The sequence below is a fragment of the Selaginella moellendorffii genome, unplaced genomic scaffold (assembly GCF_000143415.4).
Source record: "Selaginella moellendorffii unplaced genomic scaffold, v1.0 SELMOscaffold_1, whole genome shotgun sequence".
Lineage (NCBI taxonomy): Eukaryota > Viridiplantae > Streptophyta > Lycopodiopsida > Selaginellales > Selaginellaceae > Selaginella > Selaginella moellendorffii.
The window spans coordinates 1,708,650-1,775,203 of NW_003314262.1; the positions used below are offsets into that span (position 1 = coordinate 1,708,650).

At 45.9% G+C, this 66,554-nt stretch overlaps 10 protein-coding genes across 14 annotated transcripts; 5 read left to right on the forward strand and 5 right to left on the reverse strand.

Annotated features, from left to right (window-relative positions):
* Nucleotides 1-21,602: 21,602 nt before the first annotated feature.
* On the reverse strand, nt 21,603-23,425 carry LOC9656944 (ELMO domain-containing protein A). Of its 2 annotated transcripts, none has more exons than XM_024686010.1 (10): nt 23,056-23,425; nt 22,892-23,000; nt 22,715-22,818; nt 22,591-22,659; nt 22,414-22,529; nt 22,309-22,363; nt 22,132-22,252; nt 22,014-22,061; nt 21,854-21,948; nt 21,603-21,782 (listed from the first exon to the last, which is right to left on the reverse strand). In XM_024686010.1, the coding sequence occupies exons 1-10, from the start codon at nt 23,275-23,277 to the stop codon at nt 21,681-21,683; spliced, it is 1,041 nt and encodes a 346-aa protein (XP_024541778.1). In that variant the 5' UTR covers nt 23,278-23,425; the 3' UTR covers nt 21,603-21,680. The 2 variants fall into 2 exon arrangements, with proteins under 2 accessions (XP_024541778.1, XP_002961921.2); XM_002961875.2 differs by having other exon boundaries at nt 23,053-23,424.
* A 37-nt stretch (nt 23,426-23,462) lies between these two features.
* Nucleotides 23,463-24,800, forward strand: LOC9630070 (protein PLANT CADMIUM RESISTANCE 10). Its single transcript, XM_002961408.2, has 3 exons — nt 23,463-23,686; nt 24,090-24,316; nt 24,427-24,800. The coding sequence occupies exons 1-3, from the start codon at nt 23,545-23,547 to the stop codon at nt 24,565-24,567; spliced, it is 510 nt and encodes a 169-aa protein (XP_002961454.2). The 5' UTR covers nt 23,463-23,544; the 3' UTR covers nt 24,568-24,800.
* A 6,134-nt stretch (nt 24,801-30,934) lies between these two features.
* LOC9656945 (nucleolar protein 58) lies at nt 30,935-32,949 on the reverse strand. Its single transcript, XM_024683365.1, has 3 exons — nt 32,284-32,949; nt 32,068-32,155; nt 30,935-31,990 (listed from the first exon to the last, which is right to left on the reverse strand). The coding sequence occupies exons 1-3, from the start codon at nt 32,368-32,370 to the stop codon at nt 31,074-31,076; spliced, it is 1,092 nt and encodes a 363-aa protein (XP_024539133.1). The 5' UTR covers nt 32,371-32,949; the 3' UTR covers nt 30,935-31,073.
* Nucleotides 32,950-33,076: 127 nt separating this feature from the next.
* LOC9630071 (thymidine kinase) lies at nt 33,077-34,894 on the reverse strand. 2 transcript variants are annotated; one of them, XM_002961877.2, is made up of 4 exons: nt 34,506-34,894; nt 33,639-33,780; nt 33,460-33,581; nt 33,077-33,402 (listed from the first exon to the last, which is right to left on the reverse strand). In XM_002961877.2, exons 1-4 carry the CDS (start codon nt 34,838-34,840, stop codon nt 33,114-33,116), a joined length of 888 nt encoding a protein of 295 aa, XP_002961923.2. In that variant the 5' UTR covers nt 34,841-34,894; the 3' UTR covers nt 33,077-33,113. The 2 variants fall into 2 exon arrangements, with proteins under 2 accessions (XP_002961923.2, XP_024539141.1); XM_024683373.1 differs by having other exon boundaries at nt 33,460-33,780.
* A 42-nt stretch (nt 34,895-34,936) lies between these two features.
* Nucleotides 34,937-36,140, forward strand: LOC9630072 (14 kDa zinc-binding protein). Its single transcript, XM_002961409.2, has 7 exons — nt 34,937-35,049; nt 35,103-35,156; nt 35,219-35,302; nt 35,359-35,416; nt 35,483-35,572; nt 35,654-35,771; nt 35,821-36,140. The coding sequence occupies exons 1-7, from the start codon at nt 34,988-34,990 to the stop codon at nt 35,886-35,888; spliced, it is 534 nt and encodes a 177-aa protein (XP_002961455.2). The 5' UTR covers nt 34,937-34,987; the 3' UTR covers nt 35,889-36,140.
* Nucleotides 36,141-37,039: 899 nt separating this feature from the next.
* LOC9656946 (small heat shock protein, chloroplastic) lies at nt 37,040-37,960 on the reverse strand. The gene is made up of 2 exons (XM_002961878.2): nt 37,644-37,960; nt 37,040-37,570 (listed from the first exon to the last, which is right to left on the reverse strand). The coding sequence occupies exons 1-2, from the start codon at nt 37,933-37,935 to the stop codon at nt 37,113-37,115; spliced, it is 750 nt and encodes a 249-aa protein (XP_002961924.2). The 5' UTR covers nt 37,936-37,960; the 3' UTR covers nt 37,040-37,112.
* A 188-nt stretch (nt 37,961-38,148) lies between these two features.
* On the forward strand, nt 38,149-40,322 carry LOC9656947. Its single transcript, XM_024679951.1, has 9 exons — nt 38,149-38,912; nt 39,013-39,085; nt 39,146-39,216; nt 39,318-39,403; nt 39,456-39,539; nt 39,599-39,680; nt 39,747-39,928; nt 39,992-40,050; nt 40,105-40,322. Exons 1-9 carry the CDS (start codon nt 38,177-38,179, stop codon nt 40,199-40,201), a joined length of 1,470 nt encoding a protein of 489 aa, XP_024535719.1. The 5' UTR covers nt 38,149-38,176; the 3' UTR covers nt 40,202-40,322.
* On the reverse strand, nt 40,227-42,090 carry LOC112348034 (pentatricopeptide repeat-containing protein At4g02750-like). Its single transcript, XM_024679943.1, has one exon. The coding sequence runs from the start codon at nt 42,077-42,079 to the stop codon at nt 40,250-40,252; it is 1,830 nt and encodes a 609-aa protein (XP_024535711.1). The 5' UTR covers nt 42,080-42,090; the 3' UTR covers nt 40,227-40,249.
* LOC9630074 (rhomboid-like protein 15) lies at nt 42,041-44,465 on the forward strand. Of its 2 annotated transcripts, none has more exons than XM_002961412.2 (14): nt 42,041-42,219; nt 42,272-42,437; nt 42,499-42,802; nt 42,850-42,882; nt 42,931-43,022; nt 43,079-43,152; nt 43,200-43,279; nt 43,339-43,420; nt 43,475-43,659; nt 43,708-43,762; nt 43,833-43,892; nt 43,960-44,034; nt 44,110-44,153; nt 44,208-44,465. In XM_002961412.2, exons 1-13 carry the CDS (start codon nt 42,196-42,198, stop codon nt 44,119-44,121), a joined length of 1,242 nt encoding a protein of 413 aa, XP_002961458.1. In that variant the 5' UTR covers nt 42,041-42,195; the 3' UTR covers nt 44,122-44,153; nt 44,208-44,465. The 2 variants fall into 2 exon arrangements, with proteins under 2 accessions (XP_002961458.1, XP_024535727.1); XM_024679959.1 differs by having other exon boundaries at nt 43,342-43,420.
* Nucleotides 44,466-44,694: 229 nt separating this feature from the next.
* LOC9656949 (respiratory burst oxidase homolog protein F) lies at nt 44,695-48,948 on the forward strand. Of its 2 annotated transcripts, none has more exons than XM_024679934.1 (15): nt 44,695-45,635; nt 45,931-46,090; nt 46,184-46,232; nt 46,305-46,418; nt 46,478-46,894; nt 46,990-47,376; nt 47,444-47,539; nt 47,597-47,712; nt 47,761-47,863; nt 47,937-48,010; nt 48,063-48,222; nt 48,264-48,419; nt 48,466-48,594; nt 48,656-48,734; nt 48,795-48,948. In XM_024679934.1, the coding sequence occupies exons 1-15, from the start codon at nt 45,050-45,052 to the stop codon at nt 48,902-48,904; spliced, it is 2,736 nt and encodes a 911-aa protein (XP_024535702.1). In that variant the 5' UTR covers nt 44,695-45,049; the 3' UTR covers nt 48,905-48,948. The 2 variants fall into 2 exon arrangements, with proteins under 2 accessions (XP_024535702.1, XP_024535704.1); XM_024679936.1 differs by having other exon boundaries at nt 48,282-48,419.
* The last annotated feature ends 17,606 nt before the right edge of the window (nt 48,949-66,554 follow it).

The following is a 66,554-nucleotide window of genomic DNA, read 5'->3' on the forward strand; positions in this document are numbered from 1 at the left end:
CCCGAGATGGAGTCCGAGATGAACCCAAGATGGACTCCGAGATGGATCCAACATGGACTCCGAGATGGAGTCCGAGATGGATTTGAGATGGAGTCCGAGATGGAGTCCGAGATGGATTTGAGATGGAGTCCGAGATGGAGTCCAAGATGGACTCGAGATGGAGTCCGAGAAGGACCTGAGATGGAGTCCGAAGTTGAGACCGGGACCGACACCGGAACTGAGACCAAGACTGAGACCAAGGCCAAGGCCGAGACTAAGCCCAAGCTTGAGTCTGAGTCCGAGTCCGAGTCTGAGAGGGTGAAAGCCCAAAGCGTTCGTCTCCCAGACCCTAGGGGGTTTGGTGAGCTCCAAAAGTATAGTGAGGGGGAGGACTGTAGGACATTGAACTTCATCTATGGGTGGTGGAGTTGTGAGACACAAAATCCCTAGGCCCCAAAGTGGAGCTGGAAGGGTGCCATATGGTAGTGGTTAAAGTGAAAACCAAATGAGCATAACACGTTTGGATTAAAAGCTCCAACTTGAAAGGTCGAGAGCAGGAGTGAAACTCCCAACGAAGGGCTCAAGGAACAAGCACAGAGCAAGCAATAAGTGAGTCTCTAGAAAAGGGACACGAGATGGACCTGAGATGGAGTCCGAGATGGAGTCCGAGATGGACCTGAGATGGACCCGAGATGGAGTTCGAGATGGAGTCCGAGATGGAATCCGAGATGGACCCGAGATGGAGTCCGAGATGGACCCGAGATGGAGTTTGAGATGGACCCAAGATGGAGTTCGAAATGGAGTCCGAGAAGGACCCAAGATGGAGTCCGAAGTCAAGACCGAGACCGAGACTGGGACCAAGACCGAGATTGAGACCGGGACCTAGACCGAGACCAAGGCCAAGGCTGAGACCGAGCCCAAGGCTGAGTCCAAGTCCGAGTCCAAGTCTGAGTCCGAATTCAAGTCTGAGAGGGTGAAAGTCCAAAGCGTTCATCTCCCAGACCCTGGGGGGTTTAGTGAGCTCCAAAAGTATAATGAGGGGGAGGATTGCAATGGAGCCAGTTTGGCTAGGAAAGGCCAGTTTGGCCCAAGAAGGCTGTTCCCAAGTGTTGGGTGATGGGATAACCACTAGAAGTCCAAGGCTAAAGTGAATATAGATTGACAAGCGGGGTAGCTTGGTGAAGTGTTCAAGAGCCGGCTCTAGTTCCCTCGGAAGATCGACTGGCCAATGCTCTTAGTCCAAGTGTGGGTGGCACTACCTACTTGGATACCTAGTGTGGCTCAATGGAACCTCGCTCTAAACCCATGGCTAGAGCACCCAAAGGCAGAAGGCAGGGAAAGTACCCATGAGGCCACGGTGTTCCAAAATGTTGTTCCAAAGTCCCAGACTATGGAAAGGAAGAGGAGTAGCCCTCTGGTGTGGTGACCAAGGACATGGTCACACGGTGAGGAAGTCCTAAAGGACTGTGGGACTTAGTGGTCGGGCTTGTGGGCCTTGATCTAGTGGCAGTGTTGGTGAACACAGCCATGGATAGAAAGGGATTTAGTGAGGACCGAAAAGGAGATATTGGGGAAGGCTATTCTCCATGTCTGCGGGCATCCTAAGTATGCTAAGGAGTGGATTTGGGATGACCATTCATGGACGGATGGCCCAGTCTTGGAGAAATAGGATTGCAAAGCAGGTGGTGTTGGACCACCAATATGACCAAGGTGAATGAGCATGGCCTAATGTAATAGGCTGATATGTCGGTGGTACCTTGGGGTGCCGATCATAGGATCGGACACATGGAGCACTTGGACCAAGTGCAAAGGTTGAGTGGCATGGATGCCATTCTCAGGGATAGCAAGCCCTAAGTTTGGAATAGGACTTATGGAGGTGGTGAGTGAGACTCCTTCAAGTGGTCAAAGGTGTGGCTAAATGACTAAAGTAAAATGGAAAATTTAGTCACTTACATACTCCTCTTACTTTCTATGGTCTGGGACTTTGGGACAACATTTCGGAACACCGTGGCTCTACGCAGGCCTCGTGGGTACTCTCCACACTTTCTGCCTTTGGGTGCTCTAGCCATGGGCTTAGAGCGAGGTTCCGCTGAGCCATACCAGGTATCCAAATACGTAATGCCACCCACACTTGGACTGGGAGCATCGACCATTTGATCTCCCGGGGGAACTAAAGCCGGCTCTTGAACATTTCACCAAGATACCCCACTTGTCGGTTTGTATTCACTCTAGTCTTGGATTTCCCAGTGGTCAGCTCATCACCCAACACTTGGGTACAGCCTTCCTGGGCCAAATTGGCTTCTCCTGGCAAAACTGGCTCCACTAGGCTCCAACCCCCACACTCTCCCTATTATTTTTTGGGAACCCCGGGGAGCACCCCCCCCCCCCCCCCCCATAGGGGATGATCGCTTTGGGCTTTCACCCAACTGCCTGTATTAGTATTCGGATTAGTCTCGGACTCGGTCTCGGTCTTGGTCTTGGTCTCGATTCCATCTCAGACTCCATCTGTTCTCGGGTTCATCTTAGACTCCATCTCGGGTCCATCTCAAACTCCATTCCGGGTCCATTTTGGACTCCATCTTAGACCCCATCTTGGGTCTATCTCGGACTCCATCTTGGACTTCATCTCGGGTCCTTCTTAGACTCCATCTTAGACTCCATCTCGAACTCCATCTTAGACTCTATCTCGGGTCCATCTCGGGTCCATCTTGGACTCCATCTTGGGTCCATCTTGGGTCCATCTCGGACTCCATCTCAAGTTCATCTCGGACTCCATCTCGGACTCTATCTCGGACTCCATCTTGGGTCCATCTCATATTCATCTTGGACTTCACCACATGTCATGTGTTGGTCCTCTTGTGTCCTTTTTCTAGAGACTCACTTATTACTTGCTGCTTACTTGTTCCTTGAGCACTTCGTTAGGAGTTCCACTCTTGCTCTCGACCTTTCAAATCAGAGCTTTTAGTCCAAACGTGTTACACTCGTTTGGCTTTTCCTTTGGCCACTACCACGTGGCACCCTTCTGGCTCCACTTTGGGGCCTAGGGATGTTGTGTCTCACAGCATAGTTCTCAAATGTTGTTACAAAATAATGACAATCTAGTGATTGGAATTGAGCTTGGCCTCCTTACCACTAGTACCATGATCAATGAGCTTATAAGTTCTTCTCTTTGGCTCTTTATATTCTTGTTTATATAGTTTCATGAACTTGATAAGAAGTTAACCATAATAGCAATAGATAAGACTTTTTTCTTGGTTTATTTTGTTCGTTGCTAAGGAAACTTGGTTTAAACTTGGTTTTTTCTTTATATTTCTTACTCTTATCTTGTTGACCTATTTTTAACTCTAATGAATATGCTCTTTCCCTAAGTTAAATATGCTAGCATATCTAGGAATATCCACTATAGGTAAACTCAAAAATAATTCAATCTTGAAACTAGAGGAAAATGAAAGCAAATGATATAAATTTTTATCTCTATGCAAAAGGAAAGTGATGAAGATCTTCCAAAAGAGGATATTAATGGCTATAGAATGTATTCCCTGTTGCAAAAGATTTTCCTTTTTTCTTCTCTTTTTTTTTTTTTCCCCCTTAAGCCAATTGGAAAATGGGCAATTGCTTGATGAAAGAGCCCTTAGTGGCTATTTTATCCCTATTTATCCCCTAAGTTTCCAAGGATCCATGGTGACAATATATCCAAATGTCATCCCATGATCATATGCGCTACACTCACCCCCTTTTCAGAGATGTCAATGTCTTTATTGACTATTGACTAACAACCCCTATTGAGCCAAGTATTGTAGTCCCATAGTGGATATTTTCATCCGTGGATACTCCATATAAGAGGAAGGACAGACGCATAGATGCCCAATATGTACGATTTCAAATTTAATCACATGCGCTACACTCACCCTATTTTCAGATATGTCAATGTCCTTATTGACTATTGACTAAAGGAAAGACATATGCATGAATGTCCAATACGTACGATTTCAAATTTAATCACATGCGCCACTGACCCCCTTTTCAGAGATGTCAATGTCCTTATTAATTATTGACTAACAACCCTATTGAGCCAAGTACCGTAGTCCCATAGTGGATACTTTCGTCCGTGGATACTTCACATAATAAGAAAGACATATGCATGGATGCCCAATACGTATAACCTCTACTGAGCCAAGTACCACAATACCATAGTGGATACTTTCGTCCGTGAATACTTCATATAAAAGGAAGAACATATGTATGGATGCCCAATATGTATGATTTCAAATTTTAATCATATGCGCTACACTCACCCCCCTTTTAGAGATGTCAATGTCCTTATTGACTATTGACTAGAGGAAGGATGTATGCATGGATGTATAATACGTATGATTTCAAATTTAATCATATGTGCTACACTCACCCCCCTTTCAAAGATGTCAATGTTGTTATTGACTATTGACTAAAGGAAGGACGTATGCATGGATGTCTAACAATTTCAAATTTAATCACATGCGCTACACTCACCCCCCTTTTAGAGATGTTAATGTTCTTATTAACTATTGACTAACAACCCCTACTGAGCCAAGTACCGCAGTTCTATATAACAACCCCCCCTTTCAAAGATGTCAATGTCCTTATTGACTATTGACTAACAACCCCTACTGAACCAAGTACCACAATCCCATAGTAGATACCTTTGTCTGTGAATACTCCATATAAGAGGAAAGATATACGCATGGTGTAAGTGACTAATTTTTCCATTCTACTTTAGTCACTTAACCACACCTCCGACCACTTGGAGGAGTCTCATTCACAACCTCCATAAGCCCAACTCAGGACTTGGGGCTTGCTTGCCCCGAGAATGGCATCCATGCCACTCAACCTTAGCACTTGGTCCAAGTGCTCCACGTGTCCGATCCCATGATCGACACCCCAAGGTATCACCGACGTACCGGCCCGTTACGCTAAGGCCATGCCCATTTACCTTGGTCACACTGGTGGTCCAACACCACTTGCATCACCGTCTTGGCCCTCCAAGACTAGGCAAACCATCCGTGAGTGGTCATCTCAGATCCACTCCTTAGCATCCTTAGGATGCCCACCGACAAGGGGAATAGCCTTCCCCAATATCCCTCTGTCAGTCCCCACTAAGTCCCTTTCTGCCCCTGGCCGTGTTTGCCAACACTGCCACTGGATCGAGACCCACAGGCCCGACCACTAAGTCCCACAGTCCTCTGGGACTTCCTCACCACACGACTGTGTCCTTGGTCACTACCCCAGAGGACTGCTCCTCTTCCTTTCCACAGTCTGGGCCTTTGGGACGACATTTCGGAACACCGTGGCCTTACGCGAGCCACCTGGGTACTCTCCTCGCCTTCTGCCCTTGGGTGCTCTAGCCATGGGCTTAGAGCGGGTTCCGTTGAGCCACACCAGGTATCCAAGTAGGTAGTGCCACCCACACTTGGACTGGGAGCATCGGCCAGTCGATCTCCCGGGGGAACTAGAGCCGGCTCTTGAACACTTCACCAAGCTACCCCGCTTGTCGGTCTGTGTTCACTCTAGTCTTGGACTTCCCAGTGGGCAGCTCATCACCCAACACTGGGTCTGGCCTTCCTGGGCCAAACTGGCCTTTCCTGGCCAAACTGGCTCCACTGCAGTCCTCCCCCTACTATACTTTTGGAGCTCACCAAACCCCCCAGGGTCTGGGAGACGAACGCTTTGGGCTTTCACCCTCTCAGGCTCCGGACTCGGACTCGGACTCGGACTCGGACTCGGACTCGGACTCGGATTCAGACTCGGACTCGGTCTCGGCCTCGGTCTCGGTCTCGGCCTCGGCCTCGGTCTCGGCCTCAGTCTCGGTCTCGGTCCCGGTCTCGGTCTCGGTCTCGGTCCCGGTCTCGGTCCCGGTCTCGGTCTCGACTTCGGACTCCATCTCGGACTCCATCTCGGACTCCATCTCGGACTCCATCTCGGGTCCATCTCGGACTCCATCTCGGACTCCATTTCGGGTCCATCTCGGGTCCACCTCGGACTCCATCTCGGACTCCATCTCGGACTCCATCTCGGGTCCATCTCGGACTCCACCTCGGACTCCAACTCGGGTCCATCTCGGGTCCACCTCAGACTCCACTTCGGACTCCATCTCGGGTCCATCTCGGGTCCACCTCGGACTCCACTTCGGACTCCATCTCGGACTCCATCTCGGGTCCATCTCGGACTCCACTTCGGACTTCAACTCGGGTCCATCTCGGACTCCACTTCGGACTCCAACTCGGGTCCATCTCGGACTCCACTTCGGACTCCAACTCGAGTCCATCTCGGACACTCCCCCGTGTCATGTGTTGGTCCTTTTGGGTCCCTTTCTGGAGCCTCGCTTTTTGCTCGCTTCGTGCTCGTTCCTCGAGCCCTTCTTTGGGAGTTCCACTCCCGCTCTTGACTTTTCAAGTCGGAGCTTTTGGTCCAAACGTGTTACGCTCGTTTGGCTCTCGCTTCAGCCACTACCACGTGGCACCCTTTCCGGCTCCACTTTGGGGCCTAGGGATTTTGTGTCTCACAACTCCACCACCCATAGACTAAGTTCGATGTCCTCATCGAACGGTAAACCCTTTCATAAAGTAACACCCACACGTGTTACCTTTTCCATCCTTGGCACCTAGCCAATCTTTGTCTATGGTTTGACACCAAAGGCTCACCATGCCTTGTCCATCCTTTAAGGAGCGTAGTCTCTCCAACTTAGAGACTGATTGGACCACATGTAATGGTTCTCTCCTTTTATTGGTTTAGTTCTCGCTAAACCTCTTAGAGACCCTTCTCTAAGTCAATCCCACTACTCCTTCTCGAGTAGTCTTAATTTCCATCGATATAACCTCTGCACTTTGGAACTTTGAATTTTGACTCCTTGGAGTCAATTTCCTAGGTGTCTCTGACACCTTGCTTTGCACCTTTTGTGCAACTCCACTTCCCATCCTAGGAAGTTCTCTACTCGAGGGCACCATCATCCTCTCTTCTATTTCGTGCCAAAGTTCCAGTTATCATACTTTGTGCTAGGGCTGTTCATGGCCCTATCATTTGGCTACCTTACCGCTCCCTCCCTTGGAGCTTCCACTTTCGCCAAATCGGAGCAATTCGGAATCCATCCTTGGAAACACACTTCCTTTCCCGCAATTTGTTAGCGTCCAACACATTAGTGTTCCTCGCCTAACTTTGTCACTTGGATTCCTTCCCAGGGATTCCACGGCCCTATCTTGGCCACTCATCTTTTGCTCCTATCCGTTGATTGTTGCACCGAGCAACATCGAATCTCTACCTCCCTCCTTGAGGTATTCTTTTGATTCCTTAGCAAAGGCTCTGCTTTGCCAAGACTAGGGTGTTCACCCCTAGTAAGTCTCTTTTAGCATCTTCTGCTGTGGGCTCTATCCTCGGCCCAACTTTGTGACCCTCTCATGGGTCTCTTTAGAGACTACTTTCCTTGGACACACTATGCCATCGCGATGACATAGCTCATTTCCCTAAGGTGCTTTTCCCACTTGGTCACCTTGACCAAGCCACACCATCATCAATAGTTCAAATCAACACTTTGAACTAGGAACCTTATTCCTTAACCCAAACAAGGACCTTGTCCTTATTTAGCCACAAGATCACCTAGTGATCTCACCTCGGCACCTTAACAGGTTTGCCAATAGGTACTAGGTCTTCCAGACCTTTAACTTGTTAACTACGACCCCGGGGGCATCCCCCACACTTGGCGGTGCGCCCAAGCCAGCCCTTCCGGCCAAGCGTCCATAGCAACTGAGATTAGGTGTCCCCATCTCACTCACCACGTCCTTGGTGCCACTTGCACCAAAGCGTTCAAGTTAGATATGCCGAGCTTTCACACTAAGCAATCTAACCGTGCATCACGACTCCGAGGCATCCCTCGCTTGGCGGTGTGCCCAAACCAGTCTCCCCACTGAGAGTCCATGACCACCGAAATATGAGTGTCCTCATATTCCAAACCATCACCACGCCCTAGTGATTTGGGACTCAAACCCAAGCACTAGAGGGTTGGGACTCGAACCCAACCTCCGTATATGCATCTACGGACGGCATCACACAAGATGCCTGGCGTGACTCCCCACGCCGGTGCACCAACTTATTTTTAAAGCGCGCTACAGATCACAGCTTAGGAACCTAGTTCCTCCACACTGCCAAGTCCTCTCACTTGACATGTCTGTGATCATGCATGGACTCCTCCATGCTCGGCCCCATGGCCCACTCTTTTTGAAGTTATCACTTTCAACTAGGGTCTTTGTTCCCCCGACGTGCCAATCTCACTTGGCAAGTCCTCCGACCATTGTAACATGGTTCCTACATAAGCGTGAAAGTCCTTGACCATCGACTTTCGTTCAAAGCCCTCTCTTTGAACACTCGGGAACTACTTCCCTAACCTTGATAACCTTGCCTCATGGCAAGCTTCAAGACCACGCTTCTGCTGCGCCACTCTGATTTTGCACGTTCCATGAACCATTTACACTTGGCCTTTCTAGGTACTACGCTACCTAGAATTGTCTTTGGGAACCTTGAAGGAACTCTGTCCCTCAGCTTTTCTAAGGCCTCCCCTTTCGCAAGCTTTATAGTTGCCATATAGTCTAACATGGACAATTCCATATTTTAGACTCTCCATGGCATCACGGTTGCTAGCGGCAACACCCTCGAGCCCCCACTTGATTCTCCACTCCCAGCTGGCATAACCAACCTTGGTTATGCCCTTTGATTCCTACGGTTCGGTTCTATCCCCTTACTTCTTGCTTTTTGGCTTCACACCTTTCCTTTGGTCATTCTCCTCCAGACCAGGAGGATAGCTTTGCACCTTCTATCATGCTTTAGCAAGTATTCTTAGGGATGAACCTACCCAATAGCCTAGGGAGTGGTTCCTCAATCCGGGTATGCTCACCTTATAATCCTACACACTGGGATTACATTGTTGCTTATGGGCCTTTACATGCCCATCACTAGCCTTGCCAAAATTCCATTTTTGGCTTTGTCCAACTCGGGTAGACAGTCCTCTCCTGTCTCCGCAACCTTGGACATTTGGATAGCACCTTCTATCCATCATTCGCTAGGGACTTAGTCCCTTGGGCTTTATCCATTGCCCTCGCGACATCAAACACCACCTTCTGGTGTTCTAGAGTGTTCGGGTGTCCCAATGATGGCTTTCTTGACAATGAGTATTTCCTTTTATGACATTGACTTACTATATCGCAACACAAGCAACTTATCCCCCGTAAGGGTATATCCAACTTCCCTATGCTATTAAGAAGTCTTGGGTAGCTACCTTTTACCTGTTTAACCAGTTATTTTGCACCTCTTGCTTAGTTGCCTCATAGTTGTCAAGTCCTACAACTCATTGCTTGGTGCTTTCGCACCTCCATCATTATCTGGGTCACCACACTCCAACTGCATGCTCTGCAGCTTAGGCTATGCTATTTCCATTTCCATTGGGATTCCTTTGGCAAAGGGTTCTCATGAACCCACTAACATAGCCTCAAGGTATCACACCTTGGCACATTTGGTGTCTCCACACCATCGGCTCCACAAGCCTACCTCTATGATATTTCCCCTTCGTGTCTAAGTCTTTGCTAAGACCAACACCGCTCTTTCTCATGCCAACCATCCGTTAGCACTGCACCATAAAGGTCACACACAACTTTATGTCAAAGTTGTTTTCTTCTGGGAACACCTTTCCCATAACTTTAGCATGGCATATTTTGCCATCGATGAGATACCCTCTGTTCTCATCCTTGGATCCTATGATCCCCCCCCATCCTTTGTGGGGTACAACACACCTCAGTCCAAATGCTTCCATCAGTCCTTTTAGGACCATCTGTTGACTCTACTTGAGTCATCCAGCAGTTTTGGACTTGGTTAATCCACAGACCCGTAAGGTCCTACTTGTGAGGCACTAGCTCACTGGAATACACTTCTTGCATTCTTGTCTTACTCAAAAGGACTATTTTCACAAGTGTTACTCCGACACTTGATTTTGTTCTCTGGGGGCAACCTTTGCCCCTTAGGACTACTTGTCCATGTGATGAGAACACCAACTCATCCACTTAATACACCCCCAACTCTTGGGGTTGTTCCAGCATTTATTAGAGGTAGCCCCGGCTACCTTTTCAAGGACTTGAGTCCTCTTCCGTATTTGACCTCCCACGGTCATTACTTCTGGTCTCACATTCATGAGCACCAACCTCAACTATATGAAGAAAATCTTATGACTCCTTTATTGCTTTGGAGTCTTTATCTTTCCCGTGATCCCAATTGTAGTTGTTTACCACAACTACATTAGCCAGTTTGCTAAGTCAAACGCTCATCTGGATCACATCCTCAACTCTTTGAGGAAAACCATATATTGTTCCCAAGATCCCAAAGTCGTTCCATTATTGGCCCTTTTCTATCCACCACCTCGTCTACAAGTTCACACATGAACTGTAATGGAGAGCCATGTCTTCCCGACTTGCTACTCCTCAAGGATAGGCCCACTCCTCGGACCTTCCGATGCCAACACTAGTGGTGATATACTTGAGCACCAATAAAAGTCAGACTAAGGAACAGCTCCGATACCAAGTTGTAAGCGACTAATTTTTCCATTCTACTTTAGTCACTTAACCACACCTCCGACCACTTGGAGGAGTCTCATTCACAACCTCCATAAGCCCAACTCAGGACTTGGGGCTTGCTAGCCCCGAGAATGGCATCCATGCCACTCAACCTTAGCACTTGGTCCAAGTGCTCCACGTGTCCGATCCCATGATCGACACCCCAAGGTACCACCGACATATCGGCCCGTTACGCTAAGGCCATGCCCATTTACCTCGGTCACACTGGTGGTCCAACACCACCTACATTCCAATCCCGTCTCTCAAAGACTGGGTCATCCATCCATGAGTGATCATCCCAGATCCACTCCTTAACATCCTTAGGATGCCTACAGACATGGGGAATAGCCTTCCCAATATCTCTGTTCCGGTCCCCACCAAGTCCCTTTCTGTCCTTGGCTGTGTTCGCCAACACTGCCACTGGATCGAGGCCCACCGGCCCGACCACTAAGTCCCACTATCCTCTAGGACTTCCTTACTGTGTGACTGTGTCCTTGGTCACTACCCCAGAGGACTGCTCCTCTTCCTTTCCACAGTCTGGGCCTTTGGGACAACATTTCGGAACACCGTGGCCTTACGCGAGCCACCTGGGTACTCTCCTCGCCTTCTGCCCTTGGGTGCTCTAGCCATGGGCTTAGAGCGGGTTCCGTTGAGCCACACCAGGTATCCAAGTAGGTAGTGCCACCCACACTTGGACTGGGAGCATCGGCCAGTCGATCTCCCGGGGGAACTAGAGCCGGCTCTTGAACACTTCACCAAGCTACCCCGCTTGTCGGTCCGTGTTCACTCTAGTCTTGGGCTTCCCAGTGGACAGCTCATCACCCAACACTGGGTCCGGCCTTCCTGGGCCAAACTGGCCTTTCCTGGCCAAACTGGCTCCACTGCAGTCCTCCCCCTACTATACTTTTGGAGCTCACCAAACCCCCCAGGGTCTGGGAGACGAACGCTTTGGGCTTTCACCCTCTCAGGCTCCGGACTCGGACTCGGACTCGGACTCGGACTCGGATTCGGACTCGGACTCGGCCTCGGCCTCGGTCTCGGCCTCGGCCTCGGTCTCGGTCTCGGTCCCGATCTCGGTCTCGGTCTCGGTCCCGGTCTCGGTCCCAGTCTCGGTCTCGACTTCGGACTCCATCTCGGACTCCATCTCGGACTCCATCTCGGGTCCATCTCGGGTCCATCTCGGACTCCATCTTGGACTCCATCTCGGGTCCATCTCGGACTCCATTTCGGGTCCACCTCGGACTCCATCTCAGACTCCATCTTGGACTCCATCTCGGGTCCATCTCGGACTCCACTTCGGACTCCAACTCGGGTCTATCTCGGGTCCACCTCGGACTCCACTTCGGACTCCATCTCGGACTCCATCTCGGGTCCATCTCGGACTCCACTTCGGACTCCAACTCGGGTCCATCTCGGACTCCACTTCAGACTCCAACTCGGGTCCATCTCGGACACTCCCACGTGTCATGTGTTGGTCCTTTTGGGTCCCTTTTTGGAGCCTCGCCTTTTGCTCGCTTCGTGCTCGTTCCTCGAGCACTTCGTTGGGAGTTCCACTCCTACTCTTGACTTTTCAAGTCGGAGCTTTTGGTCCAAACGTGTTACGCTCGTTTGGCTCTCGCTTCGGTCACTACCATGTGGCGCCCTTCTGGCTCCACTTTGGGGCCTAGGGATTTTGTGTCTCACACATGGATGCCCAATATGTATGAGAGTTCATGCTATTTGCTCTTATACCACATGTAGTGCACTTTATCTCTCTCCCCTTAAACTAATTAGAAAAGGGGCAATTGCTTGATGTGAGAGCCCTTAGTAACTATTTTATCCCTATTTATCCCCCAAGGTTCTAAGGATCCACGGTGACAATATATCAAAATCTCATCCCATGATCACATGCATTACTGTAATTGAGAGGTAAGGGAAGTTCCTGAGACAAAGAACCAACATCCTACATATGAAGACAATGAGGAGTTAGGGGAGGAAAATGAAAATTAGCTGGAACAGAAAGGGGAATATTATACAACTGAATTGACTACGAAATAAGTGTAAGGAACTAACTCGCCGAGGTGTTGTAGGCTAAAAGAGCCCCGAAAGCATAACCAAAATGATAAAGAGTTCATCGGATGGGACCAAGTCTAAGATCGAGTCCGAGACCGACTCGGAGACCGAGTTCGAGATAGAGTCCAGAATCGAGTCCGAGACCGACTCGGAGACCGAGTTCGAGACCGAGTTCGAGACAGAGTCCGAGATCCGAAATCAGGTCCGAGACCGAGTCCGAGGTCGAGTCCGAGGTCAGGTCCGAGATCGGGTCTAAGATCAAGTCCAAGATCGAGTTCGAGACCAAATCCGAAGTCGGATCCGAGATCAAGTCCGAGATCGAGCCAGAGACTAAGTCCGAGTACTAATACGGGTCAAGGGGTGAAAGCCCAAAGTGTGCATCTCCCGGGGGGGGGGGGGGGATGTAGGGGGTTCCAAAAGTATAGTAGGGATAGTGAGGTCTAGGAACTAGTTTTGAAGGAAATCTCTAGTGGGGCTACCAAACTGACTTGAGGTTGGGATTGGGACCAAGGGGCCTTGGGTGGGAGTGAGCATGGACTTGGTTGGTGCTGGAGGGGCCATCCAAGGAAGTGCTAAAGAGCAGCTCCCACTCCCGAAAGGGAAACCGATTGTAGTGCTCCCGGCTCATGTGGAGTGGTGCCCCACTTGAGTACCATGCGGCTCATTGGTCCTCGCCCTTCCTAGGGGCTTGGACCTTCCCTTCGGGATGGAAGTCGGGGGGTAGAGGTACCCATACCGAGCCGTTAGGCCACGGTGTTTCGCCCCGACATCCCGAAGCAAGTGTTGCACCCAAGGCTTGGGATTTAGAGGCCCTGGGTCCCATGATCAAGTCTTGTTGTACCAAATGGTGTTAGGAACCTGGAGGCTTGGTGTGCTTGGCTGCTTGTGCCTACGGGGAGTGTAGCCAAACCTTAAATCCAATCTAACCCGGGGAGGGGGATTGGGAGAGATTTGGGAATCCATAGATGGATGGCTAACACTCCGTTGCTCGTGCAGTGAGTAGCTGAAACCAAGTAGGACCAAGTAGGAGCTGGTACAATAGGCGAGAACCTTGGCAAAGGAACTTAGCACAAGCCAAGACAGTGTTGGTCAGATAGACGAGGTAAGCTGGCAAATTAGAAAGGAAAAATTTGTGGCTTACAATTTGGTATCAGAGCCTTTTCCTCAGTTCTAGCGAAGGATAGAGGCGGATTGCTGGGAGATGGCAAAGGTAGGGCGGAAGCGAACCAAGGCAGAGAAGGACCCTCCTCCAGAGCTAGAGCCTCTGGTTGAACAAGAGGCTATGGATGAGGAATCCTTGCATAAGGAGGACTCTAGTGAGGAAACTTCCAAACAGGAGTCCGGTGGCGAAGTTCGGTCGTCCAAGGCTCGATTGGACATGCTAGAAGGACAGTTGGCATAGACCAATGCCCTGTTGGAGACTCTCGTACGCAAGCTAAAGCGTGACGAGAAGCGGAAGAAAAAGAGAAAGACTGCGGATGCTAGTAGCGCAGAAGGTGCGGACCCTTCGGCAGGGACTGAGGCAGAACCAAACAAGGTCGAATAGACAGAAGTAGAATCAGTCCCTCAGGTAGTTCCCAAGTACAAACCAAAGCCCCCACCGGTCTTCAAGGGAGTGAATGACTATAAGGTGGTGGAGGATTGGTTTTACAATATGGAGGACTACTTTCGAGCGTTGCGATTACCGAGTTCGGAGAAGGTCCCATGTGCAAAACCATACTTGGCAGATAATGCCAAGTCTTGGTGGAGAACGACAGAGGCCAACGAAGGATCGGTGGCCACTTGGGACATGATGAAGGCGAGGATCCGCGCAATATACGTTCCTCCGAATGCCACTCTGCATCTGAGAGATGAGCTGAGTAGGCTGAAGCAGATTGGAACCATCCAAGAATATGTGAATGGGTTCATGGCAAAGAGGATACTGGTCACAGACATGGGGGATATGAATACATTCCATGCCTTCATATCAGGTTTGCAAACCTAGGCTCGCGGTGAAGTGATGCGGTGGAACCCAACCAACTACAAGGAAGCATTGGATGCGGCCATCAAGGTGCATTTCAATGATAACCTGCGAAAGGGGAACACGACGGGGTCGGGATCCACATTTAGCAAAGGGGCCAAACCAAGAGGAACGTATAGCAGGGGGAAATTCAAGAAGAGTTTATCTAAGAATGAGTCCTCGGGGTTTCGGAAAGGCAAATCCAGTGGCCAGCGAGCGAGTACGTGGGGGAGTCAAGTGAAAAGAGACAAACCCACGGATAAGAAGGTCAAGTCGTATAGCAGCGTGGGAAACAACGTATGCTACAACTGCGGTGAAGTGGGACACTTTTCGAGGGAATGTCCCTTCCCGAAGAAGGCCAGAGCCAATATGGCCATCAAGTCGGGTGAAGTCCAAACTGAGGTATGTGATCCAGTCCTTAACTCAAAGTTACTCATTACACGAACAACTTTGGTAAAGAGTCGTTCGCGACATCTACTAGCCCTCAGAGGGAAGCTCGGAGGTAGCTTTGTTAAGATCCTTATTGACACGGGTGCTTCGGATAATTTTGTGGCTGCAGATATAGTCCGGCAAGCTAGACTAACGGTGCAGCGGTTAGGCGAACCAAGGACTATAGAGTTTGTTCAAGGTAGCCAAAGCACTGATGAGGTACTTCGACAAGCGAGAGTTGAAGTAGGGACATGGAAAGTAGACATGGATTTCACTGTGTTGGACATGGCGGGATTTGACGTGATCTTCGGAATGGATTGGTTTAATCGGTTCGTGGTAGCCCTGCATGGACAAGGTAGGAACCTTGTGGTACTGGCGAATGCCCAAGGAAGAAGATCTAGGGTGGAGGCCCAGGATCTAAAGGTAGGGCAAAGCAAGGCCAAAGATTCCTACTTAAACCTGGTGTCCACGAGAGGACAACTCACTAAAGGAACTAAGGCAGCCTTTTTGTGCTTACTCTCGGTGAAGAGTGACAAAAAGACATGAACAAAAGAAGTACCTTTAGTGATCTAGTGGGTGTTGGACCAATTCCAGGATACCATGCCAGAGGAGCTACTGGCGGGGTTGCCCTTTGCATGACCGATAGAACATAAGATTGAGCTGGTCAAGGGTGCTGAGGCAATGGTTCATCCCCCCTATCGTTTGAACGAAAAAGAACTCAAGGAGCTTAAGTGCCAACTAGAGGAGTTGGTGGAGAAAGGGTATGTTAGGTTGAGCAAGTCGCCATAAAGGGTGCCAGTGTTATTTGTGCAAAAGAAAGATGGTTCTATGCGCATGTGCATAGACTACTAGTTGCTCAACAAGTGTACAAAGAAAAACAAGTACCCTTTGTCAAGAATTGAGGACCTGTTCGATAGGTTGGGAAAGGCAAAATACTTCTCAAGGATTGACCTAAGGTCAGGATACTACCAGATCAGGGTAGCCGAGGAAGATGTCGAGAAGACAACCTATCGAACGAGGTATGGGAGCTTTGAGTTTCTGGTGATGCCCTTCGGGCTATGCAATGCGCCAGCAACATTTTCGGTGCTGATGAACCACATCTTTGTACCCTATCTGGATCACTTCGTAGTCGTTTATATCGATGACATCTTGATCTATAGCGAGACGCTAGAGGAGCATGCCGAACACTTGGCGAAAGTGTTTGAGAAACTAAGGGAACACAAACTGTATGCTAAAGAGAGCAAATGTGACTTTGCTCAACAAGAGGTAAAGTTTCTTGGGCATGTGGTGGGCCAGGACGGGCTCAAGGTGGACCCAGAGAAGGTCCAAGCGATCCAAGAATGGGAGCGACCATCGAATGTACATGAGTTGAGGGCGTTCTTGGGGCTATGCAACTACTACCGAAAGTTTATTAGACACTATTCGAAAGTAGCCCTGCCCTTAACGGACCAAACAGAAAAAGAGAAGATGGTATGGACAGCAGAATGCGAGGCAGCATTCGTCCACCTCAAAGGAAAGTTGAGGAAGGCTCCCATGTTAGCATTACCAGACTTTGGTAAGGACTTTGAGGTAGAAACAGATGCTTCAGACTTTGCGTTAGGCGCAGTTTTGAAGCAAGACAACCATCCAGTAGCGTTCTTCTTGAAGAAGTTGGACAAGGCTCAATGGAAGTGGCATGCCCATGAGAAGGAATTGTTTGCGGTGGTCAAGGCGCTCAAGGAGTGGCGACACTACCTTGGGAGACACTTCAAGGTTTACGCAGACAATGTGGCAACGAAACACTTCTTGTCACAGCCCGACCTGAGAGGGAAACAAGGTCGGTGGGCCAATGCCTTGGCCGAGTTTGATTGTGAAATTCTGTACAAGCCTGGGAAGAGCAACATCATGGCGGATGCGCTAAGTCGAAAAATGAGCTTGAGGTTGGCGATATCCAGCGCAACAGCAACCTTCTGAGACGATGTGCGAACAGCATATGAGAACGATGGTCTAGCACAAGAAGTGTTGCTCAGGAATCTAGAGGCACGGGAAGCTCACCAGAGAGGTGAGCTGCCAACGGAAGAGAAAACGGGTTATGCGGAACGCAACGGACTCATCTATTACAAGCAAACGAGGGTGTATGTTCCAGAAGGGGAACTAAGGAAGGTAGCCTTAGAAGAGTGTCATGACGGACTTTTTGTGGGACACGGCAGAGTGCCCAAGACGATGGGCTTACTCAAGAGGAAGTACCATTGGCTAGATATGGCTAAGGACGTCCAAGACTATGTAAAGACATGTCCAACATGTCAGCAGGTCAAAGCCGTGACTAAGGCTAGTGGGGGCTTGTTGCAAAGCATCCCAATTCCAGATCGTCCGTGGAAATGTCTTACGATGGACTTCATCATAGGACTTCCCCCAAGTGAGGGGTTTGATGCGATATTCATGGTGGTGGACCGATTTTTGAAAATGGCACATTTCATACCCACTACAACGGAAGTGGATGCGGAAGGTGTGGCAAAGCTGTTCTTTGAACAAGTGCTTCCAGTGCGGGGAAGGCCGGAAGAGATCATCTCAGATCGAGATAAGATCTTCACTAGTAGGTTCTGGAGGACTCTCCTGGAACAGTATCGCACCAAGTTGAAATTCAGCACAACCTATCACCCACAGACAGGTATGGGTATTAAATCAAGTTTGGTGGCACTAACACTTCTTGACAGACAAACGGAAAGGGTGAATAGGCAGCTGGAGGATTATTTGCGATGCTATGTCTCGGGAGACCAGACCGATTGGGTAAGTCATTTGGGACTTGCGGAAATGTGTTATAATAACTCACCACATTCGAGTATCGGGGTGAGTCCATGGGAAGTCATCAATGAGCGAGCTATTGAAGGTCCTGTGGAACTCGGCGTGGCCGAGTATCATGGAGAGTTACCCGCAGTGGAGGCATTCACAGTGGAAAGACTCAACATTTGGAATCTAGTGAGGGATTCTTTGGAACGGGCACAACAAAGGCAAACCAAGTACGCAAACCAGAAGTGCCGGGACGTAGAGTTCCAAGCTGGGGAGAAGGTGTGGCTGAACACCAAGAACCTCAAGCTACCAAGTGGGATCAGCCGAAAGTTGACCCAAAGGTAAAAATGCATGTATTCCTGTAAATGAATTGATCTTGAGTTCCTTAAGCAGGTTCGCGGGGCCTTACGAGAATAAGGCTCGAATCGGTAAAGTGGCTTACCGTCTCCGACTTCCTCGAGAGATGGGGAAGATGCATCCCATGTTCCACGTGAACTTACTCAAGCCGTATTTTGAGGATCCATTTCGCAAGGACCAAGTAAGACCTTTACCTGAGGTTATCCAAGGGGAAGAGGAATACGAAGTCGAGGCCATCCTCAATGCGCGCAAGAGCAAGTGACAAGGACGCAAGGTGAGAGAGTTCTATGTGAAGTGGAAAGGATTTCCACACTGCAAAGCAACATGGGAACTGGAGGAGAACCTAGCGAACGCACGAGATCTAGTGGAGGAATTTTTGCAAGGCAGAACTCTATGTACTTATGCAAAGTTCAATTAAATGTATCAATTTGAGAAGTTGAGCAATGGCATATGTTGGGACCCAAAGGCGCGCCGAAGGTAAGCTAATTAGCATGGGTTAGGTAGGTCAACCAGGCATAGGGGACTACGCCCGACTCCCTACGGGGATGTCAAATCCGTAGACGTATTCTGGGTTCAAGTCCCAACCCCCTAGTAAAGCAAGGTTGGGTTCAAGTCCCAACCCCATACTAGGGCATGGTGAGGTGAGGAGTATAGGGACACCTATATTCCGTTGTCATCGGCTCTTGGCCCGGGAGGCTAACTTAGGCACACCGCTAAGTGGGGGGATGCCCCCAGAGACATGGTCAACAAGTCGTAGGATAAAAAAGAGACGTTCGATGTGGGCATCGAACTTCTTCTATGGGTGGTGGAGTTGTAAGGAACCAACTCACCGAGGTGTCATAGGCTAAAAGAGCCCCGAAAGCATGACCAAAATGATAAAGAGTTCATCGGATGGGACCAAGTCTAAGATCGAGTCCAAGACTGACTCTAAGACCGAGTTCGAGATAGAGTCCGGAATCGAGTCCGAGACCGACTCGGAGACCGAGTTCGAGACAGAGTCTGAGATCCAAAATCGGGTCCAAGACCGAGTCTGAGGTCGAGTCTGAGGTCGAGTCCGAGGTCGGGTCCGAGATCGGGTCCGAGATTGAGGCCAAGATTGAGTCCGAGACCGAATCCGAAGTCGGATCCGAGATCGAGTCCGAGATCGAGCCAGAGACTAAGTCCGAGTACTAATACGGGTCAAGGGGTGAAAGCCCAAAGCGTGCGTCTCCCAGGGGGGGGGGGGGGGGGGGGGCTGTAGGGGGTTCCAAAAGTATAGTAGGGATAGTGAGGTCCAGGAACCAGTTTTGAAGGAACTCTCCAATGGGGCTTCTAAACTGACTTGAGGTTGGGACTGGGACCGAGGGGCCTTGGGTGGGAGTGAGCATGGACTTGGTTGGTGCCGGAGGGGCCATCCAAGGAAGTGCTCAAGAGCAGCTCCCACTCCCGAAAGGGAAACCGATTGCAGTGCTCCCGGCTCATGTGGAGTGGTGCCCTACTTAAGTACTATGCAGCTTATTGGTCCTCGCCCTTCCTAGGGGCTTGGACCTTCCTTTCGAGATGGAAGTCGGGGGGTAGAGGTACCCATACCGGGCCATTAGGCCACGGTGTTTCACCCCGACGTCCCGAAGCAAGTGCTGCACCTAAGGCTTGGGATTTAGAGGGTCCCATGATCAAGTCTTGTTATACCAAGTGGTGTTAGAAACTTGGAGGCTTGGTGTGCTTGGCTGCTTGTGCTTGCGGGGAGTGTAGTCGAACCTTAAGTCCAGTCTAACCCGGGGAGGATAGATTTGGGAATTTGTAAATGGATGGTTAACACTCCGTTGCTCGTGCAGTGAATAGTTGAAACCAAGTAGGACCAAGTAGGAGCTGGTACAATAGGCGAGAACCTTGGCAAGGGAACTTAGCACAAGCCAAGGCAGTGTTGGTCAGATAGACAAGGTAAGCTGGCAAATTGGAAAGGAAAAATTTATGGCTTACAATAAGTAATCACCTACTTGTAGACTCATAAAAGATTTTGTATTGGAGGAAGTAGAAGCCCAGCAAATACAAAAGAAGTTGGTTGAAAGTTGGACTTTGAGCAAGAAATTAAAGAAAACTTTGACAAGGAAGCTGATACATTAGAGGTCTTTTTGATTTTTTTTCATTGTCACATACTTAATTCCTAAAAATGGAGAAGGTTAAAAAGGGCTTTCATTTTCTTGTCAAAGGACAAGCAATGACCTATGTTATAATGGAATTTTTTTTTGGTTACATGTTGTAGCAATGCTCCAAAATTGGTTGGTTTGAATGAAGGACATTCTAACTGTTTCTAATGCATTGCTAACAGATTGAAATTATGAAGCAAATGTCTTGTGCAGAGGTTAAATGCACTGTTCTGTTCCAGTCAATCAATCGTTTTCTATCTTCTTCTAAAGGCTTAAGGTTGGTCTATATGTGACCATCTAGTCATTGCAAGATTTGTGGAGATGGGTATGCTACTTATTGCAAACTTCTTTTTGTTTTAAGTTTTTTTTTTATGGTCCTGTTGAGACTGAAAGACGCTTCCAGGACTTCATACGGCAACTTTGGTCCGAACAATGCAGACGATGGTATCTGGAAGGAAGGATTCTGGCTGTTGAGCACCCCCAAAAGAATCGCCTGCTCTTGTCCAACATTCACCATGTAGTGAAGCACGCCTCGCGGGATCACGAACAGATCGCCGGCACGCATCTTGTGGGCGAAGAACTTGTTGTTCGTGTCCACGAAGCCAGCCTCCACAACACCCTTCTCGACGTAAACAAGCTCGCTCGCCCGGGGATGAGTGTGAGTCCTGGCAACACCCTTTGGCCCGAGATAGATCCGAGCCACGGACAGTCCCATGGTGTTGAGAGCCGGGAAAGTGGTGACGATGGCTTGCGTGAAGTTGAAGAGAGGATTGAGGGTGTTTGTAGTATCGGTGTTGGTGCGGAGGAGGCTTGAGTAGAAGTCTTTGGAGGTGACTTGCGAGTATGGCTTGCAGGGAGAGCCTTCGTTCATGGATCGGGATCGGCAGCTTCCACAAAGGATTGTAAGTCGGCTGATGAGAGAAGCATGAGAGCTATAACAAAGAAGATGTTGAACGCCATGGATCTAAAAACTCCTGATTGCTCTCTGCTATGATCTAGATCTTGATTCTTTGGCAGAAGTTCTCGTCAAGGTCTGGGCTTTTATGCTGTGCTGTGTGAAGATTTTTCTTCACAACCGTCTTCTGCACGGAAGGCGGTCCCTAGTGTATGATTTTCAAAGTGCCGTACTTAAGTACTAGAAGAACTTGGACTACCCTAAGGGGGATTTGAACGAGTATAATTGCTTCGCAACGTTGCGTCCAGAAGGGCTGATAAATCCAAGTGCATAATAAATTTAATTGAATTTATTTTGAGTCAAATAATCTTAACCAATAATAATAATACACAAGATGGACCGATTCAAATATTAAGTTTTAGAGTCATAGTTTGTCCATTTTCCGAGATTAAGAATCATCTGCACAAGAGTGTGTATGCGGGGAGGTCCTGAACTCGGTAGACATCATCTAGAGACAACTCACGCTCGAGCTGAGAACGGGTTGCGCTTAGGACAGCCTGATTAGACAAAGAACAATCTTAAACAATCCTTCGTTAATCGCAAAGACGAAGAAAGCGAGGAAACGTACGTTAAACTCCATGTAGGAAGCACGCATTGCCAGCCACTGTGCATCCATCATCTCAAACGCTACGCAGTACAGCACGTCAAAAGCTTGCTCGTCTTCTGCAATACCAATATAGCCAGATTCCTTCAAGGACAACGTCGCTGTAATGAAATGGAGAACGTACCGGCCAAGATCTTCACGAATTTCAGTCCGGATAGAGAGCTCGGCTTTTCTATACAAACAAACAAGAGCACAGAGCGCACGAGTAAGTCAATAATGGAATCGCGCAGCTCGGTTGTTACCTGATCGAAGGTCGAGCATCTGGATAAGCATGAAAGACACGTTAATGCCTGCCACCGCAAACGGATACTCCCACTCGGATCGCTGGCCCTCCTCTTTGTGCAGCAGCTTCGAAAACGATCTCTAGAAACGTAGAAAATGTGAGGAAATCTTGCTGGAAGGAATGATAAGTAACATACCGGATAGCGCTGCGCTAGAAAGAGCAGATTTTCCAGGGAAATGAATCCACCACCTCTGCATGGAATTGGAGAAATTGGCGAGCATGAATGGATTGAGAAAAGGACCTGAAATCCGTCGAAGGATCCGTGCCTTGCCATCCCATTTCTTTCCACTTCTCCGTGATCAAACCATCGAAGAGACGGCCAGGGAAAGCCTCGTGCCACAGCGCTACCAGTGCTTCCTGAAAGACAGCCATTCTCCCAGTTTGAGAAAAAGCCATCTCCGAGAAGACTTTGTCTTACCGCGTGTTTGGGATTGCTTCCATCAAAAGCAACTTGCAAGCGTTTCTGGAGCTTGTGAAGCCGTTCTTCCTGCACATCACGAAAGAATCGTTTGGCTAGTGATGGCGAAAGAATGAAAGATTACCTGTACAGGTGTTAGATCGATATGCACGATACCTTCGTCTCGACGATACAAAACACGATTGATCATGTCACCAAGCAAGGATCCCGAGCCTAAAAGCACGATTGCTGCAGAGAAAGAAAGAAAGAAAGAAAGAAAGAAAAAGAGAGTGATAGTGTCAAGAGCACGAGCAAAGCTTACACAGCCATTGGCTCCATTGAGCAAGGAGCCGAGTGAAAATCTGCGACCATTCATGCTCCTCCCTTCTCTTCTTCTCCTTCCAATCTTCAAAATACTCATCGTCTCCACCCTGTAAAAAAAAGTTAAATCGATAAGAGCGAGCAAAGGAAGGAAGAACACACTGCGAGAAGGGGCTCGCTCAATCCATCGGATCCACTGGAGAGAACGCGCTCGAATTTCTTCCCTCCCACATCGCTGTGATGGACGCGCCGCCTCAGCCGCGCCGCGGAACTCATAATCCTGGCGCACAGCGGCGAGCAGCAGCCACACCAATCGCAATCCGCAACCGCGACGCTGCCGAGGACGAGATTCCTGGAGCTAGTCGAGGCGGCGGAGCTGCTGCTCATGGACCGCCCCTAGATCGCCATCGCCGCGATCGCATTTCCCATATTTCCACACCTCTGCTAGGCTAGATCGCGCGATCCAGCTCCCGGCGCTGGGATGGGCGAGCAAAGGAAAACGCGCGCGAATCTATCTACAGCGCGGGGAGGACCAGCGAAACCCTAAAAACATAGCCCACGAAATTAAAATACCGTGCCATGAGTTTCACCTTTCCCTTGTTTCGTACGCCTTCGTTCTCCAAGGTTTAGGGCTTGCGCCAGCGATCGTTGGCGATGGATGCGCCGGATCTCTCTTCCTCGAGGGCGAGCTACCAGCCGCTAGCAGCAGAGGATGGCACCGTGCCCTTCCATCAGCATGAGCGCCCCCTGCGCTGGACCTCTGGGATTTGCGCTTGCTCCGACGATATTCCGAGCTGTGAGTGATCGATCTTTCCTCCTGTGCTTCGCATTTTTTTTCTTTCCCTATTTGGGCTTTCCGGTGAGTTTCCAGTCTCGATTTGGCTGCACTCGAGTCTTTAGTTTTTCGATTGATTTGAGCTTGTAAAGTTTTCCAGTATGGGAGGGACTCTTTGATGCTTAGAGTTCTAAGATTTGTTCTTCGTTTTCGTTTTCATTCACTGTTTTCGTTGGTTCTCTGGGACGGATGTTTCATATCCGTTTCCTCTTGGTTTTCTTGTTTGTTTGACAAAGCTTTCCAACTCTTTGATGCATAGTAGAGTTCTAGTCTTGTTGTTTGTACTAAGTTTCATTCACTGTTCTCTGGGTATGCTTGTTTCATAAGAGTTCTAATCCATTTCCTTGGTTTTTCTTGTGTGTAGGCTGCCTTGGTTTGTTTTGCCCCTGTATACTCTTTGGCCGGAATGTGGAGACTCTGGAAGATCGGCCGTGGGTCGGGCCGTGCGTGATGCATCTTCTTCTTTGGGGCGCTGTCACTGGACTTTGCTGTGCACTGACGGAAGGAACTGCTCTCGGCGTCGCTGCGTCATGCGTGTCATGCTACGCTTGTGGCTACAGGAAAACACTGAGAGACAAGTATAATCTCGAGGTAACTCCATCTCACAGTTTCCAAGTTCTTTTCAAGTTGAAGCGATTTGCTTTCCTTGTGTATCTGATCAACGATTTCTTTTTTTTTTTTTTTTTTTTTGTGTTTTCCAGGATGCTCCGTGCGGCGACTTTCTCACGCACTTGTGCTGCCATCCCTGCGCAGTGTGCCAAGAGTACCGAGAAATGAAAGAGCGAGGGACATACTCGGGAATCCCTGTAACTGTTGCTCCTGGAAATCAAGTGATGGTATAGCTGCGATGATTGTAAATCCAATGAAGTATATTGTTGTGTGTGACGATGGCGACGAGCACCCTCGGGATCGGTGTGGAAGCTGCTCGGCGAGGCTCAAGAACTGTGGCTGGCGGCGATCCGGGTGTCCAAGGCGGTGGAGAATTCGCACCAGACGACGGAGTTTATATTGATTGAAGAAGGTGGTACTAAACCTTTTTTACGGTTTTAAACACTATTTATCTTTTTTGCCTTTTTGACACTAGGGATGCTTATGATTGAGAAATTCACGACCTTGATATGGGTAGATTTATCAGTTCTACACTAACTGGACAAGTGGTTGCCACAATGTGATGTAGTGGCATGGTGGATATAAAATGGTGTTTACAGTTCATGTGTGCCTCCTAGTTTAAGTTTGGGAGTTAGTAGTTGTGGCCAACTTCAAGTTCTTCTCAGAGCCACTCCATTTTTCTAAAGAACTCATAATAACAAGTGGAGCCTGAAGCAAAAACGTCCCACATCTTCCATCTGGATTTTGGTGAGTGCCAGATGATTTTGCAACTTTTCTTTAAAAGCCCTCCCTCACACTTTTAGTGAAAAAAAAACAATTAAAATTTTAATGATGGCTTCCATAACAATAATATACATTTAAAAAATAAGTCTACAAATTTCTAAAATATGTGAAATAAGGAATAATAGTATCATCAAATATCATTTTTAACTTACATGAACTTAATAATTTAATAATAACTTACCTTTTGAAGTTGGTAGCAAAAAGAATAGTCTTCAAATATCACATTAATTTGTGAATTTATTTTTCATATAAATGAAATACATTGGTTTGTTAGAACATCGTTTATTCATTAAGCTATAAATTTATAAAGCACATTAAAAGAAACATATTTTTTATTTTTATTTAAAAATAAATATATAATATAATAACTTCAAATTGTGTAGTTTAACTACATTAATAATAACTATTGTTATAACATTTCAAGAATTTTTCTTACTTCAAATGGTACTTTGTATTTAATGTCATACTTAATTATGAATTATGAATGAAGGTGGATTATTTTTTTCTCATTAATTTTATAATTAAAGATATTATTGTCTTTAGAAAAGGTGAAATATTTTAAACTTGAATTCTTTTTTACTATTATATTTTCTGTATTATGATCTATTATATTTCCTTTATAAGTTATTTTTAAAATTAAAACTGTGAGGGCCAAGTGTACGGCTACGATGCCGTATACTAATATTAGCGTAGTGGATTTTGGTAGCCGTCGGATTGGTTTCAATCCGGACCACTCGCTCCTGTATATAAGCTAGGGTTTTTGGGTTAATTGATTTGCACATTTCTGTATTCCCTTTCCATATTTCCTGCACTCACATTTCCATGCACTCACATTGGTGGAGGTGAGGGGCACCTTTGATTGTCCCTGGGGAGTGCTTGGATTTGGGATTTCGGTTTAGATCTAGCTTTTGCATTGTCTAGATCTAGCTTTTTCCATTTCTTTTCTTTTGTTCTTTCCTTTCAGGATTTTAGTTTAGATCTAGCTTTTTGCATTGTTTAGATCTACCATTTCTTTCCAGCTTTTTGTCATTTCTCTTCTTTTGCTCTTTCTTTCTCATTCATTTTCATGGCCGATCCGCAATCTCCTCCTTTGACTCTAGAGCAGCAGTTGGTTCAATTGCTTGATGCTATGCGCCTGCAATTGAACAACCAAACTCAGTTGATGGCGGCGTTCACGGCACATGGTACAACTCCTCCTGCTTTTGGTGCCAATCCTCGCGTTCGGCCGGAGTTCTTTCGTGGGAATCCTGGGGATGATGTGTACCATTGGTTCGATCACTTCACGGTGATTGCCACATATCATTCTTGGGATGATGCTCGACGTTTGCGTGAGTTCCCCACATGTCTTCAAGGGACGGCATTGCAGTGGTACAATGGATTGAGCGCAGCTACTCGTGGCGATTGGAGTGTTCTTCCGGACGTCTTCAAACGCGCCTTCGGACACGCCGACGATTGTGATGATGCCTTCCAACAATTGCATCGTCTTCGCCAAGGGCCATCTGAGTCGGTGATGCAATTTGGCGTTCGTTTCCGAAGTCTTTTGCTTCGTGCGGAGCCAAATATGTCGGAGCGGATCAAGCTAGGAATGCTGTGGCCAGCACTTCGTCAAGATCTTGTCGGACTTGTGCATGCACTTGCCCCTGCCACTCTTGACGATGCTCTTCGCTTGGCACAACGTTATGAGACGTCGCCTCTTCCACTTCTTGCTACACGTCCTTCAGCTCCACTTCCTATGAGTGATGGTCCTGTTCCCATGGAGGTTGATGCTGCTGCTACTCGAGTCCAAGGACAAGGGCGAGGACGTGGTCGTGGCCGTGACATTCGTTGCTGGGCGTGTGATGAAGTTGGTCATACTTATCGGCGTTGTCGGCGCTTTCCGGATTGGCGACCTCCATTTCCTGGGTGGAGACCTTGGCGTCAACAACATCCCGTTGGTGCTGCTGCGGTGGAAGGTTTGGATACCGAGGTGCATTCGGGAAACGAGGAGTCGCGCGAGTAATGGAGGGACCTTGCGCGAATAAGTTAGTGACCCCTCCATCTTTCTTTCGAGAGTATCATCAAGGGGTTCACTCGGCACCGGTTCATCCAGTGTTTACTTTCCAAGCTCGTTTTTATAACAAGAGGTCTCCTATTCTTCTCTCCGTGTTGGTTGATACAGGTTCGAGTTTATCTTCTATTGCTCGACCTGTTGCCACACGTTGTCGTCTACACTTGCGTCGTGCGGCGGATCCAGTTTTCATTCTTTATGGCAACGGCCGTACACATGCATGTGCACGAGATGAGGCGGACCTGGTTGTGCGTGTGGGCGATCTCGAGTTTGAGTTGCAGTCGTTGCGGGTGGTGCCGAGTCAAGCTTTTGACCTCATTCTTGGTATGGATTGGTTGCAGCACAATCATGCCAAGTGTGACTTTGAGGCTTTTCCCCCTTGTCTCATACTTCCTTATGTTTCATCCATTCCTCTCACTTCTGTACCTCTTCGTCCCTCTACTTCTACCTCTGCTTCCATTACTTTTGTTCCCCCATTATTTCCTCTTGTGTTTCCATCTTGTTCTGCTCTTCCCTTTTCCGATCCCTCCAATGATCTTTGTGTTGCAGCTGTTGACCAGCTCATGAAGGAGTATTCTGATCTCTTTGAATTTGACCTATCGTCTGGGGCCAAGATTGCCACACGTCATCCCATTCCAACCGGGGATGCTCGTCCAATCAAGGTTCCTGTTCGTCGTCGGTCACCTAAGGAGATCAAGATTTTACGTGCAAATGTCAAGGAGATGTTGGAGAAGGGTGTTATTCGGAAGTCGCGGAGTCCTTGGGCATGTGAACCTCATCTTGTGACGAAGCCTGATGGGAGTATTCGTTTCTGCATCGACTATCGTCCGTTAAATGAAGTGACGATCCCGGACGTGTACCCTCTTCCTCACACTGCTGATCTCTTGGATCGTCTGGGGCGAAGTCGTTGGTTCACCAAGCTAGATCTTGCTTCTGGGTATTGGCAAGTATCGATGGCTGAAGACGATATTCCTAAGACTGCTTTTCGTACACCATTTGGTTTGTACGAGTTTTTGGTGATGCCGTTTGGTTTGAACAATGCTCCAGCAACTTTTCAGCGAATGATGGACGAGGTTCTTTGCGATATGCCGGAGGTGACGGCTGACTTCATTGATGATGTCTTGATCCACTCGGAGGGGACGTGGGAGGAGCATGTTCGTGATGTTTGTAAAGTGTTGGATCGGCTACGCGACGTTGGTTTAAAGCTGAAGCGGTCGAAGTGCGTGTTTGGGTCCAAGGACACAACTTATCTTGGATACCGTATTTCTCGTGAGGGTTTGCAAGTTGATCCTGACAAACTTGTGGCTGTTCTAAAGTTCCCTACTCCGAAGTGTGTGAATGATGTGCAGCGTTTTTTGGGTAAGGTGCAGTATCTCGGTCGTTTTGTGGATCATCTTTCCGATCGTACTTTACCATTGCGAGCGTTGCTGAAGTCATCAACGTCATCTTTCATCTGGTCTCCCGATTGTGAGCGGGCGTTCGTGAATCTCAAAGAGCTATTGACGACTCCTCCGGTTTTGGCATATCCTGACTACACTCGACCTTTTATTTTGCGCGTGGATGCTTCTGACATTGGTCTTGGAGGTGTGTTGATGCAAGAGAGCTCGAGTGTGCCTGGTCAGCGCCATCCCATTGCATACATAAGCCGTACATTACAACCAGCGGAGATGAACTACTCCACGACGGAGAAGGAGTGTTTAGCAGCAGTCTGGGGTTTCGAGAAACTTCATGCCTATCTACATGGTTCTCGGACGTTACTTGAAGGTGACCATGCTGCTGTTACTTCATTATTGAAGCGAAAGAACCTGGTTGGTCGTACGGCTCGATGGGCTTTGAAGCTTCAGATATATGATTTCGATGTTGTTCATCGCCCAGGGAGTTCTATGGCTGATGCTGATGCCCTTTCTCGAGCTCCTCTTCCTTCTCCACTCACTTCTCATGTTTCTGACGAACCTGTTGTTCCAGCATCTGTGGATTTTCTAGATGAGGATTCTGTGCTGTCGACGGTTGCTGTCCTTGACGTTCAGTGTCCACAGGGCGTAGAGCAAGATCTACCTTCTCTGGATGAGGTTCGCGAGGCTCAAAAGATTGAGCCGTGGATTCGAAGGCTTCGAGATGGGTTTGAGAATCCTGCATCACTTGCTGATAACTTGCCTTTTCGGCATTTACATTCTCAATATCGCCTTGAAGATGGCCTTCTTTATTTTGTGGGGACGGATCCTGATGCTCATTTACGGCTGGTGGTGCCTTCGGTGTTTATTCCGCGGTTTCTCCATGCCTACCATGATTCTCCTATTCTAGGTGGGCATATGGGACACCGTCGTGTCACCGAGAAGTTGCGCAGATCTTTCTATTGGCCAGAGATGCGACGTGATATTATCCGGTATGTGCGTAGCTGCGTTTGGTGCCAAGCTCGTAATACTCCCCCTTATGCTGCGGAAGGACGGTTGGAGTCAATTGCAGTTTCTCGTCCGTTTGAGTTGGTGGCGTTTGATCTTATGGGACCTTTTCCGCGATCGACTGCTGGCAATGAGTATGTTATTATTGCTTCTGACTACTTGACTCGTTGGGTGGAAGTTGGTGCTCTTGCTAGTGCCTCTGCAACTGCTGTTGGATACTTCCTCCTCAATCGAGTGGTGTTCCAGCATTCTTGTCCAGAACGGATTCTTTCGGATAATGGTCCTGCATTTATGGCTGAGGTATTTCATGTTTTGACATCTCGGTTGGGGATACGCCACACTTTTACGAGTGCTTATCATCCACAATCAGACGGTCTGGTGGAACGGCTTGTTCGGACATTCAAAGGGATGATTGCGAAGTATGTGAACTTTCAACATTCGGATTGGGATGGTTATTTGCCGTCTCTTCGGTATGCTTATGTCACAGGGGTGCAGAGTTCTATTGGTGCTTCACCATATAAACTTCTATATGGTCATGATCCAATATTACCAACAGAGCTAGGTTTACCTTCGCGATTGCCACGAGCTCCTGATGCTAGGTCATGGGATCAATATTTGACAAGCATTCTTCCACTTGTCCGAGCAGAGTCTGCTGAACATTTAGGCCGCGTACAAGTGGGACAACAACGGCGCTACAATTCCCATCATCGTCCACCAGCGGAGTACAAAGTGGATGATTTGGTGTTAGTCCGTTTTCCCCATCTTACGGTACGTGGTTTATCTAAGGGGCTCCTTGCGCAGTGGAAAGGACCGTATCGGGTGTTGCGGCAAGTTGGACCACAAGTTTATGAGGTTCGGCATGACGTTCAGCAGGCTGATCCTCCGGAGATTGTGCATGTGCAGCGGTTAAAACGCTTCATACAGAGGGATCAGGAGCAGTTAATACCGTCTACAGATCCACCGATGCCTCCTCCTGACGTTCCTCCAGATCCCGGCCCATCTACAAGAGAACCCTGACGGCCTTCCATTATTCCGAGAGGAGGGGATGATGTGAGGGCCAAGTGTACGGCTACAATGCCGTATACTAATATTAGCATAGTGGATTTTGGTAGCTGTCGGATTGGTTTCAATCCGGACCACTCGCTCCTGTATATAAGCTAGGGTTTTTGGGTTAATTGATTTGCACATTTCTGTATTCCCTTTCCATATTTCCTGCACTCACATTTCCATGCACTCACAAAACGAAAAAAAGAGAAATATTCAAACTAACTGTACTTAGATAATTGAGGTATTTTTAAAAAGTGTAAGAAAAAAGAAAAAACGTTTCAAACAGAAGAAATATTTTTTTCCACGGGTCTGCTGAGACATCTATTCACAGTCCGCAGGTTTAAGCCCCTAAATCTCATTGAAAAAATGTTACCAATACCACATTTCAAACTAGGAGCCAAAAAAAAAAAAGAAAGAAAAAAGTAAAAAACGTGGAGAAACTTAAGTACCAGGCGTCCTCCTCTCAGTATGGAACCACGTACGGCAACGCATACACGCCCACGGCTGGAAGAAATCGCGCCTCGGCCCAAACCTCGTCTTCCTCCTCCCTCTCCTTTTCCTCCCGTGGTTTCTTCCCCTCGTCCCTTCTCCTCTTATGATACAGCCACTCGAGGTGCGCGTCGTCCTCCTCAAGCCTCTCCTCCTTGATCTCGGCAAGCTTGATCTCTGGAAATCTATGCCGCTTCTCCTTCTCCTTCTCCTTCTCCACACTTGGTGGCGATTTCTTCTTTGTATCCTGCTTTTGCTCTTGATCCTCCCGTCTTACTCGACCGTCTTCCTTCTTTTGATCCTCCCTCCTCGCTCGATCGTCTTCCTTCGTTTGATCCTCCCTCTTCGCCCGATCGTTCTCTCTCTTTTGATCCTCCCTCTTGCCTCGATAGTCTTCTATCTTTTGATCTTGGTGGTGTTGGTGTTGCTGTCCCTGCTGCTGTGCTACTACTTGCCCGGTGTCGAGCGGCTTTACCATAACTAAAGGAACCTTGCCATTTATCTCGGTGTCTGTAACTACGTACTTGGAAGTGCTCGCCACTGCTGCCGCCACCCCGGCCTTGGAGTTGGAGTTGGACTTGGAATTGGAGCTTCCATCCAGGATTTGAGTAGAACTAGAGCTCCTCGCTTCCAAAACCTTGCCTGTCTCGGTCGCTTTCGCTTCCTGGAGAACGGCCTTCCCAGTCTCGGGAGCTTTTGCTTCTTGCCACCCAGTCCCAGTCCCCGTGACCCTGTCCGATAGCTTCGCATCTTGCAAACCTTTTCCAGCCTTTGTCGAGCCAGTGGCACTCTTGCTATCAGCAGCAGCTTGCAACCTCCCATTCTCTCCCCCAGAAACATCGTTGCTACTGGCGTGCGTCTTTTGGTTCTTGCTAGATCGCTTATCCTTGTCTGTAAACACAGGCAAGTGGATCCCAAGGTCCCAACAGGCTAAGCCATGCACACGCACACAAAGGAAAGTTACTTACGTGAATTATTCTCATTCTTGTCGTCCCTCTTTCGTTTCTTCTTCTTCTCTTTGTCTCTGTGCTTGTGCTTCTCCTTGGAAGTAGCAACCTTGAGAATCGAAGAGAAAAGAAACAAGAAAAAAAAAACGGCAGCATCAGTACACACTTCGAGCAAAAGAAAAAGAGTTCTCTTTTATCTAGCAAGGGAAAAAAAAAAAAAAACGAGGAGGCACCAACCTGAGCAGCAGGAACTATGTCCGCAATGAGCTCGGTGGTGGCTTTCTTTTCGTATCCCGGTGGCGGGTATGGATGACACCGAGACATCGAGGAACCCTAAGTGAGCGTTTAGTAGAGGAGTGGCGACACCAGCACCCAGAGGAGGTGGGCTCTATCAGCTGCCACCACTGCACCATTACATACAGCCCCCACTGCCCTCCACTGCGATAATTCTCAGCTCCTATGCAGCGATTCTCCAAAAGGGATGAAAAGGGAAGAAAAGGGAGAGGGGACGAAGAGGCTCAAAATCTCCCACGCCGCCACATTTCACCGCAATCCGGCGATCCCTGCCCAGGGCCGCAATTCCCTACACCTGCTGCCAAATCCCGCGCCCTCATCCATCGGGGCTCCCGGGAATGCTACCACAAAAACCAAAAACCCTGGAAATTTTCTCCTCTATCGCTCGATGCGCGATGCCGATGCGATGGCGATGCACGGCGCGGCGGGGGGCGGCGCTGGGGCGACGATGCGAGGCGCGTGGGCGCAATCAGTCCGCCAGCTCCCGCGATTCCAAGGATTTGCTGCTAGGCCGTGCTAAAGGAGAGCTTAGCCGCTAGGCGCAAGCGTCTGGGAATGGGAGCAAAAAAGGGCACGCTGGCAGCCCTGGCCTCCTTTTTATTCTGCCCTAAAGCTATCATTAAGCTAATCCCCAGCTTACTCTAATGAACATCCTTAAGGCAAGACCTAACAGAGACAGAATATACCTTAGAATATTCAAGGAAATTGACAGAATATCCTAGATCTAAGAGGCATATACCAGCGAGATTAAGTTAAGCTAAGTTAATGGGAAGTTAGCCAATCGCGAGCTTTCTCTCTGGCGAGGACGAACAAGGGTCGCGTTGCGGCGAGTGGGATTCCAGAACCACACTTCGCGCGGCTTCCATGGCGAACTGTCCGTTCACGTAGTGCTTCCTACACACGGGCATGTAGATGTCCGCCCCGCCGATCACCTCCTTGCGTCGATCGTCCGTCTTTCGAAACGTGAATGCCGCGGCCCGGCCGCAAATCTCACACCTCGACGAGAGCTTGGTCACGGAGTCCGCCAGGGGGACGAGATCCAGCGCCGAGCCGAAGCGCTGCCTGCGACGGATCGAGAAACAGAGATAGAAAAAAGAGAGTTTTTTTGGTTCTTGGTACCTCAAGAAATCGCCGTCCAGCCCAGCAACGATGAGAGTTTTGCCGTCCCAGTCGGCCGCCGACTGGCAGAAGCTCAAGAGATCGTCGAAGAACTGCGCCTCGTCAATGCCGATGATCTCGGCCTGGTTGGAATCCAAGTGTAAGATTTTTTTGTTTTTCGTTTTGGAAGTTTTGAGTACCTGTGCGTAGAGCTCGGGCTTGTGTGACTTGAAGTCGGAGAGCGATGCAACGGCGGCACAGTGCATCTTTTTGCCGCTGTGCGAGACGATGCAGCCGAGGCCATATCTTGTGTCCTTGTCCGATTTCACCAAGGCGACTCTCCTGGAATAAACAAGAAAAGCAACGAAACAAATGTGAGAACGATGCTCCACCAGTTGTAGATGCGCTAGAAAACAGAAGCAAAAATCTCGACGACTTCTCTTTGTGGAGCTGTTCGAGCCCCGTCACGACAAGGATGGCGAAGGAAGCGTTATAGACTGATTGCCTCAAATGGACAAAAAAGATTTAGCCATAAGATCGTGCTTAGGATGATGCTCTCGGTGGACACGAAGCTAATGCTCGGTCTACACGATTCCTTTCACGAAGACGAACGAGCGAAAGAACAAACATAAACGAGAAAGATAATGCAAGAGATCGTTCCAAAGCTCAAACAAAGAAAACAAAGAAACTTCTAAGCAGGGATTACACGAGTCCTTTCACGAACAAGAACAAGCTAAACGAGAAAGAAAATGCAAAGAGATCGCTCCAATGCTTCAAACAAAGAAAGCAAAGAAACTTCTAACCAGAGATTTCTACGATTCCTTTCACGAACACGAACGAGCGCAAGAACAAACAAACCGAAAATGAAAATGCAAAGAACCAAGAAAGCAAAAAAAAACTTCTAACCAGGGAGTTCTAATGATCTACACTCCTCACAAACACGAACGAGCGAAAGAACAAGTGTAAACAAGAAAGAAATGCAATGAAATCGTTCCAATGCTCCAAACAAAGAAAGCAAAGAAACAAGAGAAGCTTCTAACCAGGGAATTCTTTGGAAGAACACATACCTTCCAGCATCGGCCTCCGCTTGAATCCTCTGGAGCAGCACCGTGGTCTTCCCAGCAAACATCGGCCCTAGAATCAAATGTATGCCGCCGTCGGGAGATTCTCGCCCATTCTCCGCAAAATCGGCGCTGGCGCTGCTCCGGCGGGAGCAGAACGATCGCCGCGCGGGCAACACTGGCGATCCCACCATTCTAGAATCGCGGCATTGCAGCGCCTGGGATGAGGAGGAGCAAGAAGCCGGGGCGAGGCTGTGCCGCCGCGATGCCGCCGCCGCTGCCGCTGAGAAGATCCTGGACCTAGACGACGCGATTGCCAGCGACGAAGACCCTAACAGCATTGCTCGTCTCTCACAGCCTCTTGGAATCAATCAAACGCCTCCATAGACGATATATTATAAAACCCCCAAAACCCCCTCGAATAGATAGGTCTTTCCAAAATTTTCCCGCATAGGCTAGGTTACCCTAAAAATTCGTTCTTGGCTACCATGTCTAGTGTAATCCTCGCTGGGAGTATTCTATGGAGAACCCAGCAAGGTCCTCTCTCCAGGTAAAAATCTCTAAGATCGATTCTTACATCCAAATTTTGGGTTTTTTGCTTAGATTTGGGGGAGCTACTCGATGTTCTTGGTGCCGATTATCGCAGCACAAGAAAAGGTGTCCAAATTTTCTTTTTTTTCGTGTTTTTCTGGAGGGTCATTTGGCTTTCGTGTGTGAAGAACTTTTAGTGTTGCTAGAGCGCAGAGGAGCGAAGAATCCGCCGCGAAAGAGGCCGCAAAGACAAATGTAGGAGGCCCAACCATGTATGTAGAGATAGATTCCTCAAGAAAGGTTCATCGATCTCTTTCTTTTCTCCCAGATTTGATAAAATCCTCAGCAAGGAGATTCCATCCACCATTGTCTACGAGGACGAGAAGGTAAGTATGTCCTTCTAATTAATGTGATCGCTGCTTACACTCTTTAGATCAATTCACGCGAACAAGGCACTGGCATTTAGAGACATCAATCCTCAAGCCCCAGTTCATGTGGTACTGATTCCAAAGATCCGGGACGGTCTCACGCAGCTCTCCAAGGTTTTCAAATCTATTATATACTACTTGCATTGATTGTTTGATCTAAAGTTCTATCCTTGTTTTTGTTTTCAATCCTTCTAGGCTGAAGAGAAACACAAGGACGTTCTTGGACACTTGCTTTATGTGGCTAAACTCATTGGTGAAAAAGAAGGGCTGGGAGATGGTTACAGAGTCGTCATCAACGATGGCCCCCTCGGATGTAAGTTTGATCGATTACTTCGTTGGTTGATCACCCTGTAATTCTGCAGGTCAGTCTGTTTACCACCTTCATCTGCACATCCTGGGAGGAAGACAACTTAAGTGGCCACCAGGTTGATATTTGTATGAAGTTCATGCGGCATGAATTACGCCTCCCCTTTGTAGTCAGTTAAGGACCAGACTACTCCCACTTTCACAGCTTTTCTCCATGCTCGCCCTCAATTAGTAGAGCAAGGCCTTAGTCGAGCAACTTCTTACTACCAAGAATAAGCTCAAGGTGGCCATCCACTCCAAAGTTCTTAGTTCAATCCTCTTTTCTCCTAGACAACTTGTTCTTCTCAAGGAATTCACTCCCTCCTACTTCTGAATACTGGACCTTCTTAAAGAACAAGGTGGTCTAAAGTACCCCTCTTCTCCATGGAAAGAGATGAGGAACACACGATCTCACCTTCGTCAACAGGCCATTGTATATCCAAACACACAGAATACTCAGCTGACGGTTCTGGGGATTGACGTTCTCCGTTCTCTGCAAAGCAATACGACAAGCAGTAGAGGATGTATTGCAGACAACGAGATGCTGAAGGGCCGGCTCAAAGTAGCCTGGGAACACAGTTACTCCTATGCGATGAGCAGCTTTGTCGAAGATGACTGCAATGAAGTACTTGGTGTGGTCCCTGAATCTGCCCACCATTGACATGCACGCCTGCTCTAGACCCTGCAAACAAATACTATCCAATCAACTGTAAAAGACTGTGCTAAAACACATGCCAAGGCAGCAATTCGCGTTCCAAGAGCAGCAGCGATCGATGTACAAGTCAAACACGGCTGGTATGATATATTACCATATCAGTGTCCTCAAGATTCCCCTGCAGTTCTGAGATCCACAACCAAGTCACAGTGGTGTTTTGTATCGTTTTATCACCGAACCACAAGGCGATGGTGATACAACGACAACCACCCACAACTAAAACCCTTTCGTTCTTGTAAAAACTACGAACCAGAACTCCAGTATTTTACTTTCTGACATGAACAGTTGAAATTCAATCGAAAACCAAACCACAATTATAGGTAGCTGAACATTTGAGCCTGGGCAAGCACTCGATCAATTCAAAGGCTGACTTTACTTACTGAGAAAAGAAGCACTCCTGTTCCAAAAAGCGGGTGGAGAAGTTGACAGATCTCGTTGGCTGCTGAGATTGCAGCTAGTGCTACGCTCTGAAGTCTACCTTTGTCACATCATGAACAGTGGGGCTTTCACAGTTCGCGATCTCACCGTGCAAACTTAGGGTTTATTGTACTTGCGTAAACCCTAAACAGGATGCCCTAAATTAAACCCTAAACCCTAGGACACCTGAATCTCGACGGGTTTCTTGGCCTCGATCTTCTTCTTGGGCACCGTCACGTAGAGCACGCCGTCTTTCAGCTCCGCCGTGATCTTGTCCACCTCCACATTGTCCGGGATCATCACCCTCGACTCGTAAGACCCCACGCTTCGCGCCGCCCATTTGTCGCCCCCTTCCTTCCTCTCCTTGCTCGTCTCGCCCTTGATCAGCAAGAAGCCATCGTCCACGATCGATACCTTCACCTCGTCCCTGGCGAGCCCGGGCATGTCCACACGCATCCTAAAGGCCTCCTCGTCCTCCATCACGTCCCACGGCAATCGCCCGGAGCTCCGGCGCTGGATCGTGGGCAGCATCGATGGCGCCGGCGTCGGCATCGCTCCAGTCTCCAGCATTTGATTCATCGCGTCGAGCATCTGGCCGAAGCTCCTGGACGCCGGCATGAATGGATCCCACAAATCTGTGAAGAGAGAGAGGCATTCGCGATTTCTAAGAATCAGTCCGGGAGAGAGATTTCGATCGGAGATTCTTACCCAGCGGCGAGAGGGGCGAGGATTGTCTTCTCGATGCCATCGAGGGCCTTTGCTGCTGCTGTTGCTGCTGGGGAGGGGAAGAGGATCCATTCGTTCTCTGGAGCTGCTGGGGCGAGGATTGCTGCTGGTGGATCTTGATGCTGTTTTGATCCGGCGCTGCCGACGCTCTAACGCGCAATCGCCTATCGCGAGCGCACGGCCTGGCGCTGGAGCGGCGATTGCCTGGCCGAGAACAAACCCTGGTAATCGCTGGAGGAGCGCATAGAGCTAGAGGATTAAACACCAAAGCCATTGTTCTTGGATACTCACCCAGTAGCCCTCTCCGGCATTTAAATGGAGAAGAAACGAAGGCTCTAGAGATCTCTAGTTACTCAACCACGTGGCAGAATCTGGGACGTGCAAAATGCCAGGTCAGAATTCCTGCCACATCGACGGCCACGTCAGGATTGCTTTGTTCTGGGCTCGATTCCCGTTAAACCCCACAAAGCAAAAATATTTCTTCTTTTAGGGTTTTTTCCCCGAAGCTCCGAGCTATGGCGGGTATGCTTCCCAGCCCGCTGAAGTTCGCGCCCTCGGAGGAGGCCAGCGTCGCCGCATTCGATCCCGCCGATCTGGAGGATCCATCCGTGAGCCTGGGCAGCTTCTCCAGGGATTTGGGGGCGGCGGGCAATCACCAGCAGCAGCATCACCAGCATCATCCGGCAGCGATGGAGGAGGGGCTCGGCGGCGACGAGATCGACAAGACGGAGAGCGTAGGCAGCAAGAAGAAGCGGGCGGAGATGTGGCAGGACTCGGAGATGGACGCCCTGGTAAGCGCTTACAAGCAAGTCCACATGAAGCTCCTCCTGGCCGGGAAGAATGGCAAGCACGTCTTCAAATCCGCCAACGAGAAGTGGACCGAGGTGAGGAATTTGCTGCTGCCGATGGGCGTGGATCGGCAGCCCAAGGAGATCGAGCGAAAGTGGTCGAATCTCTTGACGGCCTACAAGCAAATCGTGGAGTGGAACAAGAAGATCGGGCATCCCAGCTACTGGGAGCTGGACGATGTTCTTAAGAAGGAGAAGACCAAGGCCAAGGAGCTCCCGGCGACGTTTAGAGTCCAGTTGTTTGAGAGCATGGCGGAGTTTCTCGGGGATAGGAATGGAAGGAGGGCGCGGTGCTTGGATCCAAATGGAGCTCCCGGGAATGGCAACTCCACCATGGCTGGGAACTCCACGGTTGCTGGGAACTCTAGCAGCAGTTCCTTGTCTCGGTTTGAGATGGCTCTAAGTACGTTGCGAGTTCTTCCATTTCTTTCTTTTTTTTCGCTTTTCTTTCGTTTTTTTTTCGTTCGTTTTCATTCGGTTCATTCTGCTTATAAGATTTGCAGGTCATGTCGATGTTCCAATCTGCTTGGACAAGCTCGGGAGCCAGCTGATACGAAACTTGGATGGCTCTTTGCGGTGAGAGTTTCAGTCTCTTTTTGATCGCTCTTAGCAGCTGGGTTTTGTTGGTTTTGCCAGGAGACCGGGTGTGATTCTCGTTGCCACCGGAAGCTTCAATCCTCCGACGATCATGCATCTTCGAATGTTTGGTATGTCTTTCCAGGCTTTCGTAGTTTACATTCACTTTTTTTTTGTTTCATTTTCTAGAGAGCTCGCCAGGAACTTACATTCGGTTTTTCGTTTTCTATAGAGCTCGCCAGGAACCGTTTGATGTCGGAGGGATATAGCGTACTCGGCGGTTATATGTCTCCTGTTCACGACGGATATGCAAAGCCTGTAGGTTCTTCTCCAAACATCGATGTTTCTTAACTCGCTGTTCGTCTTCCAGGGGCTGGCTCTAGCTGAGCATAGAATACAAATGTGTCAAATCTCTACAGCAGACTCGCCATTCATCATGGTTGATAGCTGGGAGGTAAAAAAATGGTTTTTTTTTCTTTGGTCTTCTCATGTTGACGCTTAAGTTTCCTTTAGGCGAGGCAACCAACACGTCAACGAACTGTCGATGTTCTAGCTAGAGTAGATCACTGTATCAATGGCGGAATGATCACTGAAGGTCAGCGACTGATTGATTCTTTTTGCGTTTCAAGGAACTGAAGTAAACGTCTGTCACGCTACGCAGGAACCGTAAGGATAATGCTGCTTTGCGGAGTTGATCTCCTCGCAACTTTGGAAGACGCAAGCATCTGGATCCCGGATCACGTAGAGCGAATCTGTCGAGACTACGGGATCGTCTGTCTCAGCAGGGACGGACAAAGCATCGACAAAGTCGTCTTCCAAAACGAGACTTTGCACAGACACCGAGTAAGCTCCCAGCAGTCTTCTCATTCTCTTGTCATGGTTTTGTGTTCTCCGGAGATTTTGCAGAGAAACATCCTGGCTATGGAAGACATGGCACAGATCGGCGTAAGCTCCACAATCGTCAGGTGAAGAAAAATCACTCTTTTGTCTCTAAAATCTCTCGTTTTCTTTCTTCGCAGGCAAAGCTTCGAGAGGGCACTGTCGGTGAAGTATCTAGTTCACGATGGCGTGATCGAATACGTGAAATCTCACAGGCTTTACAACTACAGGGAGTGATAGCGAAGGTATCACTCTGTGTGTCAAAGAAGGAAGAAGAAGCATTGATTATGAGAGATGGTGATGATCTTTCTCCTTGTATATATTAAACATGGTCTTGAGGGGCGCGGCATTACTGGGATCTAGATCGCCCATCTCTCCACTGGATCTCTCGCCGCGATCCAGATCGCGCTGGGTCCTCGACGCCGTGAGCAGCGATCCCCAAGCGGTGTCCCCGGGGAGGAATGGCATGCTCTCGACGAGCTCCTCGGCATCGGCCAATCGCCCAGCGCGCGCGAGCCCATCCACGACGCAGCAGTAATGCTCGCGAACTGGGGCGAGCCCGTGATCGCCGATCATGGAGACGAAGAACTCGATCGCGTCCTCCAATCTCCCCACCCGGCTCGCGGCGCTCAGCACGCTCGAGAATGCCGCCTCGTCCGCCCTGAGCCCCTCCAGGCTGATGATCCACACGAGATGGATCGCCTCTCGCGCGAAGCCATTGCTCGCGAACGCGGCGGCCATCGCCGTCCAGGAGATGCGATCCCGGACTGGCTGGGTGTCGAATATCCGCTTCGCCTCGAGGATATTCCCGTTGTCGGCAAATGCCGCGGCCATCGCGGTCCAAGATACCACGTCCGGCTCGGGCAGGGAGTCAAAGAGAATCTTTGCCTGCCGGATATTCCCTTGCTGGGAATATGCTGTGATCATGGTCGTGCACGCCGCGGGGCTTGGGAAGGGAATCTGGGCGTAGATACGCTTTGCTGACTCTAGATCCCCCATTAGGGCATTTGCGGTAAGAAGGGCATTTGCTGAGACGATGTCGAATTGGGGCATGGAATCGAAGACGCGACGCGCCTGCTCTAGCAAATTGTTCTGGGAATATGCCCGGACCATGGCGGTGTAGGAGAGGGAGTTCTTCTCTGGGATGCGGTGGAATATCCACTCCACGCCCTCTACGTTGCCGACCTGGGCGTGCGCGGAGAGAAGCGTGTTCCAGGCTAGGGTTGTGTGCATTGGCATTCGATCGAAGAAATCCTGCGCGTCGTCCGGCCGCGCGCGGTGCGTGTGCGCTGAGATCATCGAGTTCCACGACACGGCATTGCGCTCGGGCATCGCATCGAAGAGCGCGCGGAGGCGATCGAGGTTCCCGGCTAGGGTATTTGCGGCGAGCATCGCGGTCCAGGAGACGACGTCGCGCTGCGGCATCCGATCGAAGAGGCTGTCCGCAGCATCCAGCTCGCCGGATCGAGCGTAGGCCGTGACGAGCGAGTTCCAGGTGATTACGCTGCGCCGCGGCATCGCATCGAACATGGATCTTGATATTTCAAGATCCCCGAGCTGGGAATAGGCCGCGATCATCGAATTCCAGGTACAGATGCTCTTCTTCTCCATCCGATCGAAGAGCTGCCGCGCCTGATCCAGCTCCCTGGCGTGGATGTAGGCCGCGATGATCGTGTTGTAGGCGACGGTGTCGGGCGAGGAGATGCGATCGAAGAGCCGCCGCGCCTCGGCGATCTGCCCGGCTTGGGCGTAGGCGCGGAGCATCGTCGTCCAGGTAACCACATCTGGCTCGTCCATCTTGTCGAAAACTTCCCTCGCTCTCTCTAATCTTCCATTCTCTGCGTAGGCCGCGATGATCAAGTTCCAGGAGAAGGAATCTCTCTGGTACTTGTTCACGAATACCTCCCAGGCCTGATCGAGCGCGCCGCATTTGCCATACAGGTAGATCAGCCGGTTGAGGAGGAAGGGCTTCTGGCGGATGCGAGCATTGGCGAGGATCTGGTCGTGGAGCCGCTTGGTCTGCGAGAGATTGGGCTTGATCGCCGCGCATCGCAGCTCCTCGAGGAGCTGGTCGTGGCGGAGGGAAGCCCTCGTGACGGGCTGCAAGATCTTCATCCCCGCGTATCGTCACCGTTGATCGCGGGAGGCTTTCCGTTACGGAACTTTGCCTCGCCTTTCCGTGGCGGAATCCTCTGGAAACCCTGGCGAGAGGGGAGTTCCAGTCCAGGCCCATGCCGCCTAACGTGGTTTCGGAGGTAAAGAGAAAAGAGAGGGCGCCGCCGCTCCTAACTTTCTCTATTCTTGCAGGCTAGCTTGAGCACTCGCGCTTCGCAATGGTGGGCGAGCATTCCGGCGATCACTGGAGGAACTCTCATCCTCTGCGTTGCCATCTACATCGTGGATCTTCTCATTGGCTACGACACTTTCCAGCAAGTGTGCTTCTCCACAGACACTGTGATCGGTAATTTTCAAGGTAAGTTTCAAGCAAGGAATTTTTTTTTTCTGGCAAATGAAGTATGTTTCTTCCTTTTCAGTGTATAGGGCTATCACCGCTGTCTTGTTCCATGCATCGCTTCTACACGTTCTTTTCAACATGCTTGCTTTGGTTCCCATTGGAAGCTCGTTGGAGCGTGTTATGGGGTCCGTGAGATATCTTCACGTCATCTTGCTTCTGGCCGTGAGCAACGCGGTGATTCACATCCTCATTGCCTACATTGTCGCGTACAACCCGATTTATGTGCACAAGAGTGTGTTGATGGAGTGCCAGATTGGTTTCTCCGGCATTCTCTTTGCCATGATCGTCATAGAAGGCAGCCTCTACACCGGCCAAAATCGAAGGTATTGTTGGATTTTCTTCGCTTCAGTTGGCTAACTTCTTGCTGTAGCATCTTTGGTTTGTTCAACGTGCCTGCAAAATGGTAAGGACATTTTCTGCTCTTGTAGCCTCTCTAAAGTTTGATTTACAGGTATCCATGGGTTTTATTGATCATTTTCCAGATGATCATGCCAAGAGTTTCGTTGCTCGGGCATCTTAGCGGGATTTTGTCTGGATTTTCATGTCCGTAAGAAGGTTTTGGCTTTGATGCGTTTTTCTGATTCACGTGGTTTTTGTAGATTCTTATGGATTGTTCAACGTCTTAATGCTGTCCCAGGCGACATACACAAAGATCGAAAGCTCTTCTTTACTTGTAAAAAGCACGATTTTTTAAGGCTTTAACTTCTTTGATTGAAACAGGCATCGTGCATGAGAAGGCCGGGATTTATTGTTGGGGGTGGCTCTGCCAATGCAACTCTTCCTACGTTTTCTACTTCGAGGTATGTTGTTTGGCCTTTGCCTTCTGTCATTTAAAACATTGCCTTTCGCCTTTCGGCAGCAGTAACACCCTCAACTTTGGTGACACATGGAGCCGCTTGCGGTCTTCGTTGACGCCACAAAGAGACGTTCCTATCGATGAGGTATTTTACGCACAAAGCTTCATGCGGTGCGCCTGACTTTGTTCCTTTTGGCAGAGGTTCCCCGGCACTGGTAGAACACTGGGAGGTGTTTCAAGGCTGCAGCAACAAACCACGCCGCCAGCAACCGCAAATGCGACGGATCTAGAAGCCAGATTACTGGAAGACGACGACCTCGAATTAGTGGAAGCTCCTCCCGTTTCTACGGGTGGCCATGGAAGGCCATCACCGCCAGGAATAAGGTATGGATTAAGTTTACATCCTCCTCAGCTAGAATCTGTGTTTCACAGGCCTTCCACTCCAGCCAGAGGCGGTAGCAATGCGCCTCCACAGTCAGCCGTCCAGGTTTTCCTTGTTTGAAACTTCCATGTCAGTCGTGCGCTTACCCGAAAAAAAATATTATCTTTTCTCTCAGGGGCAACAAGTAGACAAAGCTGCCAGCCTCCGGAGCTTGGTGGCAATGGGATTTGAACAGGTTTGGTCCTTTTTTCCGCTATCTCGTTTGCGCTGCTAACATCGTCCTTTAACTTTCTACTGGACAGAGCCGAGCAAGCGAAGCTTTGAGTGCTTCAAACGGGGACATCACTACTGCCGTGGAGATTCTCAGCTCCTCGCAGGTCCAAGTTTCTCAAAATTGTGTTTCTTGGTGATCTCTTACATCTAAAGTTCTTACACGTTGTTATCACTTCCAGGCACATCACTAGCAACCGGGAGGACACTGAGAGACTTGATCGAGGTAAGAGTGAGTTTTCTAGCACTTTGATCGGCCAATTTTCTCCCCCATTGCCAGGTCCTTGGCTAAAGAAGAAAAAAAGGAATCAAAGTTCTCCACTCAAACTCGGTGGCATATACGTCGTTCTCTATCATGATTCATGCAAGACGTGCATTGAATTTTGCTTTACTTAATTGGTGGCTAATTCTTTTTTCGGGCACTAGATTGGGCCGGTCAGCGGAACTCGAGGCTTTTAAACTGACCGACGAGTGGGCCACGTGTCGCGTCGCTATTGGCTGGGTTTGGTTCCGCATTAACTGTAGTGGTTTAGGTTAAGCCGCCCTTTTGGCGAATATTCGGTCCTGCGAATAGGAAGTCGTCACACTTCGTGCGAGCAGCTGGAAACCAGCGATGGCGAAGCTAGGGCAAAAATAAAAATACAAAGCGGCAATAAGAAAAGGGAGAGGGAGAGAGAGCGAAAGAATAGAGAAAGAATGGAAGTGGAAATAGAAGAAGGAGAAGCTTCGTTAGCCATGGTGGACTTGTGGGAAGAAGAATAGAAAATTTCCTTCGCTATAGGCTTACTGTTGGCAGGCAAAAGAGGGATCAGGGATCCCAATCAATCAATCGTCGCGAGCGATGCTTCTCTCACCAGCTGGAGGAATTTGAAGACAAGAGAAAAAGGGCAACATCTATGGCGTGAACAGCGATCTTAGTCAATCCTGGGAGCATACATTGTTCCAGGGAGCTGACAATTTCGCAGCAGAGCAGGCTAGAGCGATGATTTGATCCAGGATTTCGCTAAATTCCATTGCTCAAGGGCAGATCCTGGAACCCAATTGGCGATCGTGCCTCAAATCGTGGCTTTGATCGAGCTATCTAGAGAAGGGGGAAGATTTCGCTCGTGTTCTTGCGAGGCAATGGAAGTATGTCCTAAATCGCCAGGGGACGAGGACAATGTGGACGAATCCAGGATGCTGGAATTGACAATCGATGTGCGCAACGACAATGTAAGGGTGAGGACCGTGAGCGCGCTGGACGATCGCTGCGACGATCCACAGCCCAGCGGCAGGATCACGCTGGCGAGCTTGCTGCGCCACACGACCCAGTCGGGGCGATTCATCTCCAAGCAAATCTCCCAGGAGCTGGAGCTGATTCGCAACTGGGCGGCGAGCACCCCGCGATCGAGGTCGCGGTCGCGGCCCAGCTCGCCGGATCGCGACCCCCTGGTGAAGATCCTGGCGCTGAGCAGGAGCAATAGCGCGGTGTCGTCGCGATCATCGGCATCGCAGCAGCAGCCGCGAATTCGCAAGCAGCAGAGTGGGGATCTGTTCCTGGTGCGATCGAGATCCGGGGCCGAGACTGCGTTGCAGGGGCTCCGATACATCAGCCGCGCGATCGAGAGCGCGGACCAAAAGGCGGTGTGGGAGGCGGTGGAGATGAGGTTTCAACAGCTCGCCAAGCCAGATGGGATGCTCGATCGTGGCGATTTTGGCCTGTGCATTGGTGAGCAATTTCAATTCCTCTCTCTCTCTCTCTCTCTCTCTCTCACACACACACACACACACACTCACAAGTTTCCATGATGGATAAAAGTTCTTGCATGAATGGATTGCCTCTATATGTTCTACATGTTTCTCGTGGTCCATAGCGAGAATTTCTTGACACGTTTCCAAACTTTTGACATTGTTCTTCCCCATTTTGCGTTCTTCTCCTCCCAAGCTCACATAAAACTTTTCTTTTTCTTTTATCTGATTTCTCGGCTGAAATCTCTCAAGCTTGCAATGGTTTTTTCTTCCAGGGATGCCAGACTCGAGGGAATTCACTGGCGAGCTTTTCGACGCGCTTGCACGGAGGAAGCACCAAAACCTCCAGTGCATTAACAAAGAGGAGCTCTACGAGTTTTGGTTGCAGCTATCTGACCAAAGCTTCGACTCCAGGATCCAAATCTTTTTCGATATGTAAGCGCATCACTCCCACTCTTCTCACGTTTTAAATAATCTCATTGCCCGCCACCTTCTTATCGTTTTCTATCTTGTTCTCCTATAATTTAGGTGTGACAAGGACGCAGATGGACGTATCACCGAGGAAGAAGTGAAAGAGGTGCGTGGAATTTAGCTGATAGGCTCCACTTCTATCTTAAATACACTACTCTGTCTTTGGTTTTCGTCCCAGATTATTATTCTCAGCGCTTCGGCCAACAAGCTATCAAAGCTCAACGAGCAAGCCGAGGAATATGCGGCCCTCATCATGGAAGAGCTGGATCCCAACGGAATCGGCTACATTGAAGTAAGTTTCAAGTTTATAAAACCTTCACCACCTTTTCAATCTCTTCTTTGATTTGCTAGCTCTGGCAGCTCGAGAGTTTGATGCTGGGACAATTCGCATCACTAGCACAAGATGGTTATCTCAATTACAGCCAAACTTGGAGCCAGACTCTGGCATTTGAACAATCCGGGAAGATCATACTCTGGGCTAGGAAGATCAAATACTTCGTCATCGAGAACTGGCAGCGCGTCTGGGTGGTGGGCTTGTGGATCTTTGCAATGTGTGGGCTTTTTCTCTGGAAGTTCTTCACGTACAAGCAAACCTCGGCTTTCAAGCTTCTCGGCTACTGCCTTTGTTCGGCCAAAGGAGCCGCCGAGACGCTCAAGCTCAACATGGCTTTGGTTCTCCTCCCGGTTTGCAGGAACACCATCACTTGGCTTCGCTCCACGATCGTGGGAAGTGTTGTTCCATTCGATGACAATCTAAACTTCCACAAGGCAAGCGTTTAGAACTAAAGTTTCTGAGAACCAAATAGTGAAGTAGAAAGTTCGTGCTGTGGGTTCTAAGTTCCTGGTGACTGATACGTTTGCAGATAATTGCAGGAGCCATCGTTGCGGGGGTTGGAATCCACGCGACGGTTCACCTCGCGTGTGATTTTCCCAGGATCATCCGGGCGAGCGAGGAAGAGTTTATGATCTATCTCGGGCGAGGGTTCCACTACAAGCAGCCAACTTACGTGGGGATCTTGGTTTCTATAGAGGGTGTTACAGGGATTAGCATGGTGATTATGATGAGCATTGCGTTCGTGCTGGCAACGAGATGGTTTCGTAGGAATCTCGTGAGGCTCCCTTGGCCCTTGCACAGGTTGACGGGGTTTAACGCATTTTGGTACTCCCACCACCTTTTCATGGTGGTTTACGTGCTTTTGCTGCTTCACTCCATCTTCTTATTTTTCACAAACGACTGGGTGGCGAAATCAGTAAGCTGGTTACAGTTTGTTTTCCTAGCATGTTGTCCTAACAAAAGTATGAGTTTTGATCTGGTAGACATGGATGTATCTCTCTGTGCCAGTGCTTCTTTACTCAGTGGAGAGGATCCTCTCAGCATTTCGAGCTAGACATTTCACAGTACAAGTTGTCAAGGTGAGAAGTTTCATTGGATTGTGGAAGTTGCTGTTAAACTCTTTTGTGTATATGAAGGCTGCTATTCATCCTGGAAATGTTCTTGCCTTGAAGATGACAAAGCCACCTACGTTCAAGTATAAGAGTGGCATGTATCTATTTATCAAATGTATATCCATCTCTCCTTTTGAATGGTAAGTTCAAGAAAACATTATTTTGGAAGCTATTTACATTGTTTTCAGGCATCCATTTTCTATTACCTCCGCTCCTAGTGACAGGCATTTAAGCGTGCATATACGAACTGTGGGGGACTGGACGGAGGAGCTTAGAAGAATCTTCTCCAAGGTAAGTAGAAAACACTTAGGATAGTATTGTTATTTTGCTTAGGTTTGTTCAAGAGATCTCTTTTGTTTTTCAGGCACTTGGAGGTCTTGCAGAGAAAGAAAATGTTCTGGAGAGTGAGAGCAGCGACATTAGCATCATAAGACACAGGTACACTATTCAAAGGTTACTTATAACTTTTAAATTGCAAGCTTTCTCTCAGATTCCCAAAGCTTCAAATCGATGGACCTTATGGAGCTCCAGCCCAGGATTATCAGAAATATGATGTTTTACTGCTCGTTGGAATTGGAATTGGAGCAACGCCTTTCATCAGCGTTCTCAAAGACATGCTAAACCAAATAAAACTGGCAGATCAACAACAGGTATTATATCTTCATACCTATTATTATTATTGTTTTGCCAGTTCTTGTCGATGAAGCAGATTCGAAGCCCCAGGAAACGAAATGAAAGAAAGCTGCAATGTCCCACGAATGCATATTTCTACTGGGTCACTCGAGAGCAAGGCTCGTTCGAGTGGTTTAGAGGAGTGTTAAACGAAGTTGCCGAGATTGACAACAAGGTGATGCCTGATCATGACAATATCACACTAAAATATATTCTTGCAGGCAGTGATCGAGATGCATAACTATCTCACCAGCGTTTATGAAGAAGGGGATGCTCGCTCAGCTCTCATCACAATGATGCAAGCTTTTCATCATGCCAAGAATGGTGTTGACATTGTCTCAGGAACAAGAGTAAGATCTTTGATCTGATTTCATTTTGATTGCTTATAATAAATCTCTTACCAATACTCAGGTTAGAACTCACTTTGCTCGACCCAAATGGTATAAAGTATTTTCCAGGCTTGCCAACATTCATACAAATTCAAGAATAGGTGAGTGAGATTTTCTCTTTTTCTTTTTTATTTTCTTTCTTATTGCATTTGCTTATGAAGGTGTCTTCTATTGTGGACCTATGGTTTTAGCTAGGGAGCTTGATGCATTATCAAGTGAATTTAACCAAATATCCAACTCAAAATTTGAGTTTCACAAAGAAAATTTTTAACAAAATCTTTCATGTTTCAATCAAATTACTAGAAGTTGAGATGCTATTTAAATTATTAAATTTTATAAAGATATATAAATAGAAAATTTTATGTAAAGAAATTGAGAATAGAAAATATAGATATGATGCTAACAATAATAATGTAGTAGGATTTTGATAATCATCTGGAATACAAAAATATGCATATTAATTAATCCAAAAACTTGGTTTATATATAGGAGCAAGTGGTATAGATTGAAACCAATCTTCCATATTCTATGCACTCATATTGGTGGAAGTGAGGGGCAACTTTAATTATCTTTGATGAGTGCTTGGAATTGGGATTTTGGTTTAGATATAACTTTTGTATTGTTTGAGTCTCACTTTCTTTGTAACTTTTTCAATTTATTCTTTTTTACTTTTTTTTCTTTTCATTTATCTTCATAGCAGAGCAGCAACCTCCTCCTTTTTGACACTAGAGTAGTAGTTAGTGCAATTGCTCAATGCCATGCAATTGTAGTTAAACTAGCAACATTCATAACATGTGGTATAACTCCTCTAGCTCTTATTGCCAACCTCATGTCCATTTGGAGTTCTTCCATGGGAATCTTAGAGATGATGTGTACTATTAGTTCGATCACTTTATAGTGATTGCTACTTATCATTTTTGGGATGATACTTAGTGTTTGCGTGAGTTTCCCAAATATCTCCAAGGGATGGCATTGTAGTGGTACAATAGTTTGAGTGCAACCACTCGTGTGGATTGGAGAATTCTTAATGATCATTTACGGCCGATAGTACTTTCAATCTTTATTCCACAGTTTCTCTATGCCTACCATGATTCTCTTATTTTAGGCAGGTATATAAAACATTATTGTGTGACCAAGAAGCTGTGTAGGTCTTTTTATTAATCAAAGATGTGATGTGATGTTATCTGGTATGTTTGTAATTGTGTTTGGTGCCAAGTTCATAATACTCCCCCTCGTGCTACGTAAGGACAATTAAAATCTTCAAACATGTATTTGGACATGCTGACAATTACAATGATGCCTTCCAACAATTGCATTGTCTTCGGCAAAGACCATCTAAGTTAGTGATGCAATTTGGCGATCGCTTCTAGAGCCTTTTACTTTGTACAAAGCCAAATATATTAGAGTGGATCAAGTTGGGAATGTTGTAGCTAGCATTTCGTCAAGATCTTGTGAGATTTGTGCATGTACTTGCTCCAACCATCCTTTGACTAAAACAATATTATAATACATCACCTTTTCCACTTCTCATTGCACATCCTTCCATTTCACTTTTTATAGGAGATGGTCTTATTCCAATGGAGGTTGATATTACTGTTGTTCGTGTTCAAGGATAAAGGCAAAGACATGGTCATGGCCGTGATATCTGCTACTGGGGTTAGCCATATGTATCAATGTTATCTGCATTTTCTAGATTAGCATTCTCCATTTTCTAAGTGGAGACTTTGGCATCAACAACATCCTATTAGTGTTGTTGTAATGGAAAGTCTTGACACAAAGATTCTTCCAAAAAGCTAGGAGTCATGTTAGTAGTGGATGGTTTTTATGCAAATAAAGAAATGACCCTTTCATCCTTCTTTTGAGAGTATCATCAAGGGGTTCACTCGGCATTAGTTCATCTAGTATTTATTTTCCAAATTTGTTTTTATAGCAAGAGATGACCTATTTGTAAGCGACTAATTTTTCCATTCTACTTTATTCACTTAACCACACCTTTGACCATTTGGAGGAGTCTCACTCACAACCTCCTTAAGTCCAATTCAGGGCTTGGGACTTACTAGCCCCAAGAATGGCATCCATGCCACTCATCTCTTGCACTTAGTCCAAGTGCTCCACGTGTCTAGTCCCAGGACCGACACCCCAAGGTACCACCGACATACTAGCCCGTTACGCTAAGGCTATGCCCCTTTACCTTGGTCATACCGGTGGTCTAACACCACCTGCATCACAATCCCGTCTCTCAAGGACTGGACCATCCGTCCATGAGTGATCATTCCAGATCCACTCCTTAGCATCCTTAGGATGCCCACAGACGTGGGGAATAGCCTTCCCCAATATCCCTTTTCTGGTCCCCACCAAGTCCCTTTCTGCCCATAGCTATGTTCACCAACACTACCACTGGATTGAGGCCCACCGGCCTGACCACTAAGTCCCACGGTCCTTTGGGACTTCCTCACCACACGACTGTGTCCTTGGTCACTACCCCAGAGGACTGCTCCTCTTCCTTTCCACAGTCTGGGCCTTTGGGACAACATTTCGGAACACCGTGGCCTTATGCGAGCCACCTGGGTACTCTCCCCGCCTTTCGCCTTTAGGTGCTCTAGCCATGGGCTTAGAGCGAGGTTCCGTTGAGCCACGCCTGGTATCCAAGTAGGTAATGCCACCCACACTTGGACTAGGAGCATCGGCCAGTCGATCTCCCGGGGGAACTAGAGCCGGCTCTTGAACACTTCACCAAGCTACCCCGCTTGTTGGTCTGTATTCACTCTAATCTTGGACTTCCTAGTGGTCAGTTCATCACCCAACATTGGGTCTGGCCTTCCTGGGCCAAATTGGCCTTTCCTGGCCAAACTGGCTCCACTGCAGTCCTCCCCCTTACTATACTTTTGGAGCTCACCAAACCCCCTAGGGTCTGGGAGACGAATGCTTTAGGCTTTCACCCTCTCAGACTCGAACTTGGACTCGAACTCGGACTTGGACTCGGACTCGGACTCGGACTCGGGCTCGGTCTCGGCCTCCGCCTCGGTCTCGGTCCCGGTCTTGGTCTCGGTCTCGGTCTCGGTCCCGGTCTCGGTCTCGGTCTCGGTCCCGGTCTCAGTCTCGACCTCGGACTCCATCTCGGGTCCTTCTCGGACTCCATCTCGGATTCCATCTCAGGTCCATCTCGGACTCCGTCTCGGTCCATCTCGGACTCCATCTCGAACTCCACTTCGGACTCCATCTCGGACTCCATCTCGGACTCCACCTCAGACTCCATCTCGGACTCCATCTCAGTCCATCTCGGACTCCATCTCGGACTCCGTCTTGGTCCATCTCGGACTCCATCTCGGACTCCACTTCAGACTCCATCTCGGACTCCATCTCGGTCCATCTCGGACTCCGTCTCAGTCCATCTCGGACTCCATCTCGGACTCTTCCACGTGTCATGTGTTGGTCCTTTTGGGTCCCTTTTTGGAGCCTCGCTTATTGCTCGCTTTGTGCTTGTTCCTCAAGCACTTTGTTGGGAGTTCCACTCCCGCTCTCGACCTTCCAAGTCGGAGCTTTTAGTCCAAACGGGTCACGCTTGTTTGGCTTTCGCTTCAGCCACTACCACGTGGCACCCTTTCTAGCTCCACTTTGGGGCCTAGGGATTTTGTGTCTCACACTATTATTCTCTCTATGTTAGTTGATATAAACTTGAATTTATCTTCTATTGCTCACCCTATTGCCATACATTGCCATCTATAGTTACATCGTGCAACAAAGCCAGTTTTTATTCTTTATAGTAATGGCTATACATATACACATGCATGGGATGAGGCAGATCTAGTGGTGTATATAATAGATTTCAAGTTTGAATTTCAATCATTATAGGTGGTGTGAGTTAAGCTTTTAACCTCATCTTTAGTATAGATTGGCTACAGTATAATCATGCCAAATATTACTTTAAAGTTTCTCCCCCTTATCTCATATTTCTTTATATTTCTTTCATTCCTTTCACTTTTTTTTTCATTTTGTCCTTTTACTTTTACCTTTGCCTCCATCATTTTTATTTCTCCATTACTTCCTACTTTATTTCCATCTTGCTCCTCTATTCTCTCTCTAATCCCTCCAACTCCAACACTCTTTGTGTTGCAATAATTCAACTTAGAAAGGAGTATGTTAATATCTTCAACTTTGACCTGTCATTTAGGGCTAAGATTGTAAGACATCATCCTAATCCAATTAAGGATGCCCATCCAATCAAGGTTCTTATTTAGTGTCAATCATCAAAGGAGATCAAGATTTTAGATGTGAATGTCAAGGAGATGTTAGAGGTGTTATCCAAAAGTCTCAAAGTCCTTAGGTGTGTGAACTTCATTTTGTGACAAAGTCTAATGGGAGTATTCACTTTTACATTAACTATTGTCTATTAAATTAGGTGATTATTTCAAACATGTACCCTTTTCCTCACACTATTAATCTTCTGGATCATCTAGGGAAAAGTCATTAGTTCACTAAGTTAGATTTTACTTATGGGAATTGGTAAGTGCCAATGGCCGAAAAAGATATTCCCAAGACTGTTTTTCATACACTATTTAGTTTGTATAAGTTCTTGGTGATGGCATTCAATTTAAACAATGCTTCAATGACTCTTTAGCGAACGATGGACAAATTATTTTATGATATGCCAAAACTAACTATTGACTTCATTGATGATGTCTTGATCCACTCGGAGGTATATGGGAAGAGCACATTTGTGATGTTCGTAAAGTGTTGGATTGGCTGTGGGAAATTAGTTTAAAGTTGAATCAATCGAAGTGTGTGTTTGGGTCCAAAGACACAATTTATTTTAGGTATTATATTTTTTATGAAGATTTGCAAATTAATCTTGACAAACACTTATAGCTATTTTAAAGTTCCCAACTCCGAAGTGTGCAAATAATATATAACACTTTTTAGGCAAGGTATAATATCTTGGTTGTTTCATTGATCATTTTTTTGATTGTACTGCATTGCAAGTGTTGCTGAAGTTATCAATGTCATCTTTCATCTAGTTTGTGGATTATGAGTGAGCTTGCATGTGGCACAACCATAATCATGGCCATTAGATCTCTGTAAGGTCAAGTGTTTGAGCTTTTCAATTAGGTCTGTAATTATGGCTGTTGAATCTTTGGAATGTGGAGTGTTTGAGCTGTCTGATTGAGTCTGGAATCAGGACTTCCATTTTGCTTTGTTGTTGGGCATTTGCAAATCTCAAAGAGTTATTGATAACTCTTCCAATTTTGGTGTATTCTCATTACACTTAATTTTTCATTTTGCGCATAGATGCTTCTGATACCAATCTTGGAGATATGTTGATGTAAAAGAGCTTGAGTGTGTTTAGTTAGTGCCATGCATTGCATATATCAGCTGTACATTATAACTAACAAAGATGAACTACTTCACAATAGACAAAGAGTGTTTAACAACAGTGTGGGGTTTTGAGAAGTTTCATGCATATTTGCATAGTTCTTGAACATTACTAAAAGGTGATCATGCTATGGTTACTTTGTTATTGAAGTGGAATAATTTTCTTGATGGGTCTTGAAAGTTTCAGATATATGATTTCGAGGTTGTTTATCATTTAGAGAGTTCTATAACTAATGTTAATGCCATTTCTTGAGCTCTTCTTCCTTCTTCACTCTCTTCTTTTGTTCCTAATGAGCATATTATTCTAGCATCTATGGATTTTTTGGATAAAGATTTTGTGCTATCAACAGTTATTATACTTAATGTTCATTGTTCACAAGATATAGAGCAAAGCTTACTTTCTTTTTTTGAGGTTCCTGAGGCTTTAGGGTTTATGCCCTAAACCCTAATAAAGTTTTTGAGGCTCAAAAGTTTGAGCTATGGATCCAAATGCTTTGGGAGGGGTTTGAGAATTTTGTTTCAATTGTTGATGACTTGCCATTTTAATATTTATATTCTAAAGATTGTCTTGAGGATGACCTTCCTTATTTTGTGGAGATAGATTTTAATGATCATTTATAACTAATGGTTGTTAGTGCGTCTACAACTGCTGTTAAATACTTCCTTCTCAATTGAATAGTGTTCTTACTTTTATATAAGGGGGTGTGGGGCTTGTAGGGGTTTCAAAATGTATAGTAGGGATAATAGGTAGATTAGGCATGGTCAACTAACTTAAGGCATAGTCTAGCTCTGTATTTATGTACCTATTCTTGTTCTTCATTTAATTTGCCAAACTTTATACCATGATAGTTGGCGGAATACTCATATCCTTGCATCAAGCTATTGGTATGTTAAAATTGTGGTAGACTTTGTTTGACTCTATTTTGCATGTTAATTATAGCATTGGGATGCTGGATGTTCTGGGATTGTTCTACTATTGCTCCGTGCTTCTATCCCTCACTCATAAGTCATTCTGTGTTTTAGTTTCTTCGTTTGTTAGTTATATTTTTGAGCATTTGGCTCTATTTTTTTCTTCAGTGGCCCAATGCCCTAAAACTTAGGTTCCACTCTATAGTTATCCTATGATAAATCACAATAAAAAGAAAGGTGAAAACCATGTGTACTACAATCCTCCAAGATGTCAGCCACACAATCACATTGCACAAAACTAGAACCTTAGTCATAAATTTTTCATGCATTTCTTTAGCTTGGTAGTGCTAAAGTTGAAGTGATACATATAGGGCCAAGGAGGTTTCTACATTATTAGAATCATATTCCCTCTTTAAAGAAAAATTGTGGATGCTTCAATAGAGTCTAACATTTGCAAGTGCCTAGTAGACTTCCCTACTAGCCTTAGTAGCAAGCATAGATCAAGCATCAATAAGAACAAATCAAGCAGCATTGGCAAAAGTAAGTCAAGTAGTAGGATACAAGTTTTAAGCTCTCTCTCTCATATCCCTACAACATACTTTTATGCATGCTCTATGAAGAAACAAGAACACTAAGCCTCTTGGATGGCTCTCAAGAAAAATGACAAAGAAAATTAAAGAACCCTAAACAAAAGGACTGTGGCTCAATGTGGTGGAGAACAGGTGGAATACCCAAATTGCAGCCTTGTTTATTTTGAGTAAATTTATATAGAATCTATAACCTGAAGCCAAGCAGGCAACAAAGCTAATAACCTCCTTATATGCTGCTGTACTCTCCACCCAACAACTTGAACAAGCCACTTCTTGAAACTCCTATTAGAAAGAGTAGTGTTGTATTGTATTTATGTGTGTGACCAAGTTAAGGCCTAAGTACTTGCCATGCCACCCTTTTTTACTGCCTAATAGTGCAATTGATGTGCTGTTTCACTAGAGTTGTCGTGGCCTAGCTGGATTTTTCAAATTTAAGTTCTAGGTAAATTTTACATTAAGAGAATATTCAATCTCTTTGACTTACAGAAATTAAAATTAAAATTGCATGCAGATATCTGGATAAGGAAGTCTTCTCTGTATTCTATAAGGATGTTTTGAAATTGCAAAAGAAAATATTTTAATATCAAAACTAGATATAAATAAAAATTTATATTTTAAAAATATGTATATTTATTACAAGCAGTTGCAGATATATAATTATAAATATAAATATATAAGCTAAAATATCTTATAATAAATATATTAAATTAACTTAATAACTATAACATATTGTTTTAGTTGACCACATGCTTATAGAAGGTTTTCCATCTTCATATAAAACTAAATTACAATCTAACTGTAATATTAACATTGATGGTTTTACACAATTAAATTTCTTACAATAAGTTTCAGTTGCATATAAGGGTTTCAAATCAAATGCTGAATATAAAACAAAATTTCCATCTTCTTGTAATCTGAATTTACAATCAAAACTCATTCCATATGTTTTAGTATTCCATATAACTATATTTTTGTAATAATAAACAGCATTACAATCTTTCTGTACTAAAAATACATATGTTTTATAAAGATGTGTTAAAAATTCACCAGCATAAAGTGTGGATATAAATAGACCTTTATATCCACTAAGTAATGTACTTTTAAAAAAGTTACAAATTTTATATGGATTGGGAAATGAATAAATCATACTATAAAGAGGAGTTATTCTAAGCTCATATCCACATATCATATACGCTATTGCAAAAATACCAATATCATGTCGAACAATAATACTTATAAAATATGATGCTCTTTCATTTTGAAAAGAAAGATAAACTTGCCTGGCAGTTCTTAATATCAAACCTGTAGCATCATTATTATCAACTTGACGGATTCCATTATTATTTGTTGGGCAATGATTACCAGCAGATATAACAATAAGGAATAAATCTATAATTAAGCTTGTATGATCTGAAAGCATGTCAATATAAGATGTGTGAAATGTAGAACTTTCTGGTGTATTTCCATTTAAGGGCAGTGATGTTTCTATGAAACTAATAAAAAAGTAAACTATTACATCCATATTTATTTGTTTAGGAATTGCTCCATTAATTCCATAAATTTCATGATGATATTCTTCTTGAGCATAAGCTATATAACAACATGAATAAATAGCTATAATAAAATTTATGTATTTCATTGAAAAATCTAAATGAATGTATTTGAACTCTATATTTATAAAACTAGTTTAAAAACAGTTTCTTTCATTCACTTTATTTGACACTTTTACAGATGACTTATTTTAAATATAAAATAATCAATTTATATTTAGGAATAGTCATTTATATTATTTTATATTTTAATATCTTTTTCTTTTTATATACACAATCCTGGTGTAGAAAATCTATCAATGCCAAGACAACTGGCTCTTCTAGTAAGAGCAATGCTTAATTTTGTTATTTATGTTTTGTTGTTATATTTTGAGTACTCAAATTAAAGTCAATTGACTGCCACATGGTCTCTTATATTTTCACTTTCTTCAACTTCAAATTGAATCAAGAAAATGTTGCTGCAGAGCCCTAGATTCTCCTAGAAGTTCCTTTGACTTCATAAGTCAAACTATGTAAAGCTGTTGTTCATCTGATTGTATTGTGACCTGTGACTTGTGGTTTTGGAGCTAACAGTAGAACAGTATATAACAATATATGGCTTTGTTACCTACTTGGCTTCAGCTTATAAATTCTATATAAATTTACTCAAAACATAAGGCTACAATTTCCTATTCTCCACCACATTCTGTTAGAGCCATGGTCCTTTAGTTTAGGGTTCTTTTGCCATTTTTTTTGAGAACTATCCTAGAGGCTTAGTGTTCTTGTTTCTTCATAGAGCACTAAGTTGTGAGGCTTGGCTTCTCTTCACATGGTATTAGAGATGTAGGTTAGAATTTTAGTTCATTTTATTCTTTTAACAAATAGTGCCTTAAATGCTAGGACAAGATGGCATCATCATCTTCCCCTAGAGAAAGAATTTAGGAACAAATAGAATAAATTTCCTTACCGGAATTCCTTCCTTATGCTCGTCTGGCCAAGTACAAATGTTAAGTCAAGTTTACTAACTCTTAAATAAGAGGGACTGAAAAAAAGTCTAGCAATACCAACGTGGCAGTAAGGAAAGAATATCCAAAAGTACTAACCGACAAATAACTTTCGATACCCACAATCATATTCATGACATTAATGATGATTAATTGTTTTTTAATAGCTTTTGGCTTTTTGTATTATCACATATTCTTTATTATGCATTCTTTGTGAAGCCTAGTATTGCTACTTTGGATTTATCCAAATTGGTTAATGTAATAGTTAGAGTGGTTATTGGCTCTTGTGCCATTCATTCTGATATATTAATTGTTGCTAATGTTAGTTTTGTTAGATTAGGATATTATTTTCATTATGTAATTAGAGGAATGAAATGCTTCTGCAATTGGGCTCTAAAAACTAATCTAGTACAATGGTCAGCTAGTCTAAAATTTTAATATAGGTATAAGTCCAAATTAATCCCAGATATGCATCCATATATCTAACAGGTCTTGAGTTCAAATCCTATAAGCATAGTTAAGATACTCTAGGATTGTTCAACGTCAACGTCATCATCCTTTAGTAGGCATTTTTTGAATCCAAATCTCATCAACCAGGATTGAGTGCATTCTTTCTATAAGTGTCTATTTAGCTAAACATACTTGGCCTGGCTTGTTAATCCTCTTTTGTTCTGTCATGCACTAGCTTGACAAGAACCCTTATGATATTGAGATTAGTCCTTTAATATTTGCTAGATGATAGCTTATCGTGTCTGCCAAACACCCCCACTATCATGCCCTTTGTATTAGTTTTGCTCCAGTTCCAATGGCTATTTATTGAAAGTGTCTAGATTTGGTAATTGGCATATCTACAAAATATATAGATTGTTTTGAACATGATGGCGTGTTCAAATTCACTATTTAGCGCTATTCCATATTTAGCAAGGTGCATTCGACATGGGTCTAAACCCAAGTTCCACACCATGCTAGCTAATGGAGTACCCATATCCTTACATTAAACTATCAGTTTTAAGCTACAAAATTTTTCTTTCCAATTTGCCAGCTTACTTTGTCTATCCGACCACCATTTCTTTGGCCTTAATTAAGTTCCCTTGCCAAGGTTCTTGCATATTGTACCTGCTCCTACTTGGTCCTACTTAGTTTCAACAATTCACTACACCAGAAATGGAGCATTAGCCATCCATTCACAGATTCCCAAATTCTCTTCTAATCCCCCTTCCTGCGTTAGATTGGATTTGAGGTTCAGTTACACTCCTCACAGGCATAAGCAACCAAGCACACCAAACCTCCAAGTTCCTACATCCCTTGGTACAACAAGACTTGATCATAGGACCTTTTAAATCCCAACCCTTGGGTGCAACACTTGCTTCAGGACATTGGGGGGAAACATTGTGGCCTAATGGCCCGGTATAAGTACCCCTACTCCCTCATTTCCATCCTGAAGGGAAGGCCTAAGCTCCTAGAAAGGGTGAGGATTAATGAGTCCCAAAGTTCTCAAGTGGGGCACCATTCCACATGAGTCAGGACCACCGTAGTCAGTTTCCCTTTTAGAAGTGGGAGCTGCTTTTAAGCACCTCTTTAGGTGATCCCTTCAGCACCACTTGAGTCCATGCTCACTCCCACCCAAGGCCCTTAAGCCTTACTACTGGAGAGTTCCTTCAAGATTGGTTCTTAGATCTCACTATCCTTACTATACTTTTGAAACCTTTCACCCCAAGACCTATATTAGTATTTGGACTCGATCTCAAATTCAATCTCAGATTCGATCTCGAACCCAACCTTGGACTTTATCTCAGACTCGATCTCAAACTCGGTCTCAAACCCAATCATGGATCTCAGACTTAGTCTCGAACTTGGTCTCAGACTTGGTCTTGAACTCGGTCTCAGAGTCAGTCTCAGACTCGATCTCAGACTTGGTCTTGAATTCAGTCTTAGAGTTGGTCTCGGACTTGATCTCAGACTCAGTCTCATTCAATGAACTCTTTATCATTTGGATCGTGCTTTCGGGGATCCTTTAGCTTGTGACACCTCAGGGAGTTGGTTCCTTAGAATTCCACCACCTATAGAAAAAGTTCAATGCCTATATTAAATATCTCTTTGTAGTCCTATGACTTGTTGACCATGTCTCTGGGGGCATCCCCCCATTTAGCGGTGTGCATAAGTTAGCCTCTCCGACCAAGAGCCCATGACAACAGAATATAAGTGTCCCTACACCCCTCACCTCACCACGCCCTAGTATAAGGTTAGGACTTGAACCCAGCCTTGCTTTGCTAGAGGGTTGGGCCTCAAACCTAACCTCCATAGAATACATCTACGGATTCGACATCTTTGCAGGGAGTTAGGTGTAGTTCCCTACATCTGGTCGACCTAGCTAACCCATGCTAATTAGCTTACCTTCGGCATGCCTTTGGGTCCTAACATATTACATTGCTCAATTTCTCAAATAGATAATTTAATTGAATTTTGCATAAATATATAAAGTTTTACTTTGCAAAAATTCCTCCACTAGATCTTGCGTGTTTGTTATGTTCTCCTCTAGTTCCCATGTCGCTTCACAGTGTGGAAATCCTTTCCACTTCACATGGAACTCCCTCACCTTGCATCCTTGTTACTTGCTCTTACGTGCATTAAGGATGGTTTTGACTTCGTATTTTTCTTCCCCTTTGATAATCTTACGTAAAGGTCTTACTTGGTCCTTACAAAGTGGATCCTCAAAGTACGGCTTGAGTAAGTTCACATGGAACATAGGGTGCATCTTCCCCATCTCCCGAGGAAGTCAGAAGTGGTAGGCCATTTTACCAATTCGAGCCTCAATCTCATAAGGCCCTGCAAACCTACTTAAGGAACTCAAGATTAGTTCATTTCTAAGAATATATGCATTTTACCTTGGGTCAACTTTTGGCTAATCCCACTTAATAACCTTAGTTTTTTGGTGTTCAGCCATATTTTATCCTTAGTTTAGAACTTTACATCCTGACACTTCTAATTCATATATTTAGATTGCCTTTGTTGAGCCCGTTTTAAGGAATCCCTCACTAAATTCCAAATGTTAAGTCTTTCCGTTGTGAATGCCTCCACTGCGGATAACTCTCCATGATACTTGGCCACACCGAGTTCCACAAGACCTTCAATAACTCGCCCATTGATGACTTCCCATGGACTCACCTTGATACTCAAATGTGGTGAGTTGTTATAGCATATTTCTGTAAGGCCCAAATGACTTACCCAATCAGTCTAGTCTCCACAAACATAACATTGCAAATAATCCTCTAGTTGCTTATTCACCCTTTCCGTTTGTCCATCTGTCAAGAAATGTTATTGCTATCAAACTTGACTTAATACCTAATACATGTTTGTGTGTGATAGGCTGTGCTAAATTTCAACTTGGTGCCATATTATTCTAAGAGAGTTCTCAAGAACCTACTAGTGAAGATCTTATCTCGATCTGAGATAATCTCTTTTAGCCTTCCTCGCACTCGAACCACTTATTTGAAAAACAACTTTGCTACGCTTTCCGCATCCACTTCTATTGTGGTGGCACTCAAACTACTTGTTTGAAGAACAGCTTTGCCACACTTTCTGCATCCATTTCCATTGTTATGGGTATGAAATGTGCCATCTTTGAAAATTGGTCCACCACCACAAATAACGCATCAAACCCCTCACTTGGGGGGGAGTCCCATGATGAAGTCCATCATAAGACATTTCCACAGATGATCTAAAATTGCGAGGTTTTGTAATAAGCCCTCACTAGCCTTAGTCATAGCTTTAACCTATCCACCACAAATAACACATCAAACCCCTCACTTGGGGGGAGTCCTATGATAAAGTCCATCAAAAGACATTTCCACAGATGATCTGGAATTGCGAGGCTTTGTAACAAACCCTCACTAGCCTTAGTCACAGCTTTAACCTGTGACATATTGAACATGTCTTTACATATGTAATCTCCTAAACCTAAGGCATATGTTAGCTTCTAAATTTGGCCTTCCCAGGATGTCATCCAGCCCATACTATTCAAACCTTGTTATCTCCTAAATTTGAACTTCTTAGGAGGTCATCCAGCTCAGTACTATTTAAACCCAAGGACACTTAACCCCAAATATTCTAAAACCCTTAATTAATTAGAAAAAGGGGTGCACTCTTGTTCATGGGCCCTTTCCTTTTATATTTGAGCCCTTATGGATCGTCTCTCAAGTCATTCCCTTTGGTCGCTTACAACATAGTTTTGGACATCTTTAACCATATCTGGCCAGTGATACTTTCTCTTGAGTAAGCCTGTGGTCTTGGGCACTCTACCATGTCCTGCAAGAGGTCCCTCATGACACTATTTTAAGACTACCTACCCTAGTTCCCCTTTTGGAACATACGCCCTTGTTTATTTATAATAGATGAGTGCATTGCATTCTGTATAATTGTAAGCCACAAATTTTTCCTTTCCAATTTGCTAATTTACTTCATCTATCCGACCACCACAGCCTTGGCCTTAGTTAAGTTCCTTTACTAAGGTTCTTGCCTATTATACCAGCTTCTACTTGGTCCTACTTAGTTTCAGTAGCTCACTGCATGAACAACGGAGTGTTAGCCATCCATCCACAAATCCCAAAATTCTCTCTCAATCCCCCTCCCTAGGTTAGATTGGACTTAAGCTTTGGCTACATTCCCCACAGGCACAAGTAGCAAAACACACCAAGCCTCCAAGTTCCTAACATCCTTTGGTACAACAAGATTTGATTATGGGACCCTCTAAATCCCAAGCCTTGGGTGCAACACTTGCTTCGGGACACTAAGGGGAAACACTGTGGCTTAACATCCCGGTATAGGTACCCTTACTCTCCCACTTTCATCCTGAAGGGAAGGCCCAAGCCCCTAGGAAAGGCGAGGACCAATAAGCCCCAAGGTACTCAAATGGGGCACCACTCCACATGAGTCGGGAGCATCGTTGTCGGTTTCTCTTTTGGGAGTGGGAGTTGCTCTTGAGCACTTCCTTAGGTGGCCCCTTCGGCACCATCCAAGTCCATGCTCACTCCCACCCAAGGCCCCTAAGCCTTAGTCTCAACCTCAAGTTAGTTTAGAAGCACTACTGGAGAGTTTCTTCAAGATTGGTTCCTGGACCTCACTATCCCTACTATACTTTTGGAACCCCCTACAGTGCCCCCCCCTCGAGAGACATATGCTTTAGGCTTTCACCCCAAGACTTGTATTAGTATTCGGACTTGGTCTCGGACCCAATCTCGGATCATGAACTCAGTCTCGGTCTCGATCTCGGTCTTGGACTCGGTCTTGAACTTGGTCTTGGAGTTAGTCTTAGACTCGATCTTGGACTGAATCTCAAACTTAGTTTCAGAGTCGGTCTCGGATTCAATCTCGGACTCGGTCTCATCCGATGAACTCTTTATCATTTTGGTCGTACTTTCGGGGATTTTTTAGCCTTTGACACCTCGGGGAGTTGGTTCCTTACAATAACTTATTTTCTGTTCTGTCGATAACTCACCTCTTTGGTGAGCATCCCGCACCTCTTGGTTCCTTAGTAACACTTCTTGTGCTAGACTATCATTCTCATACGCTGTTTACATATCATCCCAAAATGTTGCTATCGTGCTAAATATCGTTAACTTGTTGCAAATATGAATTTGGGTATATCGAAAGTTACTTGTCAGCTAGTCCTCTCAAATATTCTTTCCTTACTGCCATGACGGCAAGAAGTCAGTATTGCTAGACTCGTTATCAGTTCCCACTTGAGTTAGTTGAGAAACTAGTCAATGACTATATACTTAAATTGGATAAACATAAGGTAGGAACCCTAAGGAGGTCAATATTGCTAGACCCGTTATCAGTTCCCACTTGAGCTAGTTGAGAAACTAGTCAATGACTATGCACTTAAATCGGATAAACATAAGGTAGGAACCCTATGTGTTTTTTGCTGAGCATACTTGGTTTGGTTTGAGAAACTCTTGTCATTAGCTTGCACTTACTAGTATTAAGAACCCCTATAATATTGAGGTTGGTCCCTTAATATTTGTTATATGATAGCTTATCGTGTATGCCAAACACCCACGCTATCATACCCTTTGTGTTAGTTTCATTTTGGTCCGAAATGCTATTTATGGAAAGTGTCTAGATTTGTTCATTTGCCATATTTTCGGAATGTAGAGATTGTCCTTAACACAATGGTATTTGTCCTGTGTCCAAATTCACAATCTAGGGACATTCCATATTTAATAAGTTTTGAGCTTGTCCTAGAAACTAACTTCTGGTACTAAGGGTGGCCAAGGGTGAGTGTGTGTTCCTCAAGGGAGGGGGGGGAGCTCTGGGGGGTTCAAATTGGATAGTAGGGATAGTGGGTAGGTCAAGTATGGTCAACCAACCTGAGGCATAATTTAGGCATAATATAGTTTTTGCTTGCGTGTTTGTCCTTGTTCTACATTTGGCTTGGGTCTAAGCCCAAGTTCCATACCATGTTAGTTGGGGGAGTACCCATATCCTTATGTTAAGCTATCAGTATGTTGAAATAGTGTCAAACTCCATTTGGCTCCAATTTGTATGTTGGTCCTGGCATTGGGATACTGGATGCTTGGGGACTGTTTCAAGTTGCTCCACACTCCTATCCCTTTGCTCCTTAGGCTATACACTTGGGAGTTGTTCCATGCTCCAATGCCATTGCTCCTTGGCTCTATACTTGGGAGTTTGGCTGTGTTCCTTTGTTCAGTGGCCCAAGGCCTTGAAACTCAAGTTCTGCACCACTTTCCTTTGGACACATGGCATGTGACACATGGCACATGGAAGGTTTAGGTTTCACATGATTATCCTATGGTAAATCACCATAGGATAAAGGGTGAAAACCACTTATGTTACATTTGGTATTAAAGAAAATGTCTCAGAGAGTATTATACAATGAGATTGGGCAACTAGTTTCATTACATATGCAGAGATGAAAATGATAATTCATTTGGGTACACGTTTGGGTGCTAAGGCTTCACATTCATTACTTAAGTATGGATTTTGGTTACCTTTTTGTACCATATTATGTGAGTTTGCTCTTGGGCTTATAAGATGGATAGAGATGTTCTATTTGCATGAGTTTGTGCTTGGGCTCGTGAGTAAGGCACATTAGCAACTCAAGGTTACACTTTGAGTTAACAAGATGGATTTAAGATGTACCTTTTGTACGAGTTTGAGGTTAGCCTAGACCTTAGTAGATAGTTTGTATGATGTAACTTGAAAGGGATGCCAATTTTTAGGGCCAAAGCAATTGAGTTAAATAGAGTTTATAGTTAGTTTAGAAAAATGGTTATTGCACTTTTTATAAAAATGACCCTTGTGCCTTTCTCCTATAATGTTATACTAGCTTTGTTTATTAGGAGGTTGTGTACCATACGGGTCCATCTCATGGTCTTCACTTTAGTTATGATTGAGTGTTCTCTTCACAGAACTATTGGCCAAATGTTGGTGAGGTTATTGTAGTTCAATTAGATTAAAGTGGTCATTTAATCTGTATTTGTCCATATTCCTATTACTCGATCTAAGGTATTACCTTCATGTTAGACAAGTATATAACTTGATAGTGTGAGTTTAGTGGTTAGGTTTGTGAAAGCAAGTTAAAAAGTGGCTATTAATTGCTTTGCGACTAATGATTGTTTGTAGATTTTGTTGAGGACTTTTGCTTCACTCAATAAAGATTTTATCAGTGATGCGCTTGTTTACCAAATGATGGTGTGCAGGATTGTGTCATTGGGTTTACATGCTTTTTCCCATATGATATATCTATTCTACCTTTATCATATCATTTGGGTGTGTTTAATCCATGGTCGTACTCCGTGATGATATGTTGTCTATAATTAAGTATTGGTAAAATTTAATCTCGAATACTGAGTAAAGTATCTTCGATCTTAGTTAATTTGGTTGCTAAAGAGCTTTGAATAGTAATTCACTCTTGCTTTCTTTTAGCTTTATTTAATGTTAATGACATTGAAGTAATGTCTTGTTGATGACATTGTTAATGTTGAGTTTGGAGTGAAATGACATATCTCTCTATAAGATTAATGTTGAGTTTCATTAGTCTCAAATGCAGATAATGTTAATTGTTTGGTTGTAGCTTTGTGTTATTAGCATTTGTGCATTTGCTAGTTAGCAACTATGTTAATATTCAAACGAGTTGAATAGCAAGTTGAGTTAGTTGTGTTTTAAAACAAGATTGTTCAGTAGGGGTTTAGTTTTGGCTTTTCCTTGAAAAATGATTTAATCGTGGACTATACTAGCTTTATGAAAAAAAGAGTTAGTGATCAATATTAAAGTTGTTAATTCTTTATTGAATTTGAGTTGAGCATATATCAATTATTGATGGTATTTCTTGTACATTTTATGTAGTGAGTTATATTTTGCTATAAAAGATGGATTCATGGAAGATCATTTGGTGATCATTTGTTAAGCATAACTTTATTTTGTTTGACTTTTAAATTAATGCAAGCATGCTCTTCATTAACTTTGGCACTATAAAGTTTGGCTTCTAGATATGTTGA

Excerpts from the sequence above, each read along its gene's own strand:
- LOC9656944 (XM_002961875.2), bottom strand. The coding sequence starts at position 23,277 with ATGAGCAGCAGCTCCGCCGCCTCGACTAGCTCCAGGAATCTCGTCCTC. Across the intron at positions 22,660-22,714 it reads TCGATCTAACACCTGTACAG|GAAGAACGGCTTCACAAGCT; the intron begins GTAATCTTTCAT and ends CGTGATGTGCAG. Across the intron at positions 22,253-22,308 it reads TTCTAGCGCAGCGCTATCCG|AGATCGTTTTCGAAGCTGCT; the intron begins GTATGTTACTTA and ends CTACGTTTCTAG.
- LOC9630070 (XM_002961408.2), top strand. The coding sequence starts at position 23,545 with ATGGATGCGCCGGATCTCTCTTCCTCGAGGGCGAGCTACCAGCCGCTA. Across the intron at positions 23,687-24,089 it reads CTCCGACGATATTCCGAGCT|GCTGCCTTGGTTTGTTTTGC; the intron begins GTGAGTGATCGA and ends TCTTGTGTGTAG. Across the intron at positions 24,317-24,426 it reads GAGACAAGTATAATCTCGAG|GATGCTCCGTGCGGCGACTT; the intron begins GTAACTCCATCT and ends TGTGTTTTCCAG.
- LOC9656945 (XM_024683365.1), bottom strand. The coding sequence starts at position 32,370 with ATGTCTCGGTGTCATCCATACCCGCCACCGGGATACGAAAAGAAAGCC. Across the intron at positions 32,156-32,283 it reads ACATAGTTCCTGCTGCTCAG|GTTGCTACTTCCAAGGAGAA; the intron begins GTTGGTGCCTCC and ends TCGATTCTCAAG. Across the intron at positions 31,991-32,067 it reads CAAGAATGAGAATAATTCAC|ACAAGGATAAGCGATCTAGC; the intron begins GTAAGTAACTTT and ends CTGTGTTTACAG.
- LOC9630071 (XM_024683373.1), bottom strand. The coding sequence starts at position 34,840 with ATGCTGTTAGGGTCTTCGTCGCTGGCAATCGCGTCGTCTAGGTCCAGG. Across the intron at positions 33,781-34,505 it reads GCGGAGGCCGATGCTGGAAG|GAGAGTCGCCTTGGTGAAAT; the intron begins GTATGTGTTCTT and ends TGTTTATTCCAG. Across the intron at positions 33,403-33,459 it reads CTGGACGGCGATTTCTTGAG|GCAGCGCTTCGGCTCGGCGC; the intron begins GTACCAAGAACC and ends GATCCGTCGCAG.
- LOC9630072 (XM_002961409.2), top strand. The coding sequence starts at position 34,988 with ATGTCTAGTGTAATCCTCGCTGGGAGTATTCTATGGAGAACCCAGCAA. Across the intron at positions 35,050-35,102 it reads CAGCAAGGTCCTCTCTCCAG|ATTTGGGGGAGCTACTCGAT; the intron begins GTAAAAATCTCT and ends TTTTTTGCTTAG. Across the intron at positions 35,417-35,482 it reads TTGTCTACGAGGACGAGAAG|GCACTGGCATTTAGAGACAT; the intron begins GTAAGTATGTCC and ends CACGCGAACAAG.
- LOC9656946 (XM_002961878.2), bottom strand. The coding sequence starts at position 37,935 with ATGGCTTTGGTGTTTAATCCTCTAGCTCTATGCGCTCCTCCAGCGATT. Across the intron at positions 37,571-37,643 it reads CTCGCCCCTCTCGCCGCTGG|ATTTGTGGGATCCATTCATG; the intron begins GTAAGAATCTCC and ends CTCTCTTCACAG.
- LOC9656947 (XM_024679951.1), top strand. The coding sequence starts at position 38,177 with ATGGCGGGTATGCTTCCCAGCCCGCTGAAGTTCGCGCCCTCGGAGGAG. Across the intron at positions 39,217-39,317 it reads CATGCATCTTCGAATGTTTG|AGCTCGCCAGGAACCGTTTG; the intron begins GTATGTCTTTCC and ends CGTTTTCTATAG. Across the intron at positions 39,540-39,598 it reads TCATGGTTGATAGCTGGGAG|GCGAGGCAACCAACACGTCA; the intron begins GTAAAAAAATGG and ends AGTTTCCTTTAG.
- LOC112348034 (XM_024679943.1), bottom strand. The coding sequence starts at position 42,079 with ATGAAGATCTTGCAGCCCGTCACGAGGGCTTCCCTCCGCCACGACCAG.
- LOC9630074 (XM_002961412.2), top strand. The coding sequence starts at position 42,196 with ATGCCGCCTAACGTGGTTTCGGAG. Across the intron at positions 43,421-43,474 it reads GAGACGTTCCTATCGATGAG|AGGTTCCCCGGCACTGGTAG; the intron begins GTATTTTACGCA and ends TCCTTTTGGCAG. Across the intron at positions 43,660-43,707 it reads CCATCACCGCCAGGAATAAG|GCCTTCCACTCCAGCCAGAG; the intron begins GTATGGATTAAG and ends TGTGTTTCACAG.
- LOC9656949 (XM_024679934.1), top strand. The coding sequence starts at position 45,050 with ATGGAAGTATGTCCTAAATCGCCAGGGGACGAGGACAATGTGGACGAA. Across the intron at positions 45,636-45,930 it reads CGATTTTGGCCTGTGCATTG|GGATGCCAGACTCGAGGGAA; the intron begins GTGAGCAATTTC and ends TTTTTCTTCCAG. Across the intron at positions 47,713-47,760 it reads TCCATCTCTCCTTTTGAATG|GCATCCATTTTCTATTACCT; the intron begins GTAAGTTCAAGA and ends CATTGTTTTCAG.